This window comes from Schistocerca piceifrons, chromosome 2 (assembly GCF_021461385.2).
Source record: "Schistocerca piceifrons isolate TAMUIC-IGC-003096 chromosome 2, iqSchPice1.1, whole genome shotgun sequence".
Lineage (NCBI taxonomy): Eukaryota > Metazoa > Arthropoda > Insecta > Orthoptera > Acrididae > Schistocerca > Schistocerca piceifrons.
In genome coordinates, this window is record NC_060139.1 from 880617988 (window position 1) to 880690076 (window position 72089).

Consider the following 72089-nt stretch of genomic DNA (forward strand, 5'->3'; position numbering starts at 1 on the left):
CTGGTCCCAGCGGAGGTTTGAGTCCTCCCTCGGGCATGTTTGTGTGTGTCTGTCCTTAGGATAATTTAGGTTAAGTAGTGTGTAAGCTTAGGGACTGATGACCTTAGTAGTTAAGTCCCATTAGATTTCACACACATTTGAACATTTTTTGAACCTGACGGTAAGCGACATGTTTGCCAAGTTTGGTTGAGATCGGTCCTGTGGTTTAGGAGATATGGAGCACACACACACACACACACACACACACACACACACACATACACACACACGCACGTAAACACACAGACTCACGTCCATTTTAATAATACTCGTATGTATGGATGTTCCAGGTGTTTTAGGTAATAAAAATCAGGACCCTGTGGTTACAGGTACTTTCTCATATTTGTAAGCTAAATGAATTCTCACTAAGGGCAGCTGTCCCCATTGGCCACTCCCCCCACCCCCTACCGGCACTCTTAGTATAGAAGCATCAATATGGCAATAATGGGAAATGAGGAAGGTAATAACATGGTTCAAATGGCTCTGAGCACTATGTGACTTAACTTCTGAGGTCATCAGTACCCTAGAACTTAGAACTACTTAAACCTAACTAACCTAAGGGCATCACACACACCCATGCCCGAGGCAGGATTCGAACCTGCGACCGTAGCGGTCGCGCGGTTCCAGACTGTAGCGCCTAGAACCGCTGGCCCACCCCGGACGGCAGGATGGTAAAATTTTGGACCCAGGGATGAATACAGAAATGAGGTTCGGATGGATATAGGTCGCAGTAGTGACAGAGATGAAGAGGCTTGCATAGGAAACACCAAACCAGTTTTCGGATTGAAGAAAATCACTACAACAAGAATATAACGACAATTTTTTTTCATTCATATTTGAAGAAGCGCGCCAGTTAGTATTGCCCTTACCATTTAAGCTACAGAGATTTGACCCAGTATGACTAGGTACGTGATGGTAGCGCAGAGAGCAGACAGCAGCAGTGTGCGGTCAATCGTGAGGAACCCAGCAGCCTTGAAGGCGAGCGGCCGAACAGCGTCCACTTGCCGCAGCAGCGCTTCCGTCTCCCTCCATGGGACTCGACGGCCCCTCAGCATGGTGGTCCTCATCACCAGAACTCGTGTGCGCTCCGCTTCGTCTGCTGTCGACGAACAGGACAGCACCAAGGCGACCAGAGACAGGAAGTGAGACGCCGCCCACAACACAGAGGATGAGACGGAGCCGCTGATCACTGTCAGTCGACTCCCCACAGGAGCAGACCACAGCACTAGAACCTCGTATGAGCCGTATATGAGGGCGGAGAAATCGCCCGCCACCTGCAGGGCCAAGATGAGATCGTGGTGGCGCTGCAGTAGCTCACAACCTCGGTGCAGAACGGCGAGTGCTTGGCGCATGTGGTCCAGTTTGGCGGGGCAGCAGCTTAGTTTTGGTCGCACAGAGCCTAACAGTATTTTCGACAGCTGCTTGTGTTCATAAGGAACTCCTGCCATTTCGATACAGTGGTTGAAAACGCGGAATCTTGCCCACAGCTCCAGGATTAGTACGTTTATATGCATGGACACGAGGGTGTCCAGAAATCCAAGCACTGTGTACAAGATCCACATCGGCACATGCGTGTTGTCAGGATAATGGCGAATATAATAAGGACTATAAGCGTATTCTGCTGTTAATAAAATAACGGGAATGCCTGTAACTAGAAGGCCAATTCTTTTCTCTCCGTTTCCTTTTTTGTAGTGTACACACGCGTCGAAGTAATTCAGCGCCTCAAGAAACGATCTCAAGTCTCTGAGCATAAATAAAGTACTTTTTGCTAGGGACCACAGTAATTTAAAATAGTAGATGACCCTGATTGCAATATCTATGATAACTGTTACTCTTGACAACTGCTGGTAAATGCTGAGCAATGTATAGACATCCATCGCTGCAGTGATAATTAGCAAAAGGAGCCATATGTTGGATGCTGACTGTAATCGTTTCCATGCCACGGATGAGTCCTGCAGACGTCGATCCAGCCCTTTGGAAGGTATTAGTCCAACTATTTGCCACAATGTGCGAAAGGGCTCGATTGCAACATAGAATCGATTACGAGACATTTTAAAATAGTAATGCTGTTTTGCATTTCGATTTGATGACTGCACTTTGGTATCCACAACACTCGTACCTAACTGAAGTAGACTTAACAACACTCGAGATCCCTTGTAAACCGAGTATTGTCTTATATAAGGGTTCAAGCTGCCGATCAGCCTTGAAGGGTATTCCATTAGCATAATTGTTTGCTTCCTACAGCACTTCGCTGATGCGCTCGCATTTCAGTTAAGGATACTGGTACTTTGGTTACCAACTACTTAAAGATATTAAACAATCGGTCAAGATCTAAACATCTTCGTACACATCCAGTAGAACTCTATGAAACTACCTATTGAAAGTGTACTGTAGAAGACCCCAGTAGATACATTAAGAAGTTATTTGTGATTATGAAACTTTAATAAAATTTGTCATTGAAGGAGCTTCAGCGTCGGCAGAAAGCCAAATTCTTTCAGTCTTCTGAAAGAGACGTTACTTCTTTAAATCTTTCCATGATGATCAATTAGTCGTTTATTTTTCAACAGCGGAGTTTCTTTATAGTTTTCTATCTTGGAAACTTTCAGACTTTCGCCTCTAGCCAGCTCTGTAACAAAAGTTTGATATATTTTCATATTCCATTTTTACATGTGCTATCATGTATCATACTTGTATCATGTAATAAGCATCTGCGAGCAATATGCATAGGGGCATGACCTCTGGACAACGTGCTTTGTGTGTTTAAATACTTTAGCGCTGACAGACGTTTATAATGTGCTAAGTTTTATCCACTTGACATTTTGTGCATGAGTTTCAGCCTAAAATGAATATGTTTCACTACAAAAAGATATTGAAGACCTGAAGATGAATAAATATTTTGTGCGATCTTGGCTTTTAGATGGTTCTTAACAATTACATAGTGCTACTGTATTACAATATAAACTAGTTTTTCGTGACTCTGCAAGGACGTTGATTTTGAACAGAAATATTGTACATTCTTTATTTATTTATTTATTTCATTAGCAGTACAAAGTAACCCATCGCCTTAAAATGTAAGGTGGGTAGGATGCTTCTAAATTTAACAGCAAAGACTTCTCATTATCACAATCTCATTGGTATACACTTGTTAACGCTTTTTTAAATAATATAAAGAACATAATATGTAAAAATTTCTCTAAGGTTACAGCGAATTGAATGCCCTGACAATGCTGTTTAGCCGCGCAAAACCAAGAAAAGAGGTTCGGCGCAGCGCAGTGCTGCGTTGCGGATGTAAATCCTCGCCGCTCTGTGCAACAATGGACAAGTTACGCGCAGTGTCAGTACATCAAAGGAATTGATTCTTTTGTGAGCGCTCTGTTTGGTCGGCGTTTCTCCATTTCCATTATTACTGACCGTGAGCATACACTGCAACGTTGTTGCGGCACTTACGGGCACTCTACTGCAATCTGCGCAGTGAAAGAGGAGGTGTTGTTTCGTTAAGCAATACATTTCTCCGGCAATGTGAAGCACTCTAAATAAATGCACTATCTGCATTATTTTCTGCCAGTTTCAGTTGACTAGTAGCTCTTTAAGTGACAGTGGCGAAGAACAAAACGTATGTATCCTTAACACTTAACAGGAAGATTAAGGCAAATGAGGCTAATGAGAAAGGCAACCTCTCTTTGCGGTAAGTAATGTTGCGTTTCAAATGCGGTAAAACACAAATTTATGATACTTTAAGAAATAAGGACATATGAATGAAACTGAACGGGAAAATGAAAAGTAAGATGAAGAAGTCAGGAAACGAAAAAATTAACGAGATATTGTAGGAATGGTTCGTAATTGCGCGGGCAAAAACTTCCTTTTGTCTGAATCTCATGGCGGAGCAACGAAAAGGTGTGGTTGGTGAGTGGTCTTATTTAAGAATGGCTGGGCGCTTCCAGTGCCAAAATGAAAAAAGAAGAAAAGTCCTCCTTCTAGACAATGCAGTCTGCCACCCAAGAGTGGCTTGGTTCCCGCCAGCTTCAACCAGCCTCACTCAACCCGTGCACCAGGTGATTATTTACACATTCAAGTTCCATAATTGATGCAGTCTCTCATTATTAGTGTTGAAGGAGCCAGAAGTGGATTTACTCTTGCACAGTCAGTTTGTGTCCTGGATGCCGTGAATAGGATTGGCTTTGCAATAACGGAAATAAAACTCGAAACTGTTGCCAAGTGCTTCAACAGAGCGGCGTTTGAAGTTGAAGAAAAAGACGCTTATTTGGTCACTGCAACTCAAGAAAATGCAGCAGCAATCGCTGAATTAATTAAAATGAGAAGCAATTCATGGAGTGCAGATGACTACTTTCGAAGTGATGACTTTCTGTCAACTCACTCCACTTTTACTTCAGCAGCAGATTTAATAGATTATCGGGAAGAAACGAAGGAAGAAGAAAAGGAGAAAAATGATATCCCTGGAACAATTAATACGTCCGAAGCAGCTATTGCAATCAAAAACGATGTTATGCTATTTGCAGCATACAGATTCTCCCAAGCTGTCGGAATTATTATATGCTGCAAAAAATTGCAGAGAAAAAACGAGTTTGAAAAGATAATTCAAACAGGTTTCCCTCCTTGATATGGGACGAAAAAGTGAAATGTAAAGTAAATAAACACGGGAATAATATGAATGTATATACAACAATAAATGAATTTTAAGTTAGAGTGAACTACAGAAATGTTTTATTATTATCTATCAGTGTTATATTGCACAATATACAGTAAATGAATGTCTACTGTGCAGAAGTGAAGGTACGTCAATACGTGCATAATTACAAATTTATACTTTTGTGCAGAGGTACCTGTAAAATTTTATGTAGCTTAGTGAGTTTTGTATAATCCAGAAACTTGTCCAATTTGCAAAATTATTTTAGGTCCATGTGATTCCGTTTTGAGCAAGTTCTACTGCACATACAATTCGTAACATTCACAAACGCTGCACAATACGGCCTCATATCTCACAACAGCGAACACAATGAATGAAGTTCAGCTCTCCGCTAATTTACAAGATGTGTTTAAATGGAATGTATAGAAAAATAAGGCCAGGAAGTTCTCTTTAAACCGTAGTGCCACACAGGTAGTATTATGTCGTTTTTGTCTTACTCGTAATTAAAGGCTACATTTCTGTTTCGCCCTGCGTGACGCGATTCGGGAGTCAACACAACCTAAGGAGATGTTTCATTTCGAATGAACTCGCAACACGCGATTGGCTAAAACATAATTAGAAATAATAGTGACAACATTACTGAAATAGCACTGTCAACACTATGGAGGCATTGAAATTATGTTTGTCGTAAGGAAAACAAATGGTAAAATATATGAATTCATTGTTAGTGCTGCAGTTGAGCGTAGGAGTTGCACCTGGTGGATAATATATCTAGAAACACGGCTTTCCTACTCGGCGTTTCAAACTAGTGACTGATTTTAGAATCACATGAAGGCTGTGTTAAAACACATCCATAACCAATTTCCGGCATTTTCTACTATTTTAATTATTGTGGGACATGAGGTTGACCGAGCGAGGTGGCGCAGTGGTTAGACACTGGACTCGCATTCGGGAGGACGACGGCTCAATCCCACGTCCGGCCATCCTGATTTAGGTTTTCCGTGATTTTCCTAGATCACTCCAGGCAAGTGCCGGGATGGTTCCTTTGAAAGGGCACGGCCGACTTCCTTCCCCGTCCTTCCCTAATCTGATGAGACCGATGACATCGCTGTCTGGTCTCCTTCCCCCAACAAAACCAACCAACCAACCAACATGAGGTTGTTTTGTGCAGCGTTTATAAATGTTACGCCGGCCGGAGTGGCCAAGCGGTCAGCCGGCACGGTAGCTCAGCGTGTTCGGTCAGAGGGCTAGCTGCCCTCTGTAATAAAAAAACTGAGTTAATAGATCAACAACGAACTGAAACGGGTGTCTTTCGACGTCCGCCCCGAGCAGGTACAACGAACAAAAACGAACAAAATGATATTTAAAAAAAAAAAAAAAAAAAAAAAAAAAAAAAAAAGCAACGTGGTTAAAGGCGCTACAGTCTGGAGCCGTGTGACCGCTACGGTCACAGGTTCGAATCCTGCCTCGGGCATGGATGTGTGTGATGTCCTTAGGTTAGTTAGGTTTAAGTAGTTCTAAGTTCTAGGGGACTGATGACCTTAGAAGTTAAGTCCCATAGTGCTCAGAGCCATTTGAACCATTTTTTGTAAAGGTTACGAATTGTATATTTTTAAGTACTGTATAATACATTAAGCAATTTGGAGAATATCGTTAATTCTTCAGTTACAGATTTTTATGGTGAGTAAAATTTTGCATGCTTTTAAAACTCGTTACATGATGTAAACGCGATTAAGCCTTACTTCATAAGTCGTGAACCTTCCTGTAGCTTGAAACGAAAGGACTTTTTACGGTGGAACATACGGTATATGAATGCAGTTCAGCCCTCCACTAATTTACAAGATCTGTTTAAATGGGATTTATAGGCATGAGGCTCTCGTAATTCATGTTGTTGCATAGCTGTGAATGGTTTGATGATGAGCTTAGGCTCGAAACCAGTCATCAAGTAATAAAGAAAAGAAATATTACAACTTCGACGGTTCTCTGCAGCTTACTGCATAATTTGGTAAACTCGATTTCTGTTGTTTATTCGTCGTTGCCAACCACAAGCAACTGCACACAGAACAGAAAATAAAATTCCTGTATTCCAGTTTCCTATAACACATTAGATTTCTATAATACACGGGTACAGGACTACACACGTGAGGCTGTAAACTTCTCACTTCTTCCCCAATAGTACTGCGACGCTGGTGGCGTGGTGGCACTCGTCAGTCCAATCCCCCCTTTCCTTACTGATAGCTGAACGTCCACTGGTTCCGTATTCGTCCAACCATCTGGACGGCCGTATGCGGCAGCACATGGGAATTAATCCAAAGACTTGTAGCGGCACTAGCCCGCTTCTGCTGTAGGCGACAAAGTCGGACGCATACTGCCGTACACGGCCGGCTGACGGACGGATCCCAGTGAAATGGGATTGGTCGGACGTAGTCGGCGCAAGCGTCACTCTGTTGCTGCTTTTGCCTCGGCGTGTTTCTTTCTTAATTAACAGTTATAAACTTTGAAGAGCTTTGAAGAGTATGTCTTCTGTATGAGAAAAGGCCAGTGTCGTGTATACATGGCACGAGGTTTCACCACCTCTGCTCACTGTGGAAACTACGGTTAAAAGATGGAGAGCACAAGAGACAGAAGGTAACTGGAAAATCCAGTCATAACTAAAAAAAAAAACTTAATATTGTTCGATCAGATTTACTCAATACGTGCCACATATTTACTAGAAACTAGTGCAGACTACGTGGTTTGCAGTGTCACCCAATAAGACTGTTTCAATAAATTCTATTCACTTTATTTAAAAATAAAATTGAGAAGAATAACTTCGACCAGATGTCTACTTCTACAATTAGTAATTTCGCGTCTATCGGTCCAGTATAGCCGGCCGCTGTGGTCGAGTGGTTCTAGGCGCTTCAGTCCGGAACAGTGCTGCTGCTACGGCCGCAGGTTCGAATTCTGCATCGGGCATGGATGTGTGATGTCCTTAGGTTAGTTAGGTTTAAGTAGTTCTAAGTCAAGGGGACGGATGACCTCCGATGTTAAGTCCCATAGTGCTTACAAGGGAACCTCCCCATCGAACCCCCGTCAGATTTAGTTATAAGTTGGCACAGTGGATAGGCCTTGAAAAACTGAACACAGATCAATCGAGAAAACAGGAAGAAGTTGCGTGGAACTACGAAAAAATAAGCAAAATATACAAACTGAGTAGTCCATGTGTAACACATGCAACATCTAGGCTAACGTAAGCCCAGGACCGCTGTGGTCCCGTGGTTAGCGTGAGCAGCTGCGGAGCGAAAGGTCCTTGGTTCAAGACTTCCCGTCAGTGAAAAGTTTAACTTTTTATTTTCAGTTTATGTGACAAACTCTTATGTTTTCATCACTTTTTGGGAGTGATTATTACATCCACAAGAAAAACGAAATCGGGTAAGCTAAAAGAATCTTTTTACCCATTCGCCAAGTGTACAAGTTAGGTGGGTCGACAACATATTCCTGTCATGTGACGCACATGCCGTCACCTCTTTCGAATAGAATATATCAGACGCGTTTTCCTGTGGAGGAATCGGTTGACCTATGACCTTGCGATCAAATGTTTTCGGTTCCCATTGGAGAGGCACGTCCTTTCGTCTACTAATTGCACGGTTTACCGGTGCGGTCGCAAAACACAGACACTAAACTTATTACAGTGAACAGAGACGTCAATGAACGAACGGACAGATCATAACTTTGCGAAAATAAAGAAATTAAACATTTCACTTGAGGGAAGACTCGAACCAAGGACCTCTCGCTCGACAGCTGCTCACGCTAACCACGGGACCACAGCTCTCCTGAGCTCACGTTGGCCTAGATATTGTATATCTTACACATGACCTACTCAGTTTGTATATTTTGCTTATTCTTTCGTAGTTCCACACTTCTTCCTGTTTTCTCGATTGATCTGTGTTCAGTTTTTTAAGGCCTATCCAGTGTGCCAACTTATATCTAAATCTGACGGGGGTGCGATTGGGAGGTTCCCTTGTTAGAGCCATTTTGGTCGAGTATGGCTGCGCCTATGAACCACAAGGATTGTTACAATTTAACCTGTAACCAGTTTTATGAGCTCGCCAGTTCTCATTAGGGGGTCCATGTTGTGGCGGCCCATAGTGTATTTGTACAAGGTTCGTAGCTTCTCTGACATCAAATTTTCGATCATAATCAAGCTCGTTAAGTAAATGCAGTAATATGTCTGCGTCATTCTTACTACAGCCAGCTAAAATTATATTCTTCTGAATTCTGTTAGATGAATTGGCTTGGCAGATCCGTTTTAACTCTTTCTGCAAAAACAATGCGTCAAAGAACTGGTTTCTTTCGACCATTTCCTTAATATACTTCGTTGGACTAAGAAACTATGATCCTGCATGAGGCGGCATCATCAAAATACCTAGTTGATACGTTCCTGCTTCTCGTATGCCCAAAACTCGCACAGAAAGACCTGTTTAAAGTCCTTGTAAGTGTTGCACTTTGCCGCAGTCACTAGTATCATGGCGGGCTGTCTCTTCCCGAAGATGCAGGCAAATAAAATTGATTTTATAACCAAGTCGTGGGACCGTTCGATCCAAATTTTGGGATTCTAGTTGTTTGATCTGTCTGGAAACAGCGTGTACTTCTGAACGGTAACAATATGTTTTCTAATTTCTTTCTCTTCGACATCTTCATAACCTATTGCTACCGGCACAGCTGATGATTCATTCACAGGTGCTGGTATAGGATCGCCACATATGCGGCAGAGTTAAGTCTGTTAACTGACTTAATTCCTCCTCTTCCTTCTGCTTGTCTTATTCACTCATTAAAGTCTCTCCAATCCTCATACTGCTGAAAAATATCCTGCGAGAGCATCACGATTGTGCCGTGTGATGTTTGTATTTATTTAAATTTGAAAAGCCCTTCTGTTTCCTCCTGGTGTTTTAAGTTTACAGGAACGATCGTATCTGCACCTGCATCCGACATAACAACAATTCCTATACCCAGTTCTTGACTTGTGATACATCGTTCGTGACTTCATCTTTCCACTTCTTAATGACATCAGTATCATTATGTAGTTCTCGGTTGCGTTTTTTATTTCTTGAGTTACCGTACCTAATTTGTTTTCGCAAGTGATTACATGTACCTCCATTAATTGTTTCGTCTTGTCTTGTGATTTCTTACTTTCTTCCTTGGTCTTTTTGTCCAGTTTGACCATCCTTTCGTCACTACCTTGTATGTGACTGCTGTTCTAACCTCTCAAAATGATCACTATGTTTCTTGAACATTTCAGTCTTTTGAAATGCTCATTACCCTTCCTTCCTAGCTCTTTGAAATTTCTATATATCTTTCTGAAAAATTCTTCCACTCTTTTACGTTGCTCTTCGGTATTTCTGAAAATGCATCTGCTCTTTTCTGCTGCTCTTTGGACTGTTTATGATGCAGGTCATTATCCTCATACTGACACCTGTTTTCTAATGCCATTTTTGATACGAAAGATTTAAGAAGTGGAAACATGAAGTCACGAAGGATGTATTACAAGTCAAGAAATGGGTAGAGAAATTGTCGTTACGTTGGCTGCAGGTCCGTATAGGATCGTTCCGGTAAACTTAAAAGACCATGAGGAACTATAAGTGCTTTTCCAATTTAAAGAAATCCAGGCAAACTTCAAACGTCACAATCGTGATGTGCTTGTAGAATATTGTTCAGCAGTATGAGGATTGGAGAGACTTTACTCAGTGAAGAAGACAGGCGGAAGGAGGAGGAGGAATTAAGTTAGTTAACAGACATAACTCTGCCGTATACGTGGCGATCATGTACCGCTACATGTGAATGTACCATCAGCTATACCGGTAGCAATAGGTTATCAGGACGTCGAAGAGGACGAAATTAGAAAACATTTTGTTTCCGTTCAGAAGTACACGCTGTTTTCAGAAAGATCAAACAACTAGAATCCCAAAATTTGGATCGAATGGTCACATGACGACTTCTGAGGTCAGGGTCTGTTGGTTATAAAATCAATTTCATTTGCGTGCATCTTTGGGAAGGGACAGCCGCCATAATGAGAGTGACTGTGGCAAAGTGCAACACTTACAAGGAGTTTAAACAGGCCTTTCTGCCCGAATTTTGGGCATACGAGAAGCAGGAACGTATCAAACAAGGTATTTTGGTGAAGCAGCCTCATGCAGGCTCCTAGTTTCTTAGTCCAGCGCAGTATTTTAAGGAAATGGTCAAAAGAAACCAATTCTTTAACGCATTGTTTTAGCAGAAAGAGCTGAAACAGGTGTGCCAAGCCGTGGACCCCCTAATGAGAAATGGCGAGCTCACAAAACTGGTTACAGGTGATATTGGAACAAACCTTATAGTTCATAGGCGCAGCCATAGTGCACTGATGAGAGACGAAATTACAAGAGGATGTGATAATCAGAGACGAGAGGTGTTGCATTTGTAGAATTAGTGGTTCAGAACCGCAAAGGAATTTTCAAGGAAACTGTGAAGTAAGAACCGTGAGGAGCGATTGTCTAACAGCCAAGACTCGGACTTCGAAACTAGACAGAAATCTACTTCCAGGAGCCTTACCTGTCAATTTGGAAGACTTGATGCTTTGGTGAAGTGTTGCTGAATTCGACAACAGAGCAGGAGAAATTGCATACCAAGTGATTAATGTGACATTGGGAGATGTAAGAGTACCATACATTTCGATTCAGGCAGCCAAGTCCCAATACTTAATAAGGATGTATATGATATGTGTGATAAGGAAAATGGATGGCAAAGTTTTGGAATTTAAGGTTTGAGAGTAAGCTATGCAATACACAGAAATTCACATAAATAGAGGAACAGATCAGAGCGTATCTCTTACTTTCTGAAGCTCTAAAACATAGTGTTGTACTTGACACAGAGGTATGCACTAGTGCACTCAGACGGGAAAGAATTTAAACTAGCTTTCAAGGACAATCATGGCGATTTGTTCAACGAGAACTTTGAGATGCTAGGCATCATACTGACAAGAGAAGGTAGAACGTTATCATGTAACGAAATTTTCGATTAATGGAAATAGCTGAAGAAGAATTGGGAATAGGGAGAGGAGGAAGTGAGCTACTCGTTTCAGCAGGAATTCTTGAGACAGATGTAATGACTGAAGTAATCATGAAAGATAAATGAATCAGAATCTAAAGAATTTGTGAGAATTATGACGAATGGGAAGAACTTCAGTCTAGCGATTGAGAGGCTGAAGAAATTAATTACAAATGCTTATGATGTAATACGGTAGCTGAAGCTGGGAAAACTGATGTGTTTCTCCATTCTAGAGTTAATAAATGTGACACTGCAATTATCAGAGGAAGATGACGACTACTCCAGTGGATATCAGTTTTAATGAGTAAACTTCGAACTAAGAATAAAACCAAGAGAAGAAAGTCGTAATGTGAGAGCTATGACAAGGATGTCAAAGATGGAGTTAGTCATTAGTTACTGACAGTACCATAGGTTAGGCTAAGAGTTAGTTAATATTAAGAATTTGGGAATGTAAGTGTGCACAAGATAAAAGTTTGCACTTTATTGAATAATAAGATGCCAAGAAAACCACAGAGCACAATGAAACGGTGAGAGTTCGCTGAAGACAATGAAATTATGCTGAAGACGAGAAAGAGATTACACAATGGCAAATGTATGAACCATAAATTCTTTTATGTGTTTTGGGGTTTCAGCAGAATGAGGAAAATAATGCATAATAATGCTTTGGAGACTGAGACCTTCAGGATTCAGTGACACATCTCACACCTCAAGAGATTCATTAAATAAATGTTGGTAGAGGACAAACAATCATTCTCACAGCCGTGGGTGGGAATACCAGGGAGAATAAAGAAGAATGATATGTATGAATTAAAATGGTTCAAATGGCTCTGAGCACTATGGGACTCAACTTCTGAGGTCATTAGTCCCCTAGAACTTAGAACTAATTAAACCTAACTAACCTAAGGACATCACACACATCCATGCCCGAGGCAGGATTCGAACCTGCGACAGTATGTATGAGTTAAAAAGTGTTTGCATACGACAACCTGGTACAGTTTAAACAGTTGAGGCGTTACTGGAGGATGACAGTGATGAAATCATCAGACGAGACTTTGGATAAGTTAACCCTATTTGGATAATTTGCATGTTAAACTTTCGATGTTAGAAGCGAGAAGCGAGAAGAACTGAGCGGTGATTGTCAACAGTGGAAGAGCGGCGAGCCTATATGTTGTTAAAATGTAGCTATCTGTAGGTGGATAACACAAGTAATATCCTGTCGCCGTCAGGTCTTTGATTTATTTCATCATCCTACATAGCTGGATTCACTCCAACCCAGTAAACTGAACTTAAGCTCTATGTTGAACACTCTCTGTTTCTATTAGTACTTTTCAGCCACGATCTAGTGCTACGCCTGCATTTATACAGGGTGTCCGAAAAGTCTTTCCCAGATTACAAAATTGATAGCTCAGGCTAGAAGTAAGATACAAATATGAAACTGGTGTCCAATTGTTTACAAACTATCAAAGTTTTTTCACACATCAGTAAACTTCCACATGAGCACCCTTGGTAGCACGTAGCACATCTAGGCGATATTCAATTTCCGTCCACACATTAGCCAACATCACTGGAGGGATCGATTCAACGACTGTGGTTATCCTTTGCCGCAGGGTTTCAAGGTCTGGTACATGTGTTCGGTAGACCTCGTCCTTGACATAACCCCATAAAAAGAAGTCTAATGGGGATAGCCACGGACGCCCAAACCCCAATGAGGCGGTGTACCGTCTTGCTGAAACAAGACATCGGGGTGATCCTGAAACAGCTGAGGAACAGCATACAGTTGCAACATGTCCAGATACACTGCAGATGTGATGTTAGTCTCAGCGAAGAAGAATGGCCCGATAATTCGATCGTGCAATAGCGCGCACCAAACATTCACCTTTGGACTGCCTCTGGTGCACTCCATGACCTCGCCAGGGGGTTGTGAACCCCAAATGCGCACATTATGGCGATTCACTACTCCACTGACAAAAAAGGTCGCTTCGTCGGAAAAGGCAATTCGTCTGAGATAACCATCATCGTCCTCAATGCGTGATAGCATTTCGAGCGCAACATCAAATCGACGTGTACTGTCATTGGGCAACAAGACCTGAACGATTTGCACTTTGTATGCACGAAACAATAAACGTTTGTGTAAAATGTCATGGAGAGAGCTTTTTGGCATCTGTAATTCACGTGAGGCCCTGCGTCTGAGGTTCTTGGTCGACCAGACTTCTGAAGGTCAGCAACCGGTGCTGTGTTCTTGAACTTCTCATACCAGGCTTTAATGCTCTTGACATCAGGTGGATTCCTTCCAAATTTTGTCTGGAAGTGTCTCTGTACTGTGGTTGGTCATCGTGTCTCAGGGTACCACATGACACACGGTGCCTTCTCCTGATGCGTTAACATGGCTTCTTGGGCACTGCACCTCATCCACTACTTAATTACTACGAACCTAAAACAGAGAAACTAACTTTGATAGTTGTAAACAAGTCGACACAAGTTTCATATTTGTATCTTACTTCTACCCTGAGGTACCAATTTATGTAATCAGGGGAAGTCTTTTCGGACACCCTGTATATTTCAGTCATCAGGAGGTTAGCTGGTAAGACGGGATGACGGCAGCAGCATTCTGAAATGACTTGGCTATGGCTCGACCAGTGGTGCAAATTTTGGAGCTGGTGGAAATTGGAAGTCTGGAAACAGTTCTGCATGCAGACTTCATTTCTGCTCCAATGTATCAGCTGGCCTATGCAATGCTAATGGCTCCATGGTTGGTGCAGACGTCTCATACAGTGAAAACTCGAAATACGGAAACAACTGTGTGTCCATCTCCGCATCAGGTAGTCTGTCTGCGTGCTGAGTTCATTTCCGCTCCAATGCACCAGGGAGTTATTGTACTGAGTAGAAATAATACATGAAACCTATGGAAACATATACGTAAACAAACACATACACAATGAATAATAATAAACACCTAGAGAGAGGGAATGGTCCATAGTACTTACATTCGACAATGTGAGGCAGTTTTTTTCTTTTTCTTTTTTTGCTTGGGGGCAAAAGATCTCTGAGGTTGCAACGTATTTTCACCTGTGGTGAAAAAAGAACATGTCGCGATTCCATCAGATGACTAGTAAGTCGCCGGCCGGGGTGGCCGAGCGGTTCTAGGCGCTACAGTCTGCAACGGCGCGACCGCTACGGTCGCAGGTTCGAATCCTGCCACGGGCATGGATGTGTGTGATGTCCTTAGGTTAGTTAACCTTAAGTAGTTCTAAGTTCTAGGGAACCGATGACCTCAGAAGTTAAGTCCCATAGTGCTCAGAGCCATTTGAGCCACTAGTAAGTCCTAATGATGTGGATGAGTGGTGAGGGTAGACGACTGCAGTGCTTTGGAAATTGGAACAACTGTTTTCGACTGGCAGCGTTGCAGGCTCCACCCATTCCCTAGGTCAACCATCTTGGATTGTAACATCACCATTGACATCCAGGATCGACTTTTTGGATTGTGATGTCAGATGACTGTGCTATGGTCCGCCATATTGGATGACCACCTTGAATTTTAAACTTATTAATCACCTGGGAGTCTTACTAGTGTCTACCTTGGATTATACACCTAGCAGAAGTGATCTGCTTCCCTTGTGTTTCAAGGAAAACCTTGTAGGGCACAGGAAATCTAACAACTGATGAAGAGAGGGAAAGACTATTCTCGACGACAACTATCTTCTGTATGAAACTGCGAGAATGCCTACTACAGGTCTAATTCTTAGCCCAGCAGAATGCGGGAAATCTAACAAGTGATGGACTGGGGGACAGAATATCTATGCTTGACAGAGATCATCTGCCTATGAAAATGAATTTTTACAACAAAACCTAAGTCTTAGACATTTCTTTTAATGATCATACATATACTTATTGATAATATCCAGTTTTGAGAGTTCTCTACATAACGATATAGAAGACCATTGCAGTTACAGTGGAAACCAACAAACTTTCATAAATTTACAGTAAAATTCACTCAATATATACACTATACTCAGTGTAATCATTTCGTTTTGTGTGGTTCAAATCACAACTATTAGCAATGTCTTTTTTCCGTTGTGGTATACAGACCTCTTCACCCAACTGGTTTCTCGAGTACTATGTCGTCATTCATCCAAGAGTTCAGTTTAAGTTCCTCTAGCATTCCTATTACGCTTTCGTAGAGTGGAAGGTATATCGGCCTTTTAATTTATCAGCAACGCATCTCCAAATTCGATGTCTATTGTCATACCTTCTAGATAATGGCTCCAAACATACGCATTGCATTTTCTCAGATCGAACTTGTTCTCCATCCTTCATACTGATTTTACATGATCGTTCTATTTTACACTATTACCCTACATCTGCATGATGTTCGTTGCTAATCCTGTAGTTAGATACTAATAGGTTCTTCCTCTATGTTATAGCCATTATCATACGCTTAAAGTTAGCATCTTTCATTATACCCAGAGGAAATTTTATCCTCAGTTGTACCCAGTTCCGCCGGCCGATGTGGCCGAGCGGTTCTAGGCGCTTCAGTCTGGAACCGAGCGACCGCTACGGTCGCAGGTTCGAATCCTGCCTCGGGCATGGATGTGTGTGATGTCCTTAGGTTAGTTAGGTCTAAGTAGTTCTAAGTTCCAGGGGACTGATGACCTCAGACGTTAAGTCCCATAGTGCTCAGAGCCATTTGAACCAATTTACACAGGTCCTTATTATTGTGCGATTATAATATTTTCTTCTAACCAGTAGAACCGTTACGGAACACTCTTATAGCTCTTAGCTGTTATTCTACACGGCAGCATAGTCACTGAACAATCTAATAGTGCTGATTATCTCATCTGCTAAGATGTTTATGTGTTTTGCTACAATCTTTCCCGTCTCTCTTCTTTTAAAGTAGAAATATGTGGCGTTATCTTCCTCTTCTATAGCAGTTTGATATGTAGTAAATATAAACTTTGTCCACATGCCCTGGTGGTTCCACTGTTACCAATGACTGCTGTGTCATCCCCTGCCATTGTCGTCATTGGATGTCGTATGGACGGGCATGGAGCTAGCACATCATTCTCCCAGCAGTTGTCAGTTTTCGTGGCCTGGAGCCGCTACTACTCAGTCAAGTAGATCTTCAGTTAGTACCAATAGGCTGAGTACACCCTATTCCACTCTTCCCACCAACAAAAATCCCTGACAGTACGGTGTATCGAACCCAGGTCCTCAGATTGGCAGTAAGCAATGCCCACCACTTTATTTATTTATTTTAAAGAATTAGAGCGGTCTGCTTCAGGCCAGTGGCGACAGGGTGGGCGCGGATCGAAACCTGATATCTGGACACGTTCCTTTCCCCCCTTCCCGTCCTAGAAGCGACTCCCTCTGATTTTTTTTTTAACAAGAAGGCAGGTTAAACAAAATATCGTTATTCGTACAATTGTGCTCTTCTAGAGGTAAAGAAAGTATGTAAACAGCAAAAACAAAATTAAATCAGAAACAGAACGCAAAGGCTGCCGTTCTGTCCGAACCAGCATGAGACACGACACCCCACTCTACCAGCACAAGATGTCTGCAGATCCTTTTACCTTTTTTTTTAACAAGGCAAACAGACGTCTTTATTAAAAGATTGGGGCAATGAACATACGCGCGACCACGAACAAGAACAACCGAAAGTAAGCTAATAGGTGTGACGCCGTAGACAAAGTGGAAAGAAGGGGCAGGGACGTGGTAAGATGCGCATACCTCCTGCCTGGAGGATAGAGCTTGGGGGCAGAGTAGGCCGGGATCAATATGTGAGGTCTGGCCGCGGTGTATCCAGCTCCATCGCGAGGCAGAAGTGCTTGAAAGGAGAGCAGAAGCCCGGAGGGGGGGGGGGGGTTACAGTAGAAATGGGTGAACGCCTAACTTGGCCTGGTGCATATGTCCATACCCCTACTCTACTGTGGAGTACGATATAAAAACGTAGCGTCGGGATTCTCACATGTCAGTCGGGAGCGTGGGAGTGCCGATAACGTTCGGCACCACCCAGGTGAGAAAAAGTGACGTAAAGACCCCGTGGAGGTAATTGGCGAAGATGGCACGACAGCCTGGTCTATGCTTGATTTCGTTGTGGGCGGTTTGTAGGTACTACCGGAAGTCAGTGAGTGATTTATCGCCATCAGTAGAAAGGTAAGTGATCGTCCATCTCTTGACCCGTAAAATAGTGTGATTTTTGGTGGCGAGGAAATGAGTGTCCTCAGACTGGACAAAGGCCCATGGGTCGATCGGGCCTAGCAGAACATGGCGATAGCAGGCAACGAACTGTCGACCTGGTCTCCAGACGAGTCTAACTATCCTACTGTGTGAAGATTTGATTTGTGGCGAATTTTTCACATGCGACATGGTAGCATGTTGCACGGACATTGGAGGAAAATGAAGGCTGGTGAACATGACGCCAAACTATGGGCCACAGCGTCCGTGGATATTTGAGTTCAACGTTGTTACGGGAGATGCAAATCAGTAGTGAGGTGTATAAGTCTTTGGTTCGAAGGCGCATGCTCGGTAAGTGCTTGTGAGCTTATCTAAAGTCGTGATGAATACAGAAATGTGGGGTGTGATGTTGCCTACAGACACTGCCTGGATATGGACGAGGACATAATAATTCCAATAAAATGCACGTTAGGGAGGCCGTTCCATGTTCCTCTGTTTATGCATGGTGACCGTGTACGAAAACGCCACTTGAGGTCGAACATTGGCGAGGCCGAGGCCCACCACTCATGGGGGGGGGGGGGGGGGATGAAGAGTGTTTTTTAATGGACCTTAAAGAGCGACCGGCTGTAAGACAGTATCCGAACGCGGCCTGGAGGCTGCACCCAGTAGATAGTGGCAGTGGGCGTACCTGTGTGATGTGAACGATCTTGGACGCTACAGGATGATTGATGTATCGACACGTTCAAAAGAATAGAGTCAGCGAATGAGATTTTATTGTACTGCATTGCGGAGGGTAAGCGGAAAATTTATGCCAACAGAGCGGTGCACAACGGAGGCGGAGAAGATACCAAGGTACTGAAGGTTCTGTCTGCAAGGGAGAGGTGCAAAGCTGTAGCGTGAGAGGCCATGTCAAATGGAAGTCAATGAGGATTTAGCCACATTCATAGTACTGCCTGCTGCAGTTCCATGCTTTGAGATCCGATAGAATACCATGAGCGTTTCGGTCCTCGAGTGAAGGAAGTCGTTCACGTGACCATGACAATGAAAAGTGTGCTGTCGCAATGTGAGACCAGGAATGTGGGTCGTTAGGTTCCCAGTGAGCGGTACTATCGCACAGTGTATGGAGAGGCGTATGGTCACTGGTCCCGCCACATGGCCATTGACCTGATGATTCATCTAGTGGAATGCATTGTCAAATCCATGGCACACATCGCAGCATGGAATCTGCACGCCGCTGGCAGTGCGATTAAGTGTGACATTCCCCTGTGTCCGTTTGTTTGTTAACCGGGCCACCCAGAGTTGTCTCTTCTGAGGATAGAATGCAAGGGAAACCGGTCGCCAGGAGTCATGCAAAAATTGTTTGTGGGTGGGTGTAATAGTTCCCTTTACAAAGACTGGTGGTACAGCGTTGTCCTTCTTCAACAGTTCATGAAACATTGTCGTCCACCATGATGCCATTAGCAGAAGGAAGTGACAATAAAATTCTATCTGCAATCCGTCGACGGCAGGTGACTTATTCAAAGCGTCCCTATTGATTGAATCGTGGACCTTGTTGCACGTAACCATCTTCATCAGCTCATTTGCCTCGTCGCCGGCGAGGGTGCGTGTGACGTGGTACGAGGTGCATTCAAGTTCTAAGGCCTCCGATTTTTTTTCTAATTAATAACTCACCCGAAATCGATGAAACTGGCGTTACTTCTCGACGTAATCGCCCTGCAGACGTAAACATTTTTCACAACGCTGACGCCATGATTCCATGGCAGCGGCGAAGGCTTCTTTGTTTTGACCACTGGAAAATCGCTGACGCAATAGCAGCATGGCTGGTGAATGTGCGGCCTCAGAGAGTGTCTTTCATTGTTGGAAAAAGCCAAAAGTCACTAGGAGCTAGGTCAGGTGAGTAGGGAGCATGAGGAGTCACTTCAAAGTTGTCATCACGAAGAAACTGTTGCGTAACGTTAGCTCGATGTGCGGGTGCGTTGTCTTGGTGAAACAGCACACGCGCAGCCCTTCCCGGACGTTTTTGTTGCAGTGCAGGAAGGAATTTGTTCTTCAAAACATTTTCGTAGGATGCACCTGTTACCGTAGTGCCCTTTGGAACGCAATGGGTAAGGATTACGCCCTCGCTGTCCCAGAACATGGACACCATCATTTTTTCATCACTGGCGGGTACCCAAAAATTTTTGGTGGCGGTGAATCTGTGTGCTTCCATTGAGCTGATTGGCGCTTTGTTTCTGGATTGAAAACCGACGAAAAGAAAGTCCCATTCATGCTGTCGTTGCGCATCAACATTGCTTGGCAACATGCGACACAGGCAGCCATGTGGTCATCCGTCAGCATTCGTGGCACCCACCTGGATGACACTTTTCGCATTTTCAGCCTGACAAGTGACAAGTGACAAACGACAGCAGGTGCAGATCTCAGTAATGAGTCATTGTCGTCGTCGTTGCCGATTAGAAGCGATATGATCCATGGTGGGGTGTTCCTGTTTCGTCGCTTCTTGATTTCTGCTACTCACCACCGCTCCCTGCAGTCTAAAGCGTGTCATTGTCACGATTTTTGCTCTAATCCGGCTGCATTCCCACTGGGTTTCAGGGGTGTGCGACTGTGCATCTAGGTTGCAGAGAACGGCGTGGAAACAGTGGGTAGTGTGCCAGCGAAATGCTGGTACTTTGCCTTCCGTGTTGGATTAAGGTATGACGAATGGCAGGTTTGGCACAGTCCAGCCACCAAGTCAAGGTTGTGCAGTACTTAGGCATGCATCTTCCACAGGTGGCCCATGTCTCCGTAATGCTGTGAAGACACTTGAGATCATGGAGGTGGAAGGTGTTTAACTTCCTTTGGAGTACGATTGCCCAGACTGCTTGTTGCAGGAGAAGATCAAATTCTCCACCTTGGAGTGTGGGTGTGCTTTCCCAAGAGATATAAACACTCTCAACGGCGCATGTGGAGTGACCTGTGTAGTAAGTATATCCAGGTGAATCACAGTTCCAAAGTTCCCAAGAGTCGCAGAGTAACAGATCATAGACGAGTAAGGGCAGTTCTTCACAGGTGTTGTAATTGGGCATTTGATCCTTACTGCACATTAAAAACAGGGGCGATATGTTCTGAGCAGAAGGATGCTTTGTAGCTTCTGCAGGTGGAGGCTGATGGGTGGTAAATGTTAACAATATGTGCCCTCATGATGGTGATCGCTATGCTTGTGGCGGACAGAAGGTATGTGACGTCAGCTACATTGATGCTTTCGCTGAAGTACACGGTTACGCCACGTCAGAGACGGTCACAAGTGGAGGGATTGTGGTATAGAGGAGGGATTGTGGTATAGGGGAGGGCTAGTGGTATTCCCAGCGACGTCCTATAGTACAGACAAGGGTACTTCCAGCAGTAGTGCAATATCAATGTCCAATGCCCACACAAAGTATAGTCTTTCGGAAAAGATGAATTTTCACTCGGGAGCTACTGTAGTCAGTGTTAATCGTTGCTATGAAGTACATTTGGAGTCGAGACTCGCCTTGGAGGGGAACTCTATCAGCGGGCTGTGAGAAGTCGCGAGGCAGCGGGAGAGCCGTACCGTACTCCGCCTGGCAGCGTCGGCGTCGGCATAACTACTCTCAGTTGGGGTAACTTTATTCCGAGTTTGTGGTTCAGGTCATCGTGGATGTCATTTCTCCACGCCATCGAGGGAGTCCTGTTCTGTGGTCTGTAAGTTCCACCACCTCTGCAGAAGCAGAGGACGTCTCGGGGACAGTCGTAACAGTGGAGTCCTCTGGTGCAAGTGGAATTGGGCAAGCCGGCGGTGCTGGATCCTGTGTCGAGCTGTTATCTTTATTGCCAATGTGCAGGTCCTCTGAGGCCTCGTCAAACTGGACGGCATCAGTACTGTGAGGGGTGTGGGGGTGAGTTGTCTCCTGTCGCGACCATACTGCGTCTCAATTTGCGCTGTTAGGCTGAACTTTGTTTGCGTATCCATCCCTCTGTATTGGAAGATGGAACAGAGTCGCAGCAGTCCAGGGTGAAGGGCATCCCAGGGACGATGAGCGATGAGACGCCCGTATCATCAGCTCCATATCATCAGCTGGTGGGGAATCAGTAGCCCCCACTGTTGGTAATAACCCCGAAGTTGTGTCGGGTTGTGAGTGTGAAATGTCGACCACGGCATTATCCCTAGCAGCTTGAAGGGACATTGCTACATGGTCTGGCTGACGACAGTCGGCGGGCGGAAAAGTGAGCACCGATGCGTGGGTGAGTGGTAAAACCGTCGTCGAAGTTACAGGAGTCATGGAAATTGGGTGATGCGCCGCTGAAGACATTCAGACATGACATGGCCATGTTTTCCCACCCGGAACATGTCTTGGGTTGGCCCCCGTGTGTAACGATCATTCAGCATACGCTGATCTATAGATAAGGCAACACGTGGCAACGGAAATCTATGCTCATCTGCCGTACACCTTTAAAAACTCTTAAAGTAGCTTTGCATTGCGGTGCCACCTCATGAGAACATGTACGAAATAATGCTGGCCTGTGGATGCAATACTAAGCAATGTATAATTATTATCAAGTGAAATGATGGATGTTTCTATCAATTCACAGCTCACAAGAGGACATACTCCTAACGGAATTGGAGAAAACTGTGTTAAACATCGGATTCCAGATGATACCTCGCTGCCGGTCTCTGCGAGTGAATGCAATAAAAACTGTAATATTAAGAGGTGCATTCAAGTTCTAAGGCCTCCAATTTTTTTTCTCCGGACTGGAAAGAGATAGAAACATGCGCATTGTTTTAAAATGAGGCCGCGTTCATTGTCAATACGTCCCAGAGATGGCAGCTCCGTACAGCAGATGCAGTTTTACCGCCAGCGGCGAGAATGAGAACTGTTTTAAATACTTAAAATGGCGACGTTTTCCTTACTTGAACAGCGTGCAATCATTCGTTTTCTGAATGTGCGTGGTGTGAAACCAATTGAAATTCATCGACAGTTGAAGGAGACATGTGGTGATGGAGTTATGGATATGCCGAAACTGCGTTCGTGGGTGCGACAGTTTAATGAAGGCAGAATATAGTGTGACAACAAAGCGAAGCAACCTCGGGCTCGCACAAGTCGGTCTGACGACATGATCGAGAAAGTGGAGAGAATTGTTTTGGAGGATCGCCGAATGACTGTTGAACAGATCGCCTCCAGAGTTGACATCTCTGTGGGTTCTGTGCACACAATCCTACATGACGAGCTGAAAATGCGAAAAGTGTCATCCAGGTGGGTGCCACGAATGCTGACGGATGACCACATGGCTGCCTGTGTCGCATGTTGCCAAGCAATGTTGATGCGCAACGACAGCATGAATGGGACTTTCTTTTCGTCGGTTTTCAATCCAGAAACAAAGCGCCAATCAGCTCAGTGGAAGCACACAGATTCACCGCCACCAAACATTTCGGGTAACCGCCAGTGCTGAAAAAATGATGGTGTCCATGTTCTGGGACAGCGAGGGCGTAATCCTTACCCATTGCGTTCCAAAGGGCACTACGGTAACAGGTGCATCTTACGAAAATGTTCTGAAGAACAAATTCCTTCCTGCACTGCAACAAAAACGTCCGGGAAGGGCTGCGCGTGTACTGTTTCACCAAGACAACGCACCCGCACATCGAGCTAACGTTACGCAACAGTTTCTTCGTGATAACAACTTTGAAGTGACTCCTCATGCTCCCTACTCACCTGACCTAGCTCCTAGTGACTTTTGGCTTTTTCCAACAATGAAAGACACTCTCCGAGGCCGCACATTCACCAGCCATGCTGCTATTGCGTCAGCGATTTTCCAGTGGTCAAAACAGACTCCTAAAGAAGCCTTCGCCGCTGCCATGGAATCATGGCGTCAGCGTTGTGAAAAATGTTTACGTCGGCAGGGCGATTACGTCGAGAAGTAACGCCAGTTTCATCGATTTCGGCTGAGTAGTTAATTAGAAAAAAAATCGGATGCCTTAGAACTTGAATGCATCTCGTATTGCAGCAGAAAAATCTGTCTCCATCTTCGCACAAGAAACAGGGAGAGATTGATGCCGTGCGAACTTTAGTTGTAGTATTTAAGCTTCTGTGGCAATTGCTATAGGCTGTACTTGTTTAAATAAAGTGTAGAGATAACACCCATCCTCCTTATGTGCGAGCGCACTATAATAAGACAACTCACAGAACTGCGCTGTGGTGTACACAACGTGGCGCGTGGTTGGTACTGGTCAGCCGCCTCATAGCTCCCGGGTTAATGACGTGGTGGCTTTCAAACACTAGCTGTTCTTGCTTTTTTGCCACATTACACGCATGACTTAATTCAGAAAACGCATGAATCGTAAACTCAGCCTCAGTCTTAATGACGAATCGGAAAACTGAATTTTTAGAAACATTTTTTGGGCCATAAGTATCTGTAATATTCGATGTCTCTGGGCTGTGTTAGCCCAGGGCTTGTGAAATGTTCGCTACGTACATGGAAGCAGGACAGGGCTGGACAGTGTCATCATGAAGTGACTGACATAGCCTTAACTAACATTAAGAGAGCTATTGAAAATAGGAAGAAGGTGCTACAACGAGTAGGTGTCAAACGATAGTACTTAGGCAAAAAGATTTTGGTGAATTTTCACCGTCTATCTCACACTCAGTCATAAGTTCTTTCTTCTATATAATGGACCATTCCCCATACGTCGCATTGTTCACGAAAATGCTGCAAGTGTGCGAACATTTCTCAATTATGTAGTAGGAAGTGGCACAATTTACAAGTCAGCAGAGAACTGATGATTTTGCCAAATGATATCCAAACGGGTTTGGTTTTTAACCTCTACGGTTTCATCACTAATAACACCCTTCATTTTGATTCGTTGCAATGGAAATGTTGGACAAAAAGTTCACGTCTTACATTTACTGAAAGCTGGCTGACTGATAACTGAAACAGGACTACCAGACTCTAATACCGCTACTAAAGAAACCCGTTCAACGTGAACTGACACTATAGAATGAATTTAGATGTTCCGATTGCCTAGCTTACATTTCAACAAGGTGTCTCTAATATCATCAAAAGAAAGCGTCACCAAAATCCACTACCATATCGTTAATTATGTTCCCTATTGCTGCTTCACATTTTAGGCAGTCAAAAACACTGATTTCGTTATGTTTGGTGCTTGGTCCTCAATAGTCTATATTAACAGCATTACGGTCGGTTTCACCTAACATCTGTTTCTCATTTTGATTACCAATAGGCTCACACTGTTCGTTTTGTTCACTAAACGGTTCACAATGAATAATTCTTGTGATATTAATGGAGGAACTCACGTAAATTGCGAGGTGTTCCCTCAGCTATTGACTCCTCTTAACACAGAGAACTGATCGTTCAGCTTCAAATGAATATGCATGTTGCACAAAACTGGACATAGTGTAAAAAAATGACAGAGAAAGGGTACAGTATGACATTTATATAAAAAACAGCAAAAAGTAAGAAATGAATCCTTATGATGTAGCTGTATTTGTGTGATAAAATAAGATGATTATATTACAGTAGTGTAAATGGTAGTTACGCTGAGCAGTAATGAAGAAATAACATGTATTTAATTACGATGTGTGTGTTTTGAACAACAAGTATTTCAGGAAGGCAACGAGTAGAAGATGATGTTATTTCAGCAGTGATGTTGCATGTGGATGTTTTCGTGGATTATTATTTAGGGTAGCCAATGAGGGATTAAGGAAGATTTTTGTCTCTGTGATAAAGTTGTACGAGGTTTAATATTAACTCTAGAGGCACAGTCGCAATGCAAATAGGAATCAAAATACATTTAACCTGAACATGTTTTTCAGAACTGTGCTGTATATGTATTCCTTCATGAGGAATGTACACAAGATACAATGGAGCTACTTTGTGACTGACAATTGATCTTTGTATTTTCAAGAACTTGCAGTTTGTTCATGAAAATGTTATTCTCATGTCACTCTTTTATCAACAGGAACGACAAGTTTTGCAATTGTAATGATACCAGTGAATTTGACAAATGCTAAGACTATGTTACAACTAAGATTTTTGCTCCAGTAGTATAAGATGAAGACTGACACGTGACTGAGATTAATTGTACTCTAACAAGGTTTTCTAGTCTAAGGGTATATATATAATAATTTGAAATTTTGGTGATCATAATACTTATTTCAGATGTTATTGCATTTGGGGTAGTGGTAGTTACCTTTGTAGCCAGATAGATAAATGTATGTAACTGAAGAAACTTCATCCAAGTCTTTCCATTTGTGCTTTCAACATTGCAGCCCGGTCAGCAATCGCGGTAATCTAATATATAAGAAACTGTCAGCCTCGATTGCGGTAATGTAACCAACCTTCACCTGAGTTTCAATCCAAGTAATTGGGCCTTCTTCAGAAAATAAACCCGATTCTATAATAAGTCTACGAGGGCATGGTCAGCCTATTCAGGCTGTTTTAGTATTATTTCTAGACCATCCCCTCGTAGACATATTATAGAATCATGTTTATCTTCTGAAGAACGCTCAATTACTTATGCTGAAACCTTGGTAAAGGTTGGTTTCATTACCGCAATCGAGGCTGATAGTTTCTTATATATTCTTCTCATTTGTTAGAGGTACTCTAACCATAGAGATTTCTTTTCGTAATTAACATTTGATACCAGACTGTTGATTAACTGTATACTTGTTTAAGAAATTGATCGAAATGACACCAGATCTTCATGGACATACCTTATATGCAATTTATATGATGCCCATGTTTTAAGATAACCATTTCTACTGTGTGTATACCAGATAAGGATTTTTGAATCAGACAGACATACAGGATATTATCATGTTTTTCAACACAAGTAATTTTGGAACTAAAACGTATATAACTAGTGATCTAATTCCTCTATAAATGTGTTACATCTCTTCTGGTCACGCATTGGAGGTGATACTAGTTAACACGCACACACAAAGCTTGTTGTTGTTGTTTTGGTCTTCAATTTTTAAGGCTGGTTTGATGCAACTCTCCATGCTACTCTATCCTGTGCAAGCTTCTTCATGTCCCAGTACGTACTGCAGCCTACATCCTTCTGAATCTGCTTAGTGTATTCATCTCTTGGTCTCCCTCTACGATTTTTACCCTCCACGCTGCCCTCCAATACTAAATTGGTGATCCCTTGACGCATCAGAACATGTCCTACCAACCGATCCCTTCTTCTAGTCAAGTTGTGTCACAAACTCCTCTTCTCCGCAGTCCTACTCAGTACCTCCTCATTAGTTATGTGATCTACCCATCTAATCTTCAGCATTCTTCTGTAGCACCACATTTCGAAAGCTTCTATTCTCTTCTTGTTCAAACTAATTATCGTCCATGTTTCACTTCCATACATGGCTACACTACATACAAATACATACAGAAACTACTTCCTGACACTTAAATCTATACTCGATGTTAACAAATTTCTCTTCTTCAGAAACGCTTTCCTTGCCATTGCCAGTCTACATTTTATATCCTCTCTACTTCGACCATCATCAGTTATTTTGCTCTCCAAATAGCAAAATTCCTTTACTACTTTAAGTGTCTCATTTCCTAACCTAATTCCCTCAGCATCACCCGAATTAATTCGACTACATTCCATTATTCTCGCTTTGCTTTTGTTGATGTTCATCTTATATCCTCCTTTTAAGACACTGTCCCTTCCGTTCAACTGCTCTTCCAAGTCCTTTGCTGTCTGTGACAGAATTACAATGTCATCGGCGAACCTTAAAGTTTTTATTTCTTCTCCATGGATTTTAATATCTACTCCGAATTTTTCTTTTGTTTCCTTTACTGCTTGCTCAATATACAGATCGAATAAAATCTGGGAGAGGCTACAACCCTGTCTCACTCCCTTCCCAACCACTGCTTCCCTTTCATGTCACTCGACACTTATAACTGCCATATGGTTTCTGTACAAATTGTAAATAGCCTATCGCTCCCTGTGTTTTACCCCTGTCACCTTCAGCATTTGAAAGAGAGTATTCCAGTCAACATTGTCAAGTCTACAAATGCTAGAAACGTAGGTTTGCCTTTTCTTAATCTAGCTTCTAAAATAAGTCGTAGGGTCAGTATTGCCTCACGTGTTTCCATATCTCTACGGAATCCAAACTGATCTTCACCGAGGTCGGCTTCTACCAGTTTTTCCATTCGTCTGTAAAGAATTCGTGTTAGTATTTTGCAGCTGTGACTTATTAAACTGATAGTTCGGTAATTTTCACATCTGTCAACACCTGCTTTCTTTGGGATTGGAATTATTATATTCTTCATTAAGTCTGAGGGTATTTCGCCTGTCTCATACATTTTGCTCACAAGATGGTAGAGTTTTGTCAGGACTGGCTCTCCCAAGGCTGTCAGTAGTTCTAATGGAATGTTGTCTACTCCCGGGGCCTTGTTTCGACTTAGGTCTTTCAGTGCTCTATCAAACTCTTCACGCAGTATCATATCTCCCATTTCATCTTCATCTACATCCTCTTCCATTTCTATAACATTGCCCTTGTACAGACCATCTATATACTCCTTCCACCTTTCTACTTTCCCTTCTTTGCTTAGAACTCGATTTCCATCTGAGCTCTTGATTTTCATACAAGTGGTTCTCTTTTCTCGAAAGCTCTCCTTAATTTTCCTGTAGACAGTGTCTATCTTACCCCTACTGAGATAAGCCTCTACATCCTTACATTTGTCCTCTAGCCATGCCTGCTTAGCCATTTTGCACTTCCTGTCGATCTCATTTTTGAGACGTTTGTATTCTTTTTTGCCTGCTTCACTTACTGCATTTTTATATTTTCTCCTTCCGTCAATTAAATTCAATATTTATTCTGTCACCCAAGGATTTCTACTAGCCCTCGTCTTTTTACCTACTTGATCCTCTGCTACCTTCACTACATCATCCCTCAAAGCTACCCATTCTTCTTCTACTGTATTTCTTTCCCCCCTTCTTGTCAATTGTTCCCTTATGCTCTCGCTGAAACTCTGTACAACATCAGGTTTAGTCAGTTTATCCAGGTCCCATTTCCTTAAATTCCCACCTTTTTGCAGTTTCTTCAGTTTTAATCTACAGTTTATAACAAATAGATTGTGGTCAGAGTCCACATCTGCCCCTGGAAGTGTCTTACAATTTAAAACCTGGTTCCTAAATCTCTGTCTTACCATTATATAATCTATCTGAATCCTGTCATTGTCTCCAGGCTTCTTCGAGGTATACAACCTTCATTTATGATTCTTGAACCAAGTGTTAGCTATGATTAAGTTGCGCTCTGTGCAAAATGCCACCAGGCGTCTTCCTCTTTCATTTCTTACCCCCAATCCATATTCACCTTCTACGTTTCCTTCTCTTCCTTTTCCTACTATCGAATTCCAGTCACCCATGACCATTAAATTTTCGTCTCCCTTCACTATCTGAATAATTTCTTTTATCTCATCATACATTTCTTCAATTTCTTCGTCATCTGCAGAGCTAGTTGGCATATAGACTTGTACTACTATGGTAGGCATGAGCTTCGTGTCTATCTTGGCCACAACAATGCGTTCACTATGCTGTTTATAGTAGCTTACCCGCATTCCTATTGTTTTATTCATTATTAAACCTACTCCTGCATTACCCCTATTTGATTTTGTATTTATGACCCTGTATTCACCTGACCAAATGTTTTGTTCCTCCTGCCACCGAACTTCACTAAATCCCACTATATTCAACTTTAACCTATCCATTTCCCTTTTTAAATTTTCTAACCTACCTGCCCGATTAAGGGATCTGACATTCCACGCCCCGATCCGTAGAACGACAGTTTTCTTTCTCCTGATAACGACGTCCTCCTGAGTAGTCCCCGCCCGGAGATCCGAATGGGGGACTATTTTACATCCGGAATATTTTACCCAAGAGGACGCCATCATCATTTATCCATACAGTAAAGCTGCAAGCCCTCGGGAAAAATTACGGCCGTAGTTTCCCTTTGCTTTCAGCCGTTCGCAGTACCAGCACAGCAAGTCCGTTTTGGTTAGTGTTACAAGGCCAGATCAGTCAGTCATCCAGACTGTTGCCCCTACAACTACTGAAAAGGCTGCTGCCCCTCTTCAGGCACCATACGTTTGCCTGGCCTCTCAACAGATACCCCTCCGTTGTGGCTGCACCTACGGTGTGGCTATCTGTATCGCTGAGGCACGCAAGCCTCCCCCCAACGGCAAGGTATATGGTTCGTGTGGGTGGGGGGACAGAAAGCTTAATGGAAAGAATTATGCTGGATAGCTTCATGCAATTAGCTGTGGCATTAAGTAGAGTGTCACACCATGTCTTAGTTTAAGAAAGGTGGGTCAATGGAAACACTGCTCATTATTCACATGAAGTATTGAGTGCTAATGACAAGGGATTTCAGATCTTTTCCGTATTTCTGGATTTCCGGAAGGCTTTTGACACGGTACCACACAAGCGGCTCGTAGTGAAATTGCGTGCTTATGGAATATCGTCTCAGTTATGTGACTAGATTTGTGACTTCCTGTCAGAGAGGTCACAGTTCGCAGTAATTGACGGAAAGTCATGGAGTAAATCAGAATTGGTTTCTGGCTTTCCCCAAGGTAGTGTTATAGGCCCTTTGCTGTTCCTTATCTGTATAAACGATTTGGGAGACAATCTGAGCAACCGTCTTCGGTTGTTTGCAGATGACGCTGTCGTTTATCGACTAATAGAGTCATCAGAATATCAAAACAAACTTAAAAACGATTTAGAAAAGATATCTGAATGGTGCGAAAAGTGGCAGTTGACCCTAAATAACGAAAAGTGTGAGGTCATCCACATGAGTGGTAAAAGGAGTCGTTAAACTTCGGTTACACGATAAATCAGTCTAACAAAAAAGCCGTAAATTCAACTAAATACCTAGGTATTACAATTACGAACAATTTAAATTGGAAGGAACACATAGAAAATGTTGTGGGGAAGGTTAACCAAAGACTGCGTTTTATTGGCAGGACACTTGGAAAATGTAACAGACCTACTAAGGAGACTGTCCGCAGCTCGTGGTCTTGCGGTAGCGTTCTCGCTTCCCACGCCCGTGTTCCCGGGTTCGATTCCCGGCGAGGTCAGGGATTTTCTCTGCCTCGTGATGACTGGGTGTTGTGTGATGTCCTTAGGTTAGTTAGTTTAAGTAGTTCTAAGTTCTAGGGGACTGATGACCATAGATGTTAAGTCCCATAGTGCTCAGAGCCATTTGAACATTTTTCTACTAAGGAGACTATCTATACTACGCTTGTCCGTCCTCTTTTAGAATACTGCTGCACGTTGTGGGATCCTTACCAGATAGGACTGACGGAACACATCGAAAAAGTTCAAAGAAAAGCAGAACATTTTGTATTATCGCGAAATATGGGAGAGCGTGTCACAGAAATGATACGGGATTTGGGCTGGACATCATTAAAAGAAAGGCGTTTTTCGTTGCGATGGAATCTTCTCACGAAATTCGAATCACTAACCTTCTCCTCCGAATCCGAAAATATTTTGTTGACACTGACCTACATAGGGAGGAACGATCAGCACGATAAAATAAGGGAAATCAGAGCTCGTACGGAAAGATAGAGGTGTTCATTCTTTCCGTGCACAATACGAGATTGGAGTAATAGAGAATGGTGAAGGTGGTTCTATGAACCCTCTGCCAGGCGTTTAAATGCGATTTGCAGAGTATCCATGTAGATGTAGATGTAGATTAAAGCAATTCTGCAGCAATGATTCCACCTGTTCAAACTCTGTGTTGTCAGTGGAGGTTGTGACAAAATACCCCATCCTCCCTGAGCCTGCCTTGATAACATACTTCCTCATACATTTTCCAAATAATTTTGAACAGACAATTGTAAGCATTTTTATTTTGCTGTTTGGTCATCAGTCTTCTGACAGGTTTGATGCGGCCCGCCACGAATTCCTCTCCTGTGCTAACCTCTTCATCTCAGAGTAGCACTTGCAACCTACGACCTCAGTTGTTTGCTGGATGTATTCAAATCTATGTCTTGCTCTACAGTTTTTGCCCTCTACAACTCCCTCTAGTACCATGGAAGTCATTCTCACATGTCTTAACGGATGTCCTATCACCCTGTCCCTTCTAGTTATCAGCGTTTTACACATATTCCTTTTCGCTCAAACTCTGCACAAAACCTCCTCATTCCTTACCTTATCAGTCCATCTAGTTTTAAACATTCGTCTGTAGCACCAGATCTCAAATGCTTCGATTTTCTTCTGTTCAGGTTTTCCCACAGTCCATGTTTCACTACTGCTGTACTCCAGACGTACATTCTCAGAAATTTCTTCCTCAAATTAAGGCCAATATTTAATATTACTAGACCTTTCTTGGCAAGGAATGCCCTTTTTGCCATTGCTAGTCTGCTTTTGATGACGTCCTTACTCCGTTCGTCAATGGTTGTTTTACTGTCTAGCTAGCAGAATTCCTTAACTTCATCTACTTCGTGACCATCGGTCCTGATGTTAAGCTTCTTGCCGTTCTTATTTCTACTACTTCTCATTACTTCTTCTTTCTTCGATTTACTCTCAAGCCATACTCTGTACTCCTTAGACTGTTCATTCCATTTAGCAGATCATGTAATTCTTCTCCACTTTCACTCAGGATAGCAATGTCATCAACGAGTAGGGTTGTTGGTATCCTTTCACCTTGAACTTTAATTTCACTCTTGAACTTCTCTTTTGTTTCCATCATTGCTTCCTCGATGTACAGATTGAACAGTAGGGACGAAAGGCTACATCCTTGCCTTACACCCTTTTTAATATGAGCACTTCTTTCTTGGTCATCCACTCTTGTGTTTCCCTCTTGGCTGATGTACATATTGTATATGACCTGTCTCTCATTGTATCTTACCCCTACTTTTTTCAGAATTTCGAGCATCTTGAACCATTTTACACAGTCGAACGCTTTTTCCAGGTCGACAAATCCTATGAACTTGTCTTCATTTTTCTTTAGTCTTGCTTCCATTATTAACCGCAACTTCAGAATTGCCTCTCTCGTTCCTTTACCTTTCCTAAAGCCAAACTGATCGTCATCCAACGCATCCTCAATTTTCTTTTCCATTCCTCTGAATATTATTGTTGTAAGCAACTTGAGTGCATGAGCTGTTAAGCTGATTGTGCGGTAATTCTCGAACTTGTCACCTCTTGTCGTCTTCGGAATTGTGTGAATGATGCTTTTCTGAAAGTCAGATGGTATGTCGCCCGACTCATACATTCTACACACCAACGTGAATAGTCATTTTGTTGCCACTTCCCCCAATGACTTTAGAAATTCAGATGGAATATTATCGATTCCTTCTGCCTTATTTGATCTTAAAGTCTTCCAAAGCTCTTTTAAATTCTGATTCTAATGCTGGATCCCCTATCACCTCTAAATCGAATCCTGTTTTTTCTTCTATCACATCAGACAAATCTTCCCCTCATAGAGGCTTTCAATGTATTCTTTCCACCTATCTGCTCTCTCCTCTGCATTTAACAGTGGAATTCCCGTTTTACTCTTAATGTTATAACCCTTTCTTTTAATGTCACCGAAGGTTGTTTTGACTTTCTCGTATGCTGAGGCTGTCCTTCCGACAATCTTTTTTTTTTTTTCGATGTCTTCACATTTTTACTGCTGCCCTTTCGTATTAGCTTCCCTGCATTTCCTATTTATTTCATCCCTCAGTGACTTGTATTTCTCTGTTCCTTAGTTTCGCAGTACATTTTTGTACTTCCTCCTTTCATCGATCAATTGAAGTATTTCTTCTGTTAACCATGATTTCTTCGCAGTTACCTTCTTTGTACCTATGTTTTCCTTCCCAACTTCTGTGACGACCCTTTTTAGAGATGTCCATTCCTCTTCAACTGTACTTCCTATTGAGCTATTCCTTATCGCTGTATCCATAGCCTTAAGAAAATGTAACCGTATCTCGTCATTCCTTAGTATTTCCGTATCCCACTTCTTTGTGTATTGATTCTTCCTGACCAATGTCTTAAACTTCAGCCTACTCTTCATCACTACTGTATTATGATCTGAGTCTATGTGTGCTCCTGGGTACGCCTTGAAATCCAGTATCTGATTTCAGAATCTCTGTCTGGCCATGATGTAATCTGAATGAAATCTTCCTGTATCACCCGGCCTTTTCCAAGTATACCTCTTCCTCTTGTGATTCTTGAACAGAGTATTCGCTATTACTCGTTGAAACTTGTTACAGAACTCATTAGTCTTTCTCGTCCCTCATTCCTTGTCCCAAGCCCATATTCTCTTGTAACTTTTTCTTCTGCTCCTTCCCCTACAGCTGCATTCCAGTCTCCCATAAGTATTAGATTCTCGTATCAGTTTATATTCTGAATTACGCTTTCAGTATTCTCATACCCTTTCTCTATCTCTTCATCTTCAGCTTGCGACGTCGGCACGTATACCTGAACTATCGTTGTCGGTGTTGGTTTACTGTCGATTCTCGTAAGAACAACCCTATCAGTGAACTGTTACTGTAACTCAATCTCTGCCCTACCTTTCTATTCATAGCGAATCCTACTCCCATTGTACCATTTTCTGCTGCTGCTGCTGATATCTGACCAGAAATCCTTGTCTCCTTTCCAATTCACTTCACTGACCCATACTGTATCTAGGCTGAGCCTTTGCATTTCCCTTTTCAGATTTTCTAGTTTCCCTACCACGTTCAAGCTTCTGACTTTCCACGCCTCGACTCGTAGAACGTTATCCTTCCGTTGATTATTTAATCCTTTTCTCACGGTAACCTCCCCCTTGGCAGTCCCCTCCCGGAGGTTCGAATGGGGGACTACTCTGGAATATTTTGCCAATGGAGAGATCATCATGACACTTATTCAACACAGGTCACAAGTCCTTCACCTAGGACAATAGAGTGTTCTGAACCTCTGTCCACCCCTCCGCCCTCTTTGACAAGGCCGTTGGCAGCATGAGGAGCGACTTCTTATGCCAGAAACCTTCGGCCGCCAGTGCTGATTATTAATCAAAATTTAAGCAGAGGCGGGATTCGAACCCAGGACCGAAGACGTTCTGATTATGAATCTAAGACGCTACCCCTGTAAATATGTGTGCTTTTCTTACTTTATTTGAACTAATAAGAATATTCACTTGTCTTCATAAAATTTTCTTAATCATCTGAACAAACAATTCTAACTGCTTTGTAATGAATTTTGCCATGTTGAATGAAATGTGTGCATCTTTCTAACTTCATTTGAACTCACATAAATTCGTACTTGTTCTTAAATCTTTATTTCTACATTTTTACAGCTAACTGTAAAGGCTTTGTAATTTATTGTAAAGCTGCTTGTATTTATGACATTGTATTTGACTGAACTAGATTACTGATTTTCCATAGCAAGCATCTTGTTATGCCATGTCTTCGGTATCATGCCAGATACGTAGAATGACTTGTTACTGGAATTTTTGTACACTTTGAAAGTTTCCCTAAAAATTAATTTCATTTGGTTTTTATCTCGGACTGGCTTGGTTTGTTTGTGGTAACTTTGCTGTTGTTTAGCTTTGGGTGATTTTGTGCATTTCCAACTGCGAGAGAAACCAAATGTATCTGCCTGCGAGAATACAACATGAATTTGGCCCTGTTTTATAATCTTTCGAAAAATCTGCAAACTGATTAAACGCTAAACTTTATTCTTAATCTCTTTAATTAAACAAACTGGTCCCTGTGCGTTAATGATCTGTCTAATAATGCTGTTCATGAAATGGTCACTGTGGGTTTTTTTGTAACAAACTGATACTGAAATGAAAAAATCTTACCTTGTAGTGTAATTGCTTGGAAATACGGTGCTTGCTGCTCTCTTTGTGCCAGCTGCAAATTTCTAACTACAGTTGGTAAAAGCTTAGTGCAGTGACCCTGACGACAAGTAAACTATTTTATACACATCACTGAGTGAGACACTTGTTAAATAAAAATGATTTGGATTGAGGATGTGGGCAACTCTCTGGGGTGAAATAATTCTTTCACAAACTGTTTTTAAATTATCTGATATATTATAACTTGTATGAAATTCATGTTACAACACTCATTAACACTGACAAAGGGCAACACTGATATCAAACTCTCACTATCACAAATGCTCGACGAATAATTAATAAATTTGCAGAATACCTTGAAGTGAAAATTACTCCGTCTTTAATGAAAAATATAAAGTTCCCTCATATGGTTTGCTCATTCAACAATGGTTCCAAACTACGCGCGACTACAGTGAACTATGTAGAAAATATTACCTTCATTCTTCTTCATATGCTTTTCTAATCTCATTACATCTCGTTTTATTCTAAATCACTAATCGAACCTTTCTCCTCTGTTTCACAATACTGAAACACAAATCATTTTACTTAAACATAGATGCACTTAACACTACATTTACATTGCCACGAGTTCTCTGCTCGGCGTCTGTCTCACGACTCCTCTAACTGCAGAACTTACGCGCTCCTGCTGCCAAGCAGTGATGAAAAACACAAGCACATCTTCCAACGACTCAGCTACCCTGACCAAAGACTGCGCGCGAATAATGAGAAATTCAAAATTGTCGATTAGTGTTTGAGACACCCAAACTATTTATAAATTCCAGAAATATAACAAACTACCAATTGTTGTGTTTTACTATCCCACTGCCTCTATGTCAGAATTTTGGAGGATGATTTTTGCATATGGCAAAGAATATACTGAAAAATTCGTCTATATAGAATTGCACGAAAGTTTTAGTAAACTAGGAAGTAGTACAATATATCATAGAGAAACATGAAAAGTTTACAGAATATAAAACATCTACATGTGATGTGCAGATATGCACTGTAAAGAAGCCATGGAAAAAATTTTTCCTTTTGAGATTAGTAATACTCAATCACACTTAAATTAATTTGCAAAAAGTCTTGTACATTTCGTTCTGAGGTTCACTCCAAGTAAAGTTCAAATGTTACTTACACTGGTGCTTAGGTGTACTCAGAAATGTTACATTTCGTTTGGATGAAGTGCGCTTAAGATAAAAATAATTGTCAGATCCGTTGGTGTGCACTGGTTATGAAGCGATCAACTGTGGGAAAAATGACATTCATGGCGTTACTATTTTTGTAAGTATTCTACACAAAAGATCGTGAGATTGACTGTGATTACATTGTCTTTTAGTCATAGAAAGTATGTATCGAAGCATTATCTCTTTTGCTTGTTGTATACAAAACTGTTCACGTGAGTGTATACAGAACACTACCTAGCATATACTTAAGTGCCTTTTAGCACTTATAACGTTGTAATAACTCACCTGGTGAAAACATTGTATCATGATTGTTCGTGAGACCGATAAGAGCAGACTAAGTGCATACAGTGTTTGTCCATAATAAATCCTGTGACAACTAAGAGCCGGACCACTCATAAGAGGTACTACTGTGTCATTTTCAGCAAATGTCCGTAAAGTCATCGAAAATCCTGACAATCGATTTGGTATGTCATGGTAAAGAAAATGTTCATAATATGAGAAAAAGTACCACCATAGCTGTATATTGAGAATGACTTAATTTTACAACGTACACATATTCTGTTACAACACAGAGAAACAAAATAAAGCTAAGACATTTATATAAAGCTATATGTGTTAAACTCTCAAAGTACATGACAAAGAATAACAAACAGTTCTTAGAACATTGAAATTACGTTTTATATATCAGAAAAGAAAATAATCACAATCGAAATCTCTTTTATGTTGTGAAAGGGAAGAAACATTAAAATACAATAATCAATACTTGTACAAAGCATTGTAAAATTATCAAAAGTTGAACATTGTTGTCAATCTTCTTACTTTTTACATTGTGTACCAGTGGACTACTCGTGTTGCTAAGCGAGAGTACAACCCTAATTTTTGTAGAATGTATTTTTTTCTATGCTAGAGTAAGTACGTGCGAGGATACAGGGTAAAAGCACAGAAAAGAAAAGAATGTGCACACTATGTTGCTGCTGTAGGAAAAGAATTTATTACAATTGTCTGTCGTCTTTCAGTCAGAAAACATAATGCATATGAAAACATGGTCATGAAACCTTAATCTATGCAAGTGCCATTTACTTATAACTACCCCAAAAGCAGAATTTAAGTGGTGTCTAGAAGGGTACGTAATATCTAAGAATGAGCAAAGTATACACAAAGACTGAAAATAATTAAAAAATATGTTTTTCTAATAAGATTGGTTAACTATAGCTGAAAAACAATGAGAAATAGTGTTATCCTGTGAATGAGAAAAAAGCCATTGGCGCAAGCAAATCAGAGTAAGTCTTCAATCCTCCCCATTTCTATTCACAGAGAAAACAATGCATATTGTTGAAACAAAGTGTTAATCTTCCTGTATTATCGTTTTATAACACCTTACAGAAAACCATTAGAAATACTACTCATCAGATAAACACACCAAAACACAATCAACAAGCCATGCAGCAAGGGTAAAATCATCACATAATTCCTAACAATCCATAACACCAATATTCCATACTTCATACCATAAATCATAAATGTCTGCATAACAGTCGTTAAAGGTTAACGATCCTCACCTCTCACTATCTCATCATATCCTCATTATCAACGTTCACAAATCATCGCTTCACATTCTTCATCTATAATAAATTCTTAAGTTCTCACTTCACGTACGCGAGCTATAGTAAAATTCATACAGTCAATGAAAAAACCCTAGTTATAGCTCAGTGTTAGAGTATCTCAGTGCAAGACGTTGAAATTAAATATCTCCTTCGATTATTGACAGCACATGTTATACCTGTGCAAATATGTATACGCTATCTGTTTTATCATTGCTATCTGGAATTCATTATTTCATACTTATGTACTTAGCCTGTAAGAGAAAATGAGTTTGTCTTCAACGAAAAAGTCATTTCTGCCTTCTTTTACGTAACCTTTGCTTGTAAAACTATGAATTGTAGAGATCTGTGTCAATCATCTTAGAGCATGATGTTGTGTATGCTCTGTAACAATCATTGTATCTATTACATAAAAGTCACGAGACAGTGAAAATAAACATACTACATGGCTTATACTTATAGTACTCTATGAGGGAAAAATTTGTTATTTTTATGTACTATATGTACATAAAAATGAATGAAAGAAAGGTTGCAGAAAAAGCTTAACTACTAAATACGTGTAAATTGCTGATGACAAAAGAAAATGAAGTGCTTGTCACAACGTGACTGTTATATATCGGTGCGGTGTCGTCATCATTTGGAAAAAAAGTCAAATAACTATTCAATAAACGGTTTTATATTGATGATGAGATGGACCTCTCGAAGTTTTCGTTCTAAGTATTTCAAGATGTACTACGCAGTATCTCGAAATAAAAATGGGTTTATTCTTCCTGTTGTGCTATGTACGTGTCCTGGTTACGGAACGAAATTGTGGTCCGTTGTCATATATAACCTTTTTACGTGTCCTTCGGGTGGTAAAAAATTCTTGGTGAATGCAGCTGAAACAGATTTAGCTGCAGCTCTGCAAAGTCGCGTACAGGAAACAAATTTTGATGTTTGCTTGACTGCAACAAACACGTACAAAAATACTCTCTTTGCTCTTTGGAATAGGCCCTTAGAGGTTGATCGCCGATTAATGACGTAATTTAATCGTTGTAATTGGAAAAAGTGGAGCCAAATGTGATTTAGTGGAAGATTTTTCTTGCTGGTAGAGTTCGCATTTCGCCAGAACGCGCCCAATTTTTTCCTCCACGTTGATGAAATGTTTGACGAAGTATGAGGAAATACTTTCTCGGTCCGTAATGAGAATAGCTGAGATGAATAGATCACATCAGTTTGTTGATGGCAGCTTAAGGAATACAGAGAAGGAACGTTTGAAAAGAATGTAATTTCATACCATGTAATGATAGTATAATTTTGTTTCTTGTGGCATATTGTTTGACATTCTTCCACACTGCAGGCTTATGCAGTCCCTTAGCAATACTCTTTTAAGGCAGAAGTCACAAAGTTTTCAAATGCATTTTGTGCACCTGGAACATACACTCCTGGAAATTGAAATAAGAACACCGTGAATTCATTGTCCCAGGAAGGGGAAACTTTATTGACACATTCCTGGGGTGAGATACATCACATGATCACACTGACAGAACCACAGGCACATAAACACAGGCAACAGAGCATGCACAATGTCGGCACTAGTACAGTGTATATCCACCTTTCGCAGCAATGCAGGCTGCTATTCTCCCATGGAGACGATCGTAGAGATGCTGGATGTAGTCCTGTGGAACGGCTTGCCATGCCATTTCCACCTGGCGCCTCAGTTGGACCAGCGTTCGTGCTGGACGTGCAGACCGCGTGAGACGACGCTTCATCCAGTCCCAAACATGCTCGCTGGGGGACAGATCCGGAGATCTTGCTGGCCAGGGTAGTTGACTTACACCTTCTAGAGCACGTTGGGTGGCACAGGATACATGCGGACGTGCATTGTCCTGTTGGAACAGCAAGTTCCCTTGCCGGTCTAGGAATGGTAGAACGATGGGTTCGATGACGGTTTGGATGTACCGTGCACTATTGAGTGTCCCCTCGACGATCACCAGTGGTGTACGGCCAGTGTAGGAGATCGCTCCCCACACCATGATGCCGGGTGTTGGCCCTGTGTGCCTCGGTCGTATGCAGTCCTGATTGTGGCGCTCACCTGCACGGCGCCAAACACGCATACGACCATCATTGGCACCAAGGCAGAAGCGACTCTCATCGCTGAAGACGACACGTCTCCATTCGTCCCTCCATTCACGCCTGTCGCGACGCCATTGGAGGCGGGCTGCACGATGTTGGGGCGTGAGCGGAAGACGGCCTAACGGTGTGCGGGACCGTAGCCCAGCTTCATGGAGACGGTTGCGAATGGTCCTCGCCGATACCCCAGGAGCAACAGTGTCCCTAATTTGCTGGGAAGTGGTGGTGCGGTCCCCTACGACACTGCGTAGGATCCTACGGTCTTGGCGTGCATCCGTGCGTCGCTGCGGTCCGGTCCCAGGTCGACGGGCACGTGCACCTTCCGCCGACCACTGGCGACAACATCGATGTACTGTGGAGACCTCACGCCCCACGTGTTGAGCAATTCGGCGGTACGTCCACCCGGCCTCCCGCATGCCCACTATACGCCCTCGCTCAAAGTCCGTCAACTGCACATACGGTTCACGTCCACGCTGTCGCGGCATGCTACCAGTGTTAAAGACTACGATGGAGCTCCGTATGCCACGGCAAACTGGCAGACACTGACGGCGGCGGTGCACAAATGCTGCGCAGCTAGCGCCATTCGACGGCCAACACCGCGGTTCCTGGTGTGTCCGCTGTGCCGTGCGCGTGATCATTGCTTGTACAGCCCTCTCGCAGTGTCCGGAGCAAGTATGGTGGGTCTGACACACCGGTGTCAATGTGTTCTTTTTTCCATTTCCAGGAGTGTAGATGACTGTTTAATTGAATTCTTGTAGGTAACGTTTCCTTCGTACCAGACAATCATGTGAAAATTTAGCGGTCATCAGCAACTGAATTGCACAGTAGACTATTTATACACTCCCGTATGTTTTCCATATAAGAAATAACGAAATTTGGTAAAAGCGCACACGACTGATTGTCTTTCGAGTTCTGTAGTGGAATAATTTCTTTCTTCCAGGGAAGGTACGGGACTGGTAAAGGCAACACTTTTCTTGACGATCACTTCATTTTCTTCCGTTTCCTGGAAGAGATGAAGGCTAAGGGCCGTTTTGAAACTATCAGTGCAACACAATGATTTTGAAAGATCTAGGTCTGATAATAGAAGGGCTGTCAATAAAACATATTTCAAACTCAGTAATTCAGTTAGTGCCTGATCATCTCAGAACCAATTTGAATGTTTACCACTTAGCTGACGAAGTCTTAGTCTGTAAAAAGCTGAATAAAACGCCTAAAAAGTTGATGAGGCCAAGAAAACTTCGTAGATGTTTTTTGGTTGCGGGTACAGTGATGTCTTGGACACCCTGAAGTTTATCTGGGGCAGATTCAATTCAGTCAACAGAGATGATGTAGCATAAAAACTTAATAGATCATATTTCAAACTCAAACTTACCTAGATTGACTGTAACACCGTAGCGTGATAATGTATCCAGTAGTGCATTTAACGTACAGTTGTGTTTATGCCAAATCGCTTCCACAATAAGTAAGTCTTCGACATACGTTGTGATTCTTTCTTTTAAATTAGATGGGAAAATAGTATTCACGCCACAAATGACATCTGTTCAGAATTGATAACTATTATCGAAGTATAAGAAGGCAGTGTGTTTATGACATTTGGGGTGAAGTTCTGTTTGCCAAAATCCGCACTTTAAATGTAACGGCGAAAATACTGTTTCTCCATGAAAACTTTGTAGCCATTCATCAAGTGTCTGTGGTCAACCTGTTTCTGTAACTCTAATGTTATTAGTGTGTCGTTAATCTAACATAACCCTCAACAATCCGTCTTCTTTGGGAACCACGTGTAATGGGTTGATATATGGAAATGCCGCCGGTTCAATAAAGCCTTGTACGAGTATAGATTCTATTTATTGTTTTACTTTGTCTCTACAAATTGAAGATACTGAGTGATGCTTTTAAATAGATGTCTTATGAGGTTTTACATGGAATTCATACAAAAATCCTCGCACAGAACCGGGTACATTGTCAAAAAGATATGAATGTGATCGTACAACTTCAAAACTATTATCTGTCTTCATCTGTTGCTGCTTCACGATTGCCTACCTTGGCTTGGATTGTCTGCGAAACATCGAAATTGGATTCTTCACCTGCATTGTCGGTAGCAAATGATGTGTCAGTGAAAATAGTGCGTGTGTTTTGTGTATCAAAAAACCTATAATGTTAAGTTTTTGTTCCTCCATTGAAATTCTCTGCTGAAACTGTAACGCATCTTGATCGTTAAAGTCCAAAATCGCTTTACGTTCTGTCAAGAAATCGATACCTAGCATAATTCACATGTTAAACGTTGGACGATCCAAAAGTTTGTATAGAATGTGTGGTCTTGAATAGAAAATCTTATGTGTGTCTGTAGTTTGCATCTACTCCTTTTTCAGAAACTGCTCCTCTTATTTTAGTTTTTTGCATTGGGAATGTAGGGCAAGAAGTATTCGTATTGCATTTATTAAATGCTACATCACCAACTACTGTAACTGGAGACCCAGATTCAATTAAAGCACTCCATCTTCAGGCCAGAAGTGGCCCATCGGGACCATCAGGCCGCCGTATCATCTCAGCTGAGGATGCGATAAGAGGGACGTGTGGTCAGCACATCGCTCCCCCGGTCGTTTTGAAGGTTTTCTTTTAACGAAGCCGCTACTATTCGGTCGAGTAGCTCCTCGATTGGCATCATCCTGAAAAATGGCAACAGCGCATGGCGGCCCAGATGGTCACCCATCCAAGTTCCAGCCACCCCCGACAGCGCTTAACTTCGGTGATCTGACGGGAACCGATGTGTCCACTGTGACAAGGCCGTTGCCAGAGTTAATTACTGCAGTGAAATTATGTCAGTCAATTTCTATGTTGATAGTCGGATGGTATGCATTCTTTTGAGACTTACTTTTCTTGCAATAAATGTCTCTTATGAATTCCAACGTAATAATAATTTCTGTTACTGCGTTCATGTTGACTGTAGATGACGTTTTGCTGTGGACGTCTACAGTACGCTCAGCTTCTAGTCATTGTCGTTATTGTTTCTGCTCTGATGATAGCGTTCCGGCATCGCAATTATCTGTACCGTTCGGGTGTTTTGTTCATTAGCAGATTGTGGAGGATGGAAGTGACTATCTGGTTCATTTAAAATACACTGTTGTTGTTGTTCATAACTATCATTTTGTCTGTTGTCATTGCTTTTACTGTGACTGTAATTATGATTGTGGCTCTGTTGTCTGTTGTCGTTTTTTCTGTTGTATGGTGCGTGGTGAATGGAATGTAACTCGGTATGAACATAATTGTTTTCCTGATTATTACTATTTTAATTCTGTCTGATCCGTAATTTTGCTGAGAAGGGTTGTGACTACTATTATCTTCCTGCTGAAACTGTTGGTTGTTGCCAGCAAAATTTTGTAGCTGACTGTACTGAGGCTGTCCGTTAAAACTGTTTCGCCTGTTGTTATTATTCTGATAACCCTGACTGTTGCCGTATGGTCTGTTGTGTCTGTTATTAAATAATCCGTTATAACTTTGATTTCTGTTGCCGTTGTAATCTCTGTTGTTTTGAGATAAATTTTTGCTAACGAAAGAATAGTCAGACTGTAGGATTTCAAGTAATTGAAATAGGTCACGGAACGTATGAATTCTTTCTTTTGCTTGTCCGTAAGTAAAGAAACATGCAGTGCAAGAAAAACTTTTGAGACAGAAAGCTGAATGAGACCTGACTGACTATGGCTCTCTTAAATACTGGTTCTGTTGCACTATGTATTCAAAAATTGCGTAACTCTCGCGAATTGAGAATTCTCAAAAATGGATAGGCTGATTAACTGACCTTTGACGCTTCACTGTGTCGTTTCCGATCAATACGCCGCAAAAAATGCATTCTGGCTATTGGGCTCATTCGCATGGTGGTATCGCCTTCTAAAAAACTACAAATGAACTCTAATGTGTGAGTTACTGGGCAAGCTGGAGATATGTTGTGGTCTTCAGTCCTGAGACTGGTTTGATGCAGCTCTCCATGCTACCCTATCCTGTGCAAGCTTCTTCATCTCCCAGTACTGAAGCTGGAGATAAGGAAAAGAGAATGGCTGGATGCAGTCTAATAGATGACAGTATTTCAATTTTTAAAATTTAGAATTTTTCGTACAGAAAGAAAAAATGTATAGTCGAAAACTTCGTGTTTTGGACAACTCCATGTGACATAATTTTTGCAATGTTGACAAGATTACTTTTTAATCTGTTAATCTCCTGTTCATTGATGTTCACTGTTCGCTGGTCGTGTTGAAAACGCTATAATGAAAGAAATTTTTCTGTTTGTGTAAAAGGTGTTGGAATTGTGTCTGCCGAATTTGAGTCTGTGTTGAGCTGTAATTGTTTGACTTTCTCAGAAGTGTCTTCTATTTGTGTCGTAATGTCATTCTTGACATTGTTGACTTTATTAATTTTCGCTTCCAAATGACTGATCTGCTCCGAATGGTTGACTATCTTACGCTGCAGTCCTGCGACTGCAGCACTGGGAACTATATTACTTATTTCCTTGAGAAGCAAACCTTTCTCTTTGCGTATTGTTTCCTTAGTGCATTATCATAGATTATTTACTTCAACAACTCGTTGCGAAAATAAAGTCTGCAGCTGTGTGATCTTATGTAAGCGCTTCAAAAAGATCAGAAATTTTATTTAATTTTATGACACTGTGGTTTGTTAGCTAATTCTCAAGAGTTTCACTGTGCTTTCGTAATTTTTGTTAGAATGAGTTGATAGCTGACCAGCTAAAATTTTATTACTTTCTTTCTGTTTCGTGTTGTGTCGCTAACATTTTATTACTTTCCCGTTGTTAAGTCGTTAGAATGTCATTATTTTTCTGTTGTTTTGCATCAAACATTTCGTTGTGTTTTTGTAGTTTTTTGTCAATGTCAGTTGAGAGCTGACTAGCCAGGATTTTGTTAGTTTCTTGTCTTTTGTCAAGATGTATAGCCAGAATTTTATTGTTTTCTGCGAGTAAAATCTGAAGCATAGTTCCAAGGTGATTGGTCTGCAAAGAATCATTGTGTGATAAGCGAATGATTCATCAGTATTCTCATTGACTACTTCTGTTGTGACCTGACTTAGCAATGTCTGTGTTGTGGTGGATTCCGTCAGTCTGGAATCTAAAACTTGTAAAACTGAAGTAGGTGCATCATCGACGAAACAAATGTATATACTTGCAAACTCTCTGCAATCCGAATTCTGTAATGTTTCCATATTTGGTGTAACGTGGCTGTCTGTGACAGAAGAACCTACCTCTTACATTATCCAGTTTGTCTGATTTTCTAAAATAGGATGCAAGAATTCGTCAAAAATCACGGTATTATTTTCTGTTGAATTGGGCATAGCTAATGGTTAAACAATACTGGTACGGGAACGACTGTTTTTCGTCTTAAGCGGAATTGCAATAAAAACAATATTCATAAGAAAATAATTTGTCAAAATCAAGTATGTTGACCCGTATGAGAAACAAAACACAAATTATTAATTTATAAGCGCAGCTCAAAATCTTAACTTCAGACAAAATATTGCAGACTGCGGAGCACGAATCTCACTACAAGATTAACAAAGGATCCCCCGACACCCGAACCGAACAGAGCTGTCGGCAAGTGAAAGTTGCATTTAAAAATTATTACAAATTATTAATTTATAAGCGCAGCTCAAAATCTTAACTTCGGACAAAATATTGCAGACTGCGGAGCACGAATCTCACTACAAGATTAACAAAGGATTCCCCGACACCCGAACCGAACAGAGCTACAAATTATTAATTTATAAGCGCAGCTCAAAATCTTAACTTCGGACAAAATATTGCAGACTGCGGAGCACGAATCTCGCTACAAGATTAACAAAGGATTCCCCGACACCCGAACCGAACAGAGCTGTCGGCAATTTATAAGCGCAGCTCAAAATCTTAACTTCGGACAAAATATTGCAGACTGCGGAGCACGAATCTCACTACAAGATTAACAAAGGATCCCCCGACACCCGAACCGAACAGAGCTGTCGGCAAGTGAAAGTTGTATTTAAAAATTATTTTCATTTGATTTTGACCTCGGACTGGATGGTTGTAACTCTGCAATTCTTTAGCTTTACGTGACTTTGTGCAATTCCAACTGCGAGAGAAGTTAAATATATCTGCCAGCGAGAATACAACATGAAATTGGCCCCGTTCTATAATTTTTCTAAAAATGGGCAAACTGATTAAATCCTGAACTTAACTAACTATTAATCTCTTTAATGCGCACGACTGCAGTGCAACTAAATAGAAAATATTACCTTCATTCCTCTTCATATGCTTTTCTAATCTCATTACATCTAACTTCATTCTAAATCACTAACCGAATCTTTCTCTTCTATGTCACAATACTGAATCATTTTACTTACACACACATGAACTTAACTTTACGTATGTATTGTCACGAGTCACATGCTCGGCGTCAGTCTCGCTGCTCCCCTAACTACAGAAATTCCGCATTCCTCGTTGCAAAAAACAAGCACATCTTCCAGCTACACAGGTACTCTGAGCAAAAACTGCACACGAATAATAAACAATTCAAATTGTCGCTTAGCCTTTGAGACACACAAAGTATGTTCAAATTCGAGAAATGCAAATAACAAACTGCGAACAGACCGTTTTCAACTTGTTTTCATGTACGCACTGTTACTTATATTGCCACGTCTATACCGTATTTGTATCACTTTTTACCTGTTCACTGATATTTTGTATACATTGTCAACCACCCCAGTTTTATTTGTATCACTTCATATCTGTTCATTGATATCTTGTGAACATTGTCAACCACCCCAGATATTTTTAATCACACATTTCGCACTCTGCAAAATTCTTGTTTAATAGGGGAGGGGTGATGAAAGGTGGCTGTTCTATTTGCCATGACGATTTTCGGGTAATTTCGACCATAAGTGTGAATGAAAGCTCGAATTTGCTAAATGTATTCAACCTCTGTAATATCGATATAATCAAAGTCTTTGTAAGGCTGAGTTTGAGGCCAGAGATGTCGGTCCGAAAGATTAATTTTCCTTTGTCAGAGTATGTCAGAGAGTAGCAGTGGCAGAATGTGTTTGACCGACCGACAACGTACTTGGTTTAAAAGGATGAAAACTGGATTGCTGTGTAATGGAAGCAGCTTTACATCAAAAGGATTTTGTAATAATATGTTTTCAGCAAATGAGAATTTATTAATGGAAGCATGATGAAAGCATCTTTTAAGGTAATCCAGTTTCTTTTATATTTGTAGCTGTGTAGCTTCTCATTAGAACATTGCGTATGGTTGAAGTTTGTTGTAGAAATTTTGTATCGGTGCATATGATTTTGTCTTGTTGTTAAACCAAGTGTCAAGAGCGGTAATAATTGAGAAATATTTTGCTGACTTGTCAGCTGTATTTTCGTTATACTTTAATGAAGCACAATTAAGCTTACGCGTCTTTCTTCTCATTTATCAATCGTTAAGATCAGTTCACTATTTTCATTTACTTTCATGACTCTGTTTACACACTCGCATCGCACATCGCCAGTCGTTTACTGAAAAACACTTACGAAAATTGGTAAGATACCGTCTTCCAAATGAAATTTTATTTTTGATAGTGACTTCGTTATTCCTAATAGCAACATGTCACAAAGCACACGTGCGATCCGTGTGCACAGGTAGGCAAATACATTCAGTTACCATCAAAGTTCATATCCACTGTGAGGTACAGTGATTTTTTTGAATGTATTTCTGAAATAATATATCATATCAGTTCAGTAGAATATCTCAGTAAATTGCTATCTTGTGAATTTTCAAACAGTTTTATCAGAAAGTCAGATGCGTTAATTTTTTAGTTCATTTACTGTGTAACTACAATAATAATTCTGGCACAGTTGTTTACAAGACTAAAGATAAAGATTAGCAATATGCCAGGGCGTCATTTTAAACGGAGTCATTTTGCTTTGCAGTCAGATGGCGTATTTAAATTTAATTAGAAGCAGACTGCTTTCTCGCAGACGAATTGTCTACTGTACCACCTAGTCTGGATTTCATATCGCGTAGTGTGAACCCCATACTTCAGTTCAGAAATAAATTTTCACTTAATTCTGTTGTTCTGCACTGAGATTTACTTATTTGCATATCCAAAATAAATTTTGCGCATTTTTCAGACACGACCTTGACACTTATGAACACAATATTAAGTGAATAAGAAACTATCACAAATGATACTCTGACGGCACCAGCCGAACCTTGCACGTTGATGCTGTGCTGGTAGTGAAGATAGGCGGAGGTGTGTGTGCCCAGAGTCTATATCATCCCTTCCTTTCTGTGGTTATTAATTATTATTAAGTGAAACACAAGAAAGGAATAATATAAGAAATATATATATTGATTTGTAAGGGGCCAAGGATAATACTAAATTATGTTTCAAATGAACGCCAGGCTCCCTACAAATTATTTCAAATGCTTTCGACGAAATGTAGGTCAGTTCACTGACCTAAAATAAATCGTATCTTTGAAAGTATGCATTTTTTGACGAAACAAAATTAGTGAAGCTTTGCACTTTAGTTAATTGAATAACTTGAAACGATTCTTTCTGCTCCGGCTGTGGGGCTATGTTACAGAAAAAAATAAATTTAAAAACGCCACGTAATGGCGGCCAATCGTTGCCAGTCAAACATCATCGCTGCTCGCTTTGCAGAGACTGAAAAAACGCTAAATAACTTCTTGCAATTATTATTTCAGGAAGTATTGTTTGCATGAGTTCTTTAAGTAACAAAATGCACTCACTTTTGTAAATATATTTCCACTAAGCACAGAAGACACACTTGAATTATTCGCTACGTACGAGAACAAATAGAACAAGAGCTACCGCCTTACAATAGCAAGCGTCCCTTACGTACAGCAGAAGAAATGATCTGACTCGAAGTGATTTTAAATATCTTTTTTCTCTTATAGGTAATGGCAAAGATAATAATTTTAGTTACGAAAACGTTATGCACTACGATCTCATCTAATATAAATAATGTCTTTTTACTGCCGGCCGAAGTGGCCGTGCGGTTAAAGGCGCTGCAGTCTGGAACCGCAAGACCGCTACGGTCGCAGGTTCGAATCCTGCCTCGGGCATGGATGTTTGTGATGTCTTTAGGTTAGTTAGGTTTAACTAGTTCTAAGTTCTAGGGGACTAATGACCTCAGCAGTTGAGTCCCGTAGTGCTCAGAGCCATTTGAACCATTTTTGTCTTTTTACTACATTGCAATCGATATAGTCTTTCTTTGAAGCTAATTTAATACATTTTCATAATTTATTTGTCGTTTATGTCCATATAATATTATTCAGAGCCCTCTCATTATTTACTTCAAATATATCATCTTAAGTATTTCAAAAGGAACACTATAAATCCCACTGTTACAACCGGTTGACACGTCTGGGATCAGAAGCTCTTTATCTGCGTTGTGGTAGCTGTATATCTGCCGTTGCTGCCTTTACAGTACGGCGATCCTGGCGGGCGTAAGTGTTGCGTGGATGCCCAGGACCTCGTTTAAAGTTTTAAGAATGTTCACGTGTCCATTGATGTCAGCACTGACCCAAAATCCGAAAGGACCATCCTGCCACTCGTAAGGCCGCAATTTGACCCCTTTCAGTCTCGCTTAGTTGGCTGTAGGTAGCACGAATTCGTCTCTGTGGCATTGTTGCCTGCTTGATACACACCTTTGCTCCACACTGAGCCTTCTGGCTGTGAGTATACCCTATTAAATACAGGCACTCTGGTAGTTACGCCACTACGCTATCTGTTGGCAGGCGACTTTGAAATCATTATAAGTACGTGTGCTATCCGGCACGTGGCATATGCATTATCGACTAAAAACCGACGTCATCTTTTCAAGTGTACTAACTTTTTTTCAGCAGTGTGTACACAGGGTGGTCCATTGATAGTAACCGGGCCAAATATCTCACGAAATAAGCATCACACGAGAAAACTACAAAGAACGAAACTCGTCTAGCTTGAAGGGGGAAACCAGATAGCGCCATGGTTGGCCCGCTAGATGGCGCTGCCATAGGTCAAACGGATATCAACTGCGTTTTTTAAAAATAGGAACCCCCATTTTTGATTACATATTCGTGTAGTACGTAAAAAAATATAAATGTTTTAGTTGGACCACTTCTTTCGCTTTGTGATAGATGGCGCTGTAATAGTCACAAACGTATAAGTACGTGGTATCACGTAACATTCCGCCAGTGCGGACGGTATTTGCTTCGTAATACATTACCCGTGTTAAAATGAACCGTTCAACAATTGCGGAAAAGGTCGATATCGTGTTAATGTATGGCTATTGTGATCAAAATGCCCAACGGGCGTGCGCTATGTATGCTGCTCGGTATCCTGGACGACATCATCCAAGTGTCCGGACCGATCGCCGGATGGTTACGTTATTTATGGAAACAAGAAGTGTCCAGCCACATGTGAAACGTCAACCACGACCTGCAACGAATGATGATGCCCAAGTAGGTTTTTTAGCTGCTGTCGCGGCTAATTCGCACATCAGTGGCAGACAAATTGCGTGAGAGTCAGGAATCTCAAAAACGTCAGTGTTGAGAATGCTGCATTAACTTCGATTGCACCCGTATCATATTTCTATGCACCAGGAATTGCATGGCGACGACTTTGAACGCCGTATACAGTTATGCCACTGGGCACAAGAGAAATTACGGGACGATGACAGATTTTTTGCACGTGTTCTATTTAGCGACGAAGCGTCATTCACCAACAGCGGCAACGTTAACCGGCATACTATGCACTATTGGGCAACGGAAAATTCACGATGGCTGCGACAAGTGGAACATCAGCGACCTTGTCGGGTTAATGTATGGTGCGGCATTATGGGAGGAAGGATAATTGGCCCCCATTTTATCGATGGTAATCTAAATGGTGCAATGTATGCTGATTTCCTACGTAATGTTCTACCGATGTTCCGACAAGATGTTTCATTGCTTGACAGAATGGCGATGTACTTCCATCATGATGGATATCCGGCACATAGCTCGCGTGCGGTTGAAGCGGTATTGAGTAGCATATTTCATGACAGGTGGATTGGTCGTCGAAGCACCATAACATGGCCCGCACGTTCACCAGATCTGACGTCCCCGGATTTCCTTCTGTGGGGAAAGTTGAAGGATATTTGCTATCGTGATCCATCGACAACGCCTAACAACATGCGTCAGCGCATTGTCAATGCATGTGCGAATATTACGGAAGGCGAACTACTCGCTGTTGAGAGGAATTTCGTCATACGTATTGCCAAAGGCATTGAGGTTGACGGACATCATTTTGAGCATTTATTGCATTAATGTGGTATTTACAGGTAATAACGCTGTAACAGCATGCGTTCTCAGAAGTGATAAGTTCACAAAGGTAGATGTATCGCATTGGAGCAACTGAAATAAAATGTTCAAACGTACCTACGTTCTGAATTTAATTTAAAAAACCTACCTGTTACCAACTGTTCGTCAAAAATTGTGAGCCATACGTTTGTAACTATTACAGCGCCATCAATCACAAAGCGAAAAAAGTGGTCCAAATAAAACATTCATATTTCTTTACGTACTACACGAATATGTAATAAAAATGGGGGTTCCTATTTTAAAAAACGCAGTTGATATCCGTTTGACCTACGGCAGCTCCATCTAGCGGGCCAACCATAGCGCCATCTGGTTTACACCTTCAAGTTAGACAAGTTTCGTTCCTTGTAGTTTTTTCGTTTGACGCTTATTTCGTGAGATATTTGGCCCGGTCACGATCAATGGACTAACCTGTATACTTCAAAATTAACCCTTTGTCATTGCTTCTAGGCCATTGCTTGACCATCATCTACCACTGTTAGTGACTGACAAACTAACTCCGACGTCAGCTTTGGACTCCCCAACATTTGACTTGAAACCGTAACATCCAGAATTTCTTAGCATGTCAGTCATACCGCAGACACCTGAAGTGAGCAGCTAATATCGATCTTAACTAAAATTACCGGTAATAGCAGCCGTAAAAGCTATACATTTGTTACAGGTGTGGACTGCTTGCTTGAAGTCTCCGGTTATAACAAATTAGTTAACATAGTGTCAAGTCAGTACTTCCGTCTGGCTCACCTCCACCGCTCCCGATAATAACCATATTGAAACAGGCCCAAGCTGAATTGGCATTGTGAATGATGCTCCATTATTATCGGTCCTTACTTTACAGAGTCCAGTTGGCCGATTGCGCAATAAATGCTGAGCACTCTTATCATCCAGGAGATGGTTTCTCCTGGAAATGTATCTGCCGCTGATACTTGAGCCACGGTTTTTTCTGTCAGACGGAAGTTGTAAAAGAGAGGTGTGACCTCGTCAATGTCTTTACTCCATTCAGGGCCTGTAGGTAAGTGTGATAGAGCGTCTGCAGTCAAGTTATGTAGTGTTGGGTGTAGTGCTTTTGATACTGATGATTACTTAGGAAAAGAATCTAACTTTCGAAACTTTAGTAGTTTCCGCTTGCGGCTAACTTTTGGATCGAAAATGCCATCAGATGTTGCTGATCTGTCACTAAGTGATGTTTACTGCTTTAGAAGAAGGCACAGATTTTTTATACCATATGTGATAACAATTACCTTTCTTTCATTATGACAGAAATTTGGTTGGGCAGAATTCGAGAACTTTTAAGGATAGCCAACTGGCTGTATTTTGATGGAACAGGACAGCTTCTGTGTTAACATTTGAGGTATCAGGAGATATTTCCATCATCGGTAGTCAGTAAAGGTGCTGATTTGGATATTGTTTTAAGAAGTCACTGGATTCCTCTCCGCCCCCATTAGCTGAGTGGACAGCGCGGCGGAATGCCATGCCAAGGGGCCCGGCTTCGATTCCCGGCTGGGGCGGGAGATTTTCTCCGCTCAGGGACTAGGTGTTGTGTTGTCCTTATCATCATTTCATCCCCATCTCCGACGAGCAAGTCGCCCAACGTGGGGTCGAATGCAATAAGCACTTGCCCTCGGCGGCCGAACTTCCCCGAATGGGGAACTCCCGGCCCACAATGCCGTACGCTCATTTCATTTCAATGGCTTGCTGATAACAGACTCCCACTTTTTAATCTTGTTGAGAGTGTTGGCTTTCTGGGAAGCTTGTTGATTAAAACTTCCCTAGTAGTACACTGAAAACTTCATTAATGGGGGTCATTACTTCAGGAGTCGATTTTCCTATTCCTACAAAGTACTACGTATAATTTTTTTCTTTCTTTGTGAAAGACCCTACAATACGAATAAATTGTCTATTAACTGAAACTTATGGCGATATATTATGTTATTTTGCATCCGAATTTCTAATATTTGAACTGGAACACTTTAACACGTAAAAAACAGTAAATTAGAAAATGCTTTTATCAGATTGATCACTGATGTTACACAATTTAAGTCGAGATGTGTTAAGTGTTTTAAGGTCTTTACATTTGACAAATTCCTGTTGTCGACGCATTTTGTAGTGCCGTTTCATATATCGTCTTTAATCGAAAACTGTGTATTTTAAAACGAGAATAGCATGCAAGAATGTTGACTCTGGATTAACTGAAAAGCAGGATGTTGTTTGGCTTAATGTCAATCGTCGTACCTTATGACGTTCTTGTAAAGAACCGTAATAGACTGTATGAAAGGTACTCTCTTCAGAGAGAATAATTAATAGAAATTAAATAGAAGAAGGATTATTACGACTGTCTGTAATTATGTCAGAAGCACTCATTTCTAGATAAAATTTTAGGTATTGCAAAGCAATATACTAAATGAAATGTCATGTTAGGCCGACTGTTTTGTTTCATATTGCGCAATTTTTTTTAAAAATAACTTCGCTCTCTAGGAGTCAATATATTTCCTTCAAAGGTCTCTATAGTGTTTTACCGAGAAAGCCCCAGCAGCTCGATGATCAGATACCGCCTTGTAACTGCTCATGTACGTGACAGTTAGTCGAAGGCTTTGCATTCACCGATACGAGAGACTTAATTCCACAAAGTATTGTTTGAAAAAAGGCAATATGAGCCGTGAAAAGCTTACCGCGGTTATACCTCAAGACAGGCAGTATTCACCGCGGCAGTCAAGTGGACATTTTTAGGATTTCAACGCTAGAGACGTTCCGGAAGCTTCAGTACTTCCTTCGTCGTAAACTAGTCCATTGTTGAGGAAACTTTCCACCTTCTTTCCGACAATGTTCATGTACAAGGTATGGCAAGTTTTAGGAATGGCGCCGTTAGAAGTGCTTCCACGGCATACTTACTGCAGAACAGAAGTCAAAAAATGGCACTGGAGGAAAGCTGTCAGCACTTCGAATGTTTTGTTATTCGCAATAATGATGTGTGTGTCAGATTTACTAATCTTCAGTCCAGTACAGTATCATACATCCGTCCTGACCATGTTAGTCTTCAAGACCGCGATGTCGTTGCTTGGAACAGCTAAAATAGTTTGTGCGCTTGCTATGGATTGGAAAGAAGGAGTGAAGCATTTCAATTTATTCTTCGCTTCGTTAAACCATGTAGCGCTCTGGCTGCCCAATGACACAAGCGGCAAAACAAAAGGATTGAGAGCCTCATTATACATATTCCTCTGCATCATATACACTGCACTGCTTACACATGTGAAATATCATAATGGTGCAATGTGCGACTTGATTCCCATAATGATAATTATGATGTGTGTATTGCTTATAATACTCGACGCTCTAGTAATGCTGCAGTTCGTTGTGCTGATGTTAGAGCTGTGGGCTGGTTTCAGAACACTGAACAGTGCTGTTCCCCAAACAGTAGCGACAGAAAATAGCTCATGTGTGGTGGCTACACTGCTGGGTCTGTCAGATTCAGCAGGTAGTACATCAGGTATTCACTACGACCTGCGACGGGCACATCTGTTACTACACCGGGCTGCGGAAGTGCTGCAGGATCACTTTGGAATGACAGTAGCTCTGGACCTCACTTATTCCGTATCTGGGATCATCTGCAGCTCGCACGAGCTAATCACAGCCATCAGCCGCCAGGAAGAGGCAGGTGGCATCCTGTACGAAGGGGTGACGCGCGTGCCGCTGCTGTGGCTGGTGCTGCACGCTTGCAAGTTGGCGGCGCTGACGCTGAGCTGCTCGGCGGTTTCCGCAGAGGCGGCGGCCACGCGGATGCTGGTGCAGAGGGCGGCCGCACTCCACAGCACACCGAACCCTCAGACGGCGGCGCTGCTGCGTGTGGTCACACTCAGTCCACAGTTGCGCTTCACCGCCGCCGGGTTCGTCACCGTCGACCGCAGCTTGCTGGTGTCCGCCTTAGCTGTGGCAGTCACGTACCTGGTCCTACTGACAGAATTCAGTGGGGACTATTGATAACGGTGGTATCTGTAAAGCGTTCAACAGCGAGGTCTTCAGCATGGAAGCTGTTGATCTCGAAACATTTGCGAAGTATAAGTACGAGTACATTCTGAAAGTATAACGTTTCTGTGTTAAACAGCATTCATTTCCTAAGAATGCAGAGACTCGCAGCGGTAACATTGAATTAAAAGTTCTCAAGTTTCCAATAATGTCAATTGATTAAAATCACACAAGCTTTCCACCAAGGAATCCTTCTTCATTCTCAACTGGCATGGCTGCCAGTGGGCTGCCGGTACGAGCTTTATACAGAGTGTTCTGAAATTCCCATTACAAACTTCTAGGACTTGTAGAAGGGAGTGAGTACACAATATTTTGGATAGGAAACCATGTCCATAAACTTACAATTTCCACACTACAGCCATTTGAAAAAGTGTTTGCTAGGTAGGTATGAAACAGGGTAGTCATGGTACAGGGTGGTTATGTCGGATCGGCTGATGTCATTTGACATCCATCGTATCTCTCTGACCTGGTCCTAGTCTGATTCACGTGCCTGTGAGTTTTAGAGCAATATCGTTGAGTACACGTTTACAGAACACACCAACATGATCCTTCTGAATGCCGAAGCTCGTCGCCTACATCGAGATCATTCTCCACAACATCTGACTCCATCGCATACCCTTTTCGCAACATGTACATTCGCCGTCAGCAGGCGTGACAGTTGTGTTCCAAGGAGACGCCACACACACGAACTTCAAGAAGGCGTACTGCATCATGTTGAAGAGAACCCAACAACGAATACATAGGCGATTTCTTTGGCTATTAATGAGTGGCAGTGTAAAACAGGTGATGCACTTGGTCACTCGATCACGCCTAAACAATTACTTGTAAAAGTGGTCACGTTACCAGCTTCTTTTCAAATGGTTTTAGCACGGAAACGGTACGCTTCTGGACATGGATTCCAATTCAAAATATTATCTATTCACTCTCTTCCACTACTCCTAGAAGTTTGTAACAGGAATTTCCGAACACCCTGTATACACTATCTGAGAGCTGTGACATCACTGGTACCCATGGAGTTACCATATAGGGGCGTACTTTGACTAGGTGTTTGATGTCCCTGCTTCAACCTTGTGATCAGTTGATCAAGGCTGTGCTGAGTCGCAGGCCACCGCCACAGTATGGGGTGTAACACGCAGTTCACCATGCATGCAGAAAACGCAGTGTTCCTCGAGCCCTCGAATGGACGAAATCAATGCCTTGGCAACAACGTCTACATAAATACCATCCACACTGATCTGCAATTGCACGCCGTCAGCCATTATCACCTGGCACAGAAGCGCATTGTGTTAAAAACGTTGGTGCATCGTGCAAGAAGGACTTGAGATACTGATAACCTACCTCCTTAGCTGAGCCACCTACACAACGTGTTCAGGAGCATCAACTATAACCTTCATCAGATAAATGAAGTGATTTCAAACAAGAATCACAATGAGACCACTTTCGGCGGGCAGGAAAAGAAACAAACAATGAAGAAGGAACAGAAGAGGTTTTATCACCTACGCTATCCCGAGAAATCAACTTTAACTGAACATTCTTTAGAAAATGATCACTGGATAAAATATGACGAAAAATCCGCCTTGGCTCACACTAACAGCTTTTGGGACTGTGTTATTAAAGAAGTCATTGAAATGAAAATTATTTGTAACATTCTAACTGGATACGATGGCCTCCAGCTCAGCACAGCGTGTGATCCAGCAGTTGCACAGCTATAGCAGACACATTGAACATCGAGTCAACCTTTGCCCATATATGGCGAAGCCGCGAGCACCAGTGAAATCACAGCCAGAAGCCAGTGTGTGTAAGGGACCAACCAGTAGCCCACTGGGAGTCATACCACTTGACACTGGCCAAGAAATGCTTGGCTGAAACCGAGAGTAGTTTTAACCACTTGGTGCTGCTGGAAACCAGAGAACTTTTTGTTCAGCATTCTTTTCGTTTTACAGTACCTCGGTACACATTAAAAGAAGTGCTGTGGTAGCAAAGAAAAGAAATCTGAGCCAGTATAACATCTTTCAAATATTCGTCATAAACAAAGACAGAACCCATCCAACTTAGGCACTGTTCTCTGCTTTCTTGTGGCTAAGGACAACACACGCGCCCATGCCCGAGGGAGGACTTAAACCTCCGACAGGGGGAGCTGCGCACACTGTGGAAAGGCGCCGTAGACTGCACGGCTACCCTGCATGCCTAATAAGCCTAAGGTATTAGTGGGACAGTTCACAAATGGTTTAATTCATATTTAACTGGAAGAAGGCAGAATGTCGAAATTAAGAGTGCAGATACTCAGCAAAAATCAACAGAGTCTTCTAATTGGGGAGGTGTCAGGAACAGTGTCCCACAGGGTTCAGACTTGAGTCCCTTATTTTTCTTAATATATATTAATGATTTACCACTCTCCACTCTGCATTCATGAAAATGCAAAGCTAGTTCTTTTTGCTGATGATGCAAGTATAGTAATCACACCCAACAAACAAGAATTAGCTGAGGAAATTGTAAGTAATGTTGTCTGCAAATGGACTTTCACAAAATTTTGAGTAAACACTATATATACAATTTTATATAGTAGATGGCTTAACATCATTGATAAATATAGACTTTGAACAGAAGTCTGTTGCTAAGACAGAATACTGAAAATTCTGGGTGTGTGCATTGACAGGAAATTTAATTGGAAGGGACACTTTGACGAATTTCTGAAACATTTAGATTCAGCTATTTTTGCTGTTAGGATTATTGCAAATTTTGTGATGAAAATATCAGTAAATTAGCTTACTATGCCCATTTTCATTCACTGCTTTCATGTGGCATCATATTTTGGATAAATTCATCATTAAAAGAAATAGTATTCATTGGACAAAAGCATGTAGTCAGAATAACATATGGGGCCCACCCTTGCAGATTTTTATTTAAGGAACTCAGGATATTCACAGTGCTTTCACAATACATCTATTCACTTACGAAATTAGCTATTAATAGGCCATCCCAGTTCAAAAAAATAGCGAAGTGCACAGCTACAACACTAGAAGAAAGGATAATGTTCACTATGCTGGGTTAAATCTGACTTTGGCAGGGGTGAATTATGCTGCGACAAAAGTCTTTGGTCATTTGCCAAATAACGTCAAAAATCTGACATACCCAACCACCATTTAAAAACAAATTAAAAGAATTTCAAATGACATCTTCTTCCACTCAGTAGATGAGTTTTAGGTATGGTAGTAAGTGTTATATATATATATATATATATATATATATATATATATATATATATATATATAGTAATGAAACCTTCAACTAAACAGACATGTGCCGCATCATTACATGTTGTATTCATGATCTATGGAACAGGTATTAATGTAATGTAATGATATTAGTGTAGATTGGTGTAGAGCAGTCTCAGCAGTTGTTTTCCTCTTGCTCATTAACAATTGCCATGTCTAAGACATTCATAGAATGGATTGTTTTATGATTTATTGTAAACTTAATTTTATTATGGAGTGTACTGTGTACTGTAAGAAGTTTATCAGGTGGATCTTTTGTGCCATCAAACAGGAGTAGAGTGTCAGTGATACATGTCCTGTAATAAATTATTTTTAAGCAATATATTTTTATCATTAACATTTTATTTTCTAAGCCGTTTATGAATAGTCAGTGTGCTGGCTTGATGTATTACCTATAGCTAAGATATATTTCTGTTGGTAGATCTGATGATAAAATGAGAAATGGTAATGGAACTGTATCAGTTTAAGTACCCTGACTAACTAAAAATCTCAGGAAGTTTAGTTTTTTTCGTTTAATAGAATGTTTTCTAATAATTTCAGTTATTGCATTGATAGTTAACTTCTGAACAGATTAACGATCTCAGATGAGATAAATCTAGCTTGTCTTATCTCATGTGTATATTTTATTGAATATGTGGATTTTAGTGTGTAAAATGCCTAAGGACATTATTTAATAGTTGGTAGAGTTTGTATGTTGGTCTATTCTCAGAGTTGACAGTGTGTCTGATTGACGAGTTACATTTGTGGATTTTTGATTGTGTCCTGATTTTGAGCTTAATTGCATTAATTAATGTGCACCATCTTATTTTCATATAGGAGGAAGCTAAATGGTTAACCACTTTCGACATTTTGTTTCTGGAATATTGTAATGTGGCACAGATTTCAGCCGGAATTGGAGCTTGGTTGTACGCTGTGCAGGTGTGTGGGATTTTAATAAACATTTTCTTTACTTAATGATTTATAATAATTATTTAATAAACATTTGCTTTATTAAATAATTTGGAAACCCATGCACCCACCCTCTTAAAACAATGAACTTCAGGAAAAAACTGCCATCAGAAACCAAAATAATTACTCACCCACAGTAAATAAATGACAGTGTCTCCAAAAACAAGCAATATAAACATATAACAAAAACTTATCAAGTGACATTTTTCTACATAATATATGTAATTGTAAAAATAGTTCTACTTCTGCCCACAAATGACCTTTCAAGTGTCCACCAGAATACAGTAGAAACTGGATTAACCTACAGCAAACTACCACCAATGCATCAACCAAGTCCTCAGCAGGGAACACATACAGCACACTGTCTGTACAGTTACATGACATATTACACAATCCACAAAAGAAGTTCACAGGCAAGCAATGTGGTTACAAGGAATTATCACTAATATATAATTCTCTTATAATTGCTTCACCATGTTTTCAAGCTCAAGAAAAGCAATGATACACTGCAAGTGCAGCTTGACCTCAATATGCAAGTACATTGCAATAGAATTATGACACAAACAAAACTTCCCATATCCTCACTGTGCTTATTTACTTCAAGTAAACAATACAAGGCTGAAATTAAGTGATCCTGGCACACAAAGCTCACACTATTATTAAGGCCACTGACAACTGTCAGTGCCTAGCAACAGAAATTATGACATATGCAAAAGCTCAAGTAAGTTTTATGTTTTGCTCTTCATCACAGTAATGGGAACTCTCTTTCGTCCTCCCCCATGTTTCAGCTGCCGTCTCTGCTAGATGCTAAAAGTAAAACACTCCCCTGTGGCCACAGCTCAATGATGGCTGCATTACAGCTGGACACATCCCATCTTGACCACTGCAGCCAAATTGCCTTCAGCCTACACACTGTTCATGGCAACACCGCACTCAAGTTCTCTAGGGTGTGTCTGCTCTTATTGGTGCCCACATTTTGTCAGACCACTCTGCCTTACCTCCCATGAGCAGCCTGAGAGACATTTGTAACACTTCCCACACTCCGCTGGTGACACCTTGAACTGTGCACTACAGCAACGTAACTCGAGCCCTTCAGTCGTGGAAAGTGCAAACGTGCTGCAGTACGTGGAACAGTGGTTGGATCACGGTTCAGTTCAATAACGTTTTCTGACGAAAAACTAAGAGTTTTGTCAATATAGTCATTTGTATAAAGGACGTCAGTGGAGTTTTATTTATCAGCTAGTTAGTTAATTACATGTTCTCTAAATCATTTGAACGATTCGTTGATAGAAATGATGTGGAATAAGTCAGTTTATTGGTATACATACATTTAGCATTAACATTAGTGAAGACATTAATTTTTTTAGTTTTAGTTGTGCAACTATACTGAAAAACTAATTGTCGTTTTCTCACGGGTTGCCAACTTGAAATAGCAATTTATCCATGGAATAGAAAGAGCCATCCAGGAGAAACGAACAGTTCGATTTAAAACTTGCTTTGCTATCTATTTGATATTTTATAATATTAGGCAAACAAACCAATTTTTTTTTTTGCTGCATACTGAACACCAATTCTGAACCACTGATGGCTTTAATAATGGTTAATAAAGGTAATTTTTTAACCTAGCGTTAGAGGTGTGGATATCACCATTCTTCTCAAATGGTGATGGATTATTTATGGCAAATTTTATTAGGGAATACATAGTACGTACTGCGATGGTGCAGTTAAAATACCAACTCGTTGAACAGAAGCCTTAATAATAATATCACCATGTTCACAAAGTCAATGTTTCAATTGTTTTAACGCTGCCACCGAATATTGTACCGGCAGATTGTTTTATTTTCACATTTATATTATGTGCTAAGACAATCTCTTCATCAAGGTTGACGATAGCCATATCTCCAGCTTTATTAAGGCTTACTATGAAGTTTTTTTGCGTTATGTTGATGTAATTTTTGTCTGATGTTGTGCTTAAGCCTTTGTTCAGTAATGTTTATCTGTGTTTGTAAAATTAATGTTGTTTGTGTTTATTAGTCGGGCACGTAAATTCTCTGTTTTAGTACTCACATATTATTGACACTGTAGTATTCCTTTTGAAGGGATTCGAGTTTTTCCGATATTTGTCAGCTACAGCAGTTCTAATCTTACAGACGACACTGTAACACATTTACTGATGTAATTATTTTCTAATGGATGTAGCATATTAGTTAACTCAAGCTGTGTTTAATAAAGGTTTCCATTATTTTAAGCTTTCTTTTAGTGTTGTAGTTTAACACGAAACAATAGTATGTGCTGTTGCTACTCCCCTAGTGTGCTTGACAATGGACACTTGAGGGTGAAACCCAATAGAGGAAGCAGCTGAGTCATCCACCATGTAATAAAATGAGCAGTACTATGTTCTTCAAGTAGAGACATCACTCTAATTTCTGATACCATATGGTAGTTCTGCCTCTTTGTGATGACTCCATGACATAATCAAGATAGATAAATAAAATTTCTAATGGGTTACTGAAACCACATGACATTAGCAACAGAGGAATTGGCTGAATTTTTGAGATTGGACACAAATTTGTTGCAACAAGAACGCCATGCAGCATGTATTGAACAATATCTCTATGAAAAACTACCCTGTTACATTAAAAATGTGACTCAGCGACTGCGCTAGTGACTGAGACTGAGCCCTCTGGTCAGTGGCAGAGATCTAAATGCTTGTGGTCGAGAGGGTGTTCGTGATGCATTGCTTGCCAGTCTATCTTTAGCCTTTCTCCTGATAGGTGCACTTGATCCAGTGCCTACTGTCGATCTTCTTGCAAGCCGGCCGTGGTGGCCAAGCGGTTAAAGGCGCTACAGTCTGGAACCGCGCGGCCGCTACGGTCGCAGGTTCGGATCCTGCCTCGGACATGGATATGTGTGATGTCCTTAGGTTAGTTAGGTTTAAGTAGTTCTAAGTTCTAGGGGACTGATGACTTTAGAAGTTAAGTCCCATAGTGCTCAGAGCCATTTGAACCATTTTTTTTTGTTTTGATCTTCTTGCTGCATCTTGTAGTGTCCTCGTCGACACTGTTAAGTCTTGCACCATAGGAGTCAAGGGAGAGGATGTTGTTTGGTGTGTTTGGTGGCCAGGATCCTCTTTTTACAACACAACTGCACACATGTATTAACAGGGTTCTTTATTTGCATTAACAGGAAGCTACTTATCTCAAGGCAGTACATGTGTTGTGGTACAAGCTATTCTGTAATAGTCCACATTAGCCTCACTGCTGGTGTGCACATGTCCTGCTATGTGCTCTAATCCGGTTGCAATGTACTGACAAATGCCAACTAGGAGAGCGAGGTCATGAGACAGTGACTGAGCGACTGTGCTAGTGACTGAGACTGAGGCATTTGGTCAGTGGCAGCGATCTAAATACTTGTGGTCAAGAGGGCGTTGGTGGCATGTTGCTTGCGAGTCTGTCTTTGGTCTTTCTCCTGATAGACAGGTTTGATCCAGTGCCTACTATCAACCTTCTTGCTACATCTTTGCTGACTGGTCTACTGGTGACAGTTTATGCCCGCACACTCTTCCACCTGAAATGCCACTCCATTGTCAAGTAGGGAGGATGTGAACGACAACAGAGAAGGAGGCAGGACACCCTGACTGTTTATCACATAACCTATGTACTGTAGTCCAGTTTGAAAAAAGTCACACTTTCCGAGACGCAAATTTTCAATCTATTCCTCTGGTATATGATCTGGGACAATAATATCGACAAGGTAGTTTGAACAAAATGGCACTTGTGCAGTCAACTGTTTCAAGTAACGTTGAAAAATGGCGGGTGCGGAAGCACTGACGAAGGACAAACACAAATACTTGAACAGTCATAAAAGTGTGTATTTACAACAAACACTTTCTGGGATTCTTCATACATTGGAATTTGCAAGTAGTCATCACACAAATCTGTCTTAGAAAAGCAACGTCTTGCACCAAGCCTGTCCATGATTTACTGAGGGCGAGGTAACGGATAAGTGTCAACAACTGTCTGTGGGGTGGCTGCAGACTTGAAGTCAACACAAATGCGAATGCGACCAGAAGGGTTAGGCAGCAAAACGAGAGGACTTGCCCATTGGCTAGCTTGAATGGGAGCACTTACACCATTATCTTACAATTCTTTCAATTCAGTGGTTACTTTGTCCGTTAAAGCAATGGAAAAAGGGCGGGCCCGGAAAAAAACGTAGGCTGTGCGCTATCTTTCAATGTAACATGCGCTATCTATTTATTAGCTTTTCCCATTCCTTCTGAAAATAGTTCAGGAAATTCTTTAAGCAAGCTACTACAGTGTCTTTTGGATCAAAAGACGAGACGGAAAGTACACTGTCTTGGATGATAAATCCAAAGAAATCAAAGGCATTTTAACTGAATAGTTCTCACAGACTTCAGTTCAACACGGTAAAAGTCACTCTCCTAGTGATACACTTGTAAGTGGCAGGTAAACTACACTGTCCAAGCACTGGAATTTCCTGTCCGTTGAAAGCAGTGAGTTGCTTGCTAGATTTAAGAAGGCGTGGTGAGCCTGACTGTTCGTATGGGGCACTGAATCGCCTGTGTCTAACTGAAAGTTCACACGATTGCCAGCATTTCGTAATGAGACAAAGAGTTTGTCTGATCGTCGTTGCACAGCACTAGGGCGAGAAGGAGGCACAACCTTAATGTTACTGTGGGGCCAGGACCTGTAGTAGTTTTGGAAAACACAACGTTCACTGCATGTGCACTGTTTCTCCGGCAGCGGACAAAATTGGCGTTTTTGTGCATTTGCAAACAAACTGCTTTGGCATGGCCTTTTTTCCCAAGCGTGTAACACGTTGCGTTAGTTGATGGGCAATCCTGTCTTTTATGGCCAGCAAAACATCTAAGACAAGACTTCACTAAATTCACAGGCCTGTTTATCTGTGTAGGTGGCTATCCGCTCGTTGTTGTGGCTGCTTCGGGCTGTCGCGAGCAAGGGGTGACTGGACCCGACAAGTCGGGGCCTGGTCAAACTTATCGGCCGCTATGGCACTCGAATAATATTGCTCTAAGATTTGCAAGTAATGGATCTCAGAACTATAAGATCTGTTTCCCTATTCTGCTATCTGGGACATGGAATATTATTGCGTCCTTTATCATTAAATCACTGTAAAAGTTGCCACAACTACACTTAAATTCACACTTCCTAGTCATGCCCGGTAATCATGTGTAGCACTGGTGGTACGTCTGTTCCGGCTGTTTTTGCAAGCGGAAGAAATGATATCTGGCTGCAGCTACTTTTTCTAATTTGTTGTTGCAGGCCATAGTACTGAGTTAACGCAGCGACTACTTGGTGCCGGCCGTTGTGGCCGAGCGGTTCTAGGCGCTTCAGTCCGGAACCGTGCTGCTGCTACGGTTGCAGGTCCGAATACTGCCTCGGGCATGGTTGTGTATGATGTCCTTAGGTTAGTTAGGTTTAAGTAGTCTATGGAACTGAAGACCTCAGATGTTAAGTCCCATAGTGCTCAGAGCCATTTAAACCATTTAATTTGACTACTTGGTCATAACTGAGTTCGTCGGGTATGCGGTTGGGAATAATTTTTGTATTAACTTGAACACTGGATACCCCACAGTCTAAAGGAAGTATTGTAACTTTACAGTACCTTCAACACTAAGAACTTGACAATGTGCTTGAAACTGAGGCAAGTTTTCGAGCCATTCCTCTTCTGTGTCGTTAAACTGGCAGAACGTTGGTAGGCTGGTCAGCAGCACTTGAGCTGGTTGATTGGTTGGTTGTGCAGCCGACGCAGCTTGTGCAGACAGTAGTTGTTGTACCGTTGTCGCTAACGTAGCAATTTGTTGCTTTTGAAACTAAAAAACTTGTGTTGGGTCCATAACATTGGCCGTCTGCGGCTGAGCTGCGGGGGGCAGGGGGCGGAGGGGGCGGGGTAGCCATAGTTTACACAAATACGTTATAGCAAAAAGCAAGCAGGGCTCTGAAAATAGAAATTTGATTAGTTGCGCGGCTCCTCCCCTGGAATAGATGCAAGAACACAACAGCAAATTAGCAAAATGATCACTCCTGCAAACTAAAACGCAAGAGAAACAGGCAAAATCTTCTGCCAAGTTGATTAACTTCAGTCGCTACTGAATTATCCTCGTCGCCAATATGGGGTCTTATACCATAGCAATCAAGGCAAAGGATGTTGTTTGGTGGCCAGTATCCTCTTTCTACAACACAACTGCACACATGTATTAATAGGGTTCTTTATTTGCATTAACAAGAAGCTACTTATCTTTAAGGGAGTTCATGTGTTGTGGTTCAAGCTCTGCCGTAATAGTGCACGTTAACCTCACTGCTGGTGAAGTACAAGTCCCGCTACGTACTCTAATCTGGTCGCAATGTACTGACAGATGCCAACTAGGAGAGTGAGTTCGTGAGCCAGTGACTGAGCTAGTGACTGTGCGACTGTGGTAGTGACTGAGATTGAGCCCTCCAGTCAGTGGCGGCGATCCAAGTGCTTGCGGTCGAGAGAGCGTTGGCGGCGCGTTGCTTGCAAGTCTGTCTCTGGCCTCTCTTCTGATAGACGTGCTTGATCCAGTGCCTACTATCGTTCATCTTGCTACTTCTTTGCCAACCAGTATGCTGGCAACAGCTTACGCCAGCACATTAGTGTACCCATCTGCCCCAAACTCAGGGCCTCAAAAATCCAAAAACATAAGTCACCAATTATACTCATTTTTGTCTCTGAGAATGCAGTAACATACAAACTTTCCTAACTATTAAATTATATCCTTGGGATATTTTACACATTCTAATCTACATAGCCAATAAAATATATACATGATCTAACATAAGATGTAAATATTCCAAGGGAAGTTGCAGTTGCCTCATTTGACACTGTTAATCTGTTCACAAATTACCTGTCAATGCAATACCTGAAATTGTTAGGAAAATCCTTGTTAAACACAGGAAACTAAACTTGTATGAGATTTCAGAGTTAGTTTACTTAACATGATGCTGTTCGATGACCATTTCTCATTTTATCATGAGATCTGCCAACAAAAATAAATCGTAGCTGTAGATAACATGTCAAGCCGACAGACTGACTTATTCATAAGCCACTTACAAAATAAACTGTTAATGATAAAACTAAATTTTTTTAAAAAAAATGTTATTTATTATAGGAGAGATATTGCTGACACTCTATTCCTGTTTGATGACACACAAGATCAACTTCATGAACTTCTTACAGTATAGAGTTCATTCTGTATTAACATTAAGTTTACAATAGAACATGAAATATTCCATTCCATAAATGTCTTACATATCACAATTGTTAATCAGCAACAGGCAAACAACTGTTGCCTCTACTGGACGTCAACCTACATTAATATCAGAGTATGCAAATTATCACACCCTTCAAACACCCAACTGTGCTGGATTTAGATCCATGATGATCCTTTAAGACCGAAAGCACTAACATAACATATCGATACCATCAAAAACACTTGCAGTAAGTAACAGGTACACAGTAAATCGATTGACAAAAGTCCAAGACATACAGGGTAACATCAATAATAGAAACGCTACAGGAAAAACAACTGACACAACACAAATCTTTACAAGCATTAGCTACTTACAACATCACAAAATACTCCTAACTCAATCAGAAATATCATTATAAATATCTGCACAAACAACGAACATGGACATCACCTGCCAAAGAGAGTAAACATTAACACCCCAGTAACAGAATGTAATAAAATATGTAAAATACAGCATAACAGTTATCCTGAATTCGATGTAATTGAATCAGGAAGCACTTTCTATACACAATACAAAGAGCAAACTTATGCTTTCACGCCCAACCACTTTGACAAATGCTCAGTAGCTAACGATATGTACCTGAGCAGAGACATCCACAATGGCCTGATAGTACTTGTGGCGGCTCTTGTAATCTTAATATTTCTTGAATAGTTGGTAAATGTTATTCGTTGTTAATACTGATTTCTTTCTGATCTCAGGGCGTGGTAACTGTTAATTTTCTTTGCAAGAAGTCGCCATAATTTACTGTCTTTAAAATTCGTTGTGGAACAGAGTTCATAATGGAACTGAATATTTCGTACTTTTTTATTTTTTTTTGTTTTTGGCGGCTGTGTCTGTGTCATTTGTCCTATACTTTTATCAAACTGGGACTTTCTCTTTTGTGCATTACGTCGCAGTTCTTATAAAACTCTTTTTATCTGCTCGTCTTTATTGCTGGCTAGCTCAGGTACTTCAGTTGTTGGGTCTATCCATTCATTCATTTCTATTTCGTTAAACATTACCTCAGACAGCGCGTGTTTCATAGAAGAATGAGGTAAACATTTTCAAACACAGTTATGTTGTCAATCCATTTTCACTGCTGTTTTGGAGCATATTATCTTATAAATCTATTAACTTCTCTAAATACCCGTCAACCGGACTGACTTCCGGATTAAAGGGGGATATTAAAATATTCCTAGTGCAATATTCTCTCATAAATAATTGAAGTTTATTACCTGTGAAGTAAGACGCATTATCTGACAAGATAACGTCGGGTTTTCCTACCCTTGGTCCATAATCTTGTATGATTCTTCTACCGACAGTCGTAGCAGCCGCTACTCTCATGGGATACAACTTAACATGTTTAGAAAACAGATCGTATAACGCTATTATATACCTAATGGCATCTATGGCAGATGGTAGGTAAGCAGCCACATCACAAGATACTAACTGTAAAGGTTTTGTAGGAATTTTGGGATTTCATTGCGTCCTACCATATATGATCAATGGTTTAGTCTTTTGACATGCAAGTTCTTCGTACAACAGTTATTGTTCTTTTTGGACTGGGATAATAACGATGTCTAAGCATTTTAGCTGTACATTTATGCAATCCAAAATGTAACAACACATAGTGGATAAACAAAATAAAACTCAAAAGACATTGTGATGGAATGTACCATTTCTAAGTTACTACCTCGTCACTGCTCTTATAAAACAATATATCAGAATATAATTTATATTTTCTAGCAACAGCTTGATCATTTTCCTGAGGTAGAGATTGCCTAGTTTTACTTCACTTAGGATCGACATCTTGTAAATCAGCCACGTTTCTGCACATGTTCATGTATTATTTTTGATGGAACAGGAAATTTTTTGCTATTAGGATTTTAAAGTTGAACGACTATTCAACGATTTCTTGTAGTTTTCTCAAACCTTGAGGTAGTCTCAAAAGAGCGTCTGCTACTACATTGTTTTTTCCTTTGACATAGATTAATGCTATACCATAAATTTGAAAAACTAATGCCCATCAGGCAAGCCTGACATGAAAAAAAACTATTTTCAGTTGCTATGTGCAGTACCATTGCACTAACTGATCTGATTAATTAGCTGGCAATATTTACTGCGAAGTTCTGGCAGCTTCACTAGCTCCAGTTTTATATTGTCACTATTAATTTCTAATACTAATATTTCTGCCTCGAGGTCCACTACGGTTTTCCTCTTGTACAGGAAATCCCATCCCCAAATAGATAAGATCTACAATTTATTTAATACCAACAAATGCTTTCTAATACTCTCTTCTGGATCATAACATCGAACTGTCATTGAAATTTTATAGTCTGTGACTGCCCCCCCGCCCCTTCGCCCTAAAAAAGCTCCAGTAAAATTACAGTTCTGAACATGAAAAACCGGAATCTTTCTCTTCACACTGATTTATTTGTACAGATTGTAATTCATAACCGAATTAGTAGCCCCAGTGTCTATAATTATATGTTGGTTTATCATTAATAGATACCTTAACCATGGTTCGTACCATTTTCCCCTTGCCCGATTTACATTCTAGATATTCTTTACTTAATACCCACTGGACTGTCTCGCCTTCATTGTATCTTAGCGTTAGAATTCGGTTTCCCCATTTGCCTTCCTCCTCTTCTGCGACCGGCCTCGGAAGGCGAAGATTGGTCGTATTCAGTTTTCCTGGTTATTCTCACACTATGATTATTCTGTGTCCGCCCCCAGTAGCTGAGTGGTCAGCGCGACGGACTGTCAATCCTAAGGGCCCGGGTTCGATTCCCGGCTGGATCGGGGATTTGCTCCGGTCACGGACTGGGTGTTGTGTTGTCCTAATCATCATCATTTCATCCTCATCGACTAGAAAGTCACCGAAGTGGCGTCAAATCGAAAGACTTGCACCAGGCGAGCGGTCTACGCGATGGAAGGCCCTCGTCGCACGTCATTAATTACTATATTATTCAGTGACCAAGATTTTGACAGGACTGGCATAGGTGTAGGGTTATTTACATGACTCTTCATCAAATGTTGCATTTGCAAATGCTGTTCGGTTGCAACAGCAGCAGCAGAATAACTGCCAAAAAGCTGGATTTTTATTACTGTGCCACTGAGGAATCATAATTCGGTTACCATTATTGTAATCTCTGGCGTTGTAATTGTCATTGTGCTTTCTTTTTCTCGGATTGTAGTTTTCTGTACATACTGATTTTGGTTTTGGTGGTCGTATAGGCACAAGTTACGACTGAAATTTACAGTTAGACCTGAATTATATGAAAATTTCGGTTCCCATTTCCATTGTCATTGCCCAGGCGGTTTCTGTTTCTCTTGAAAGTCTGATTATTCCTATCGGAATAGTAACCATTAATGCTGTTGTGATGATTACTACAATTATTGTGGTTACCTTTAGACTTTCCGTTATGGTTTCGTTTATTTCCGTTTCCTTTCAGTAGTTTGAAAGACTCTTGAGTCACAACAAGGGAAACTGCCATTGATAAGAAAGGTTCGAGATCGGTATCTGGAACATAGATAATTTTTTCCCTGACACTGGTCGGTACTTTAGCTTTCAAAATTCGGAGTACTTTACGAGGTGTAATAGGATTATACAAGTATCGGGTCTTAGTTACGTAGCGTTCAAAATATTTTCGCAGTACTCCTCGAGGTGTAATCGGATCATACCAGTATCGGGTCTTAATTATGTAGCGTTCAAAATATTTTCGCAAGCCACCGTTTTCGGGTTGTAATACTCGGGAATTTATATCTCCTTTCTCATTTCTTTCTTGATTTCTAGGGGACCAGAATTTGGCGATAAATATACGTTAGAAATCTTCGTACGAACTGCATAATTACATGATATCGTTGTCTTTGCCTATTATGTGAGAGAGAACGCACTGGATTTTATGGTACTCATTCCAGGATCGTGGAAAAATATTCCTAAACCTTTAGAATGGGGAAAATCTTTTTCTGAAGAGTATGTCTGAAATCGTCTGTTTTTGATTATACTGACATGGCCAAACAAAACGTAATAACAGTTTCAGAAACGAGGCCCAGGGAACGTGAAATGGGTAGGTAAGGTTCAGGGAAAACATCTTTCACCCTTTATCTTACACACTTTATTTAAACAAGATCCAAAATTTGTCATAAAGAAATCATTCCCGGTGTTTTAAGAAATATAATTTAAATAAAGTAACATGCAGTTCTAACTACAGACCAACCCAAGCGTTTGAGGAAGGTTATAAACTACCTAGTTCTTAAAAAAAGGTGTTAACCATCAAAACTCACATTTTTCTCTATGTTAAAAAGCAATAGGGAATATCTTTAAAAATTTATTAACCATTTAAGGTAAAAAAGCATTTAAGAAATGCTCCCAACATATACTTTCAAGGCAAGCTGCCAATTGCGTATGATTCCTCTAAGAAATTGACGTCTCACAGAATCCACCATACTTACTAAAACCTTATAACTTCTTTCAGTTAAACGAACAACAGGAAAATTCTTAAGGTATTGACAATTTAAGGGAGAAAACAACAATCTGAGAGACACCTCT

General features: G+C 41.2%; 1 pseudogene; it reads right to left on the reverse strand.

The window, feature by feature from the left end:
• Positions 1-43301: 43301 nt before the first annotated feature.
• LOC124778038 lies at positions 43302-43419 on the reverse strand (annotated as a pseudogene).
• Between the last annotated feature and the right edge of the window lie 28670 nt (positions 43420-72089).